The 72,089-nt window shown below is 38.7% G+C and overlaps 1 long non-coding RNA gene across 1 annotated transcript; it reads right to left on the reverse strand.

The window, feature by feature from the left end:
• Nucleotides 1-28,740: 28,740 nt before the first annotated feature.
• On the reverse strand, nucleotides 28,741-45,446 carry LOC118501354. Its single transcript, XR_004903993.1, has 3 exons — nucleotides 45,235-45,446; nucleotides 42,489-42,495; nucleotides 28,741-28,752 (listed from the first exon to the last, which is right to left on the reverse strand). It is a non-coding gene; the product is annotated as an uncharacterized LOC118501354 (long non-coding RNA).
• Nucleotides 45,447-72,089: the final 26,643 nt, after the last annotated feature.

A 72,089-nucleotide genomic window follows, 5' to 3' on the forward strand; every position in this document is an offset into this window, starting at 1 on the left:
AGGCAAGACAGGCATAGCTGGTTAGTGGGAGAGTGATTAGAGTCTTGGGTTAACATGGAAAGTTAAGAACTATGAACATATGAAACATATTATGACTCCTTGTAAGGCTGCTTCTACTGTAATGCCCTGTGGCAATATCAGTGTCCAGAAAAGGATGGTATAAGATTGTCTGTAAGACTCTATTTTATGCACTGAAAGGTGTGTTGCTGAGGGTGTCATCCTGGTTCCCTTTATGAAGACTCTCTAGGGGCCATATCTTTTAGTTCTAAGTTCTGGGTACAGCTGGTGCTTCTGGAAAAATTTTGCTTATACCTGATGAACACCATAATCTCTGTATGTGATTGATTATCTGATCACTGCTTTTTGCATTGGCTACTAGGAAGCCCAAGGACAAATTTACATTCTGTGTCTGTGAATATTAGTCAATAGCTACCACAAATTACAGATACTCATTATAAAAGAAAATGTTGTGGCTAGTTCTCCTCCTCAGGTGGGCTCTACTGAAAACTAACATTCTACGACACAATGAATATTTTCTAGGGGGAAAAGGAGTCTGGGGTGCTTTATATTGCATACTTTTCCTCCTTCTTGGACATTCATGGTATACACATTGATATCTTAAGGGTTCTGAGAAGTCTGACAGTTTAAAATAAAAAAAGAATGTTTAAAACTTAAAAAAAGACTTTATTTATTTATTTTAAACAGAGGGGAAGGGAGGGAGAAAAAGAGGGAGAGAAACATCAATGTATGGTTGCCTCTTATGTGCCCCCAACTGGGGACATAGCCCATAACCCAGTCATGTGCCCCTACTGGGAATTGAACCAGCAACCCTCTGGTTCGCAGGCCAGAGCTTAATCCACTGAGCCACACCAACCAGGGCAGAACTTTTAAAACTTTTTAGCTCAGTACTTGTAAAACATATTTGATCACAGAATCTTTTAAAAATTATCTTAGAAGCCTCTAATTATATAGAAAATATCTTTAGTAATCCTACTACTACTACTACTACTGTAATCAAATCCTGTTTTCTTGATTCATGTCTGTACAAAAATTGGTTCTTGATAGGGAAAAACTTGACTCTTCCTGCTTCTGCATAGCAGGAAGAGAATCCAGGTGAGTATATTGGAGCAGATGACTGACTGACAAGGTCCCTTCAGCTCTAAACTTTGGTGATTCATAATTAAGAAAACGAAGAAAAGTTTTTCAAGGATATCTGTTCATAAACTGAAGAATTTAAGTTTATTAACATGAAGAATAGGTAAAAATTAAAACATTATATATAATATCTGGTGCTATTTATCCATGTTATCAATTTAAAAGATTGCTTTGAGGGGGTGTGGAGCTGGATGAAAAGGTGAAGAAAAAAACAAACACACAGATGACACAATGGTGATTATCAGAGGGAAAGAGGGGTTGGGGGAAGTAGCAGGGAGTATAGGGGGGTAAGTGGTGATGGAAGGAGACTTGACTTGGGTGGTGAGCACACAACACAGATGATATATTATAGAATTGTATGCCAGAAACTTATATAATCTTATTAACCAATGTCATCCTAATAAATTCAATAAAATGAATGCACCTTCATGGTGTATCTTGAGGGAGAGGGGTAATAAAGTTATATATTTTTTTCAAGCATATGGCCCATTCACAGATGGCATTGTTCATTCACAGGAACTTATCCTTTAAGACCTCTTCCCAGCAACTAAGACTTCCAGTCAAGATGGCAGCATAGGTAAACAGAGTTTGCCTCCTTGCAAAATCACATAAAAATTACAACTAAAATATAGAACAACCAACACTCAGAACCTTCAGAAATTGAGTTGAATGGAAGTCTGTCAACTGTGGAATTAGAGAAATAATGTCCATCCAAACTGGTAGAAGGGGTGACAATGCAGAATGGGCTGGTCCCACATCCATGTGTGGTAGATAAAAATGTGAGAGGTATATATCAGGAGCGAGTAGTCACAGCCCAACACCAGGCACCCCAGGCCAGGGTTCCAGTGCCAGAAAGATAGCAGGGATTGAGTCAGTGGAAGAAACTTCTGTAGTTCCAAGAAGTTCCCCTTAATAAACCCAACACAGACATAACTCAGATACACTCCCTCTGAGCTCCAGCACAAGGATAGCAGCTTGAATGGCACCAGTGGCATACAGGGAGGAACTTAAGTGTCTGGCATCAAGGTGAGAGCTGGGGGACAGCTTTCTCTCAGACAGAAAGGTGGGTAGAGGCCATTGTTCCTTTCTGAGCCCTCCCCCAACAAAGCCACAGAGCTGGCAGGTGGGTGCCCTGTCAGAGACTCTGTCAACCTGACTAACACTATTTGACCTGCCATGGATATCCTCTGAAACTCTATCCCACCCAACTTTCAGACCCACCCAAACTTAACTTTTCTATATGAATATCTGGTTATGGGTCATGCTTCACAACTTCCTAAATTCCATCAAACAAGCAACAGCTGGCTTCAGTGATACCCTAGCACTTGTACCTCTTGTTAAAGTGGCCCTAGGCCAAGCACTAACAGTAGCCAGCCTAGATTCACAGTTTGACTTTGTCTGGGAATCTGTAAGCCCAGTATAAGTGGCAGACACCTCAGACTGCTTTATAGCTCATTCAGGGTAACCCCAGGCAAAACACAGGTGAGAGCTGCCATAGTCTGCACCACCTGGAGAATCCCAGGGCCTGCACACCCAGTGGATAACTACAGACTGCATCAGAGCACCATCACCCTGCACTTGCACATCTGATCCTCCATGGAAGGTGGGTTGGTGGTCAGCGATCGATCACAGCTATTCCTTGCAGCTGGCTGGCCTCGGTAAATCTCTCCAATTTACTTGTCATAGCAATCAAGGCTCAACTACAAGAGGAGAGTATACTCAGTCCACATGAAGGGTGCACCACAAATACCCAGTTTGGGATATAGGGAGGCTGAGCCATGGGACCCTACGGGACAACTACTATATTAGGCAATACTATCAAGACAGGGAGTCATAGAATCTCTACCTAATATACAGAAACAGACACAGAGAGGCTGCCAAAATGAGAAGACAAAGAAACATGGTCCAAATGAAAGAACAGATCAAAACCCCAGGGAAAGAACTAATCAAAATAGACATAAGCAATCTATCAGATGCAGAGTTCAAAACGTTGGTTATAAGGATGCTCAAGGAACTTAATGAGGAACTCAACAGCATAAAAAAATCCCGTCAGAAATGAGGATACAGTAATTGAAATAATGAAAAATTTACAGGGAAACAATAGTAGAGTGGATAAAGCTAAGAATCAATAAATGATTTGGAATATGCGGAAGCAAAAAACAACCAATCAGAACAAGAAGAAGTAAAACGAATCTAAGAAAATGAGGATAGAGTAAGTAGCCTCTGGGACAACTTAAAGAGGTCCAACATTTGCATCATAAGGATGCCAGAAGGAGAAGAAAAAGAGCAAGAAATTTGAAATGTACTTGAAAAAATAATGAAAGAAAACCTCCCTAATATGGCGAAGGAAATAGACATGTAAGTCCAGGCACAGAGAGCCCCATACAAGATGGATGCAAAGAAGCCCACTCCAAGACATGTCATAATTAAAAGGCCAAAGGTGAAAGATAAAGAGAGAATTTTTTAAAAAGATTTTATTTATTTATTTTTAGAGAGAGGGAAAGGGAAGGAGAGAGAGCGAGAAACATCAATGTGTGATCACCTCTCATGTGCCACCTACCAGGGACTTGGCCTTCAACCCAGGAATGTGCCCTGCCTGGAAACCAAACCAGTGACCCCTCAACTCTCAGGCCCATGCTTAATCTACTGAGCCACACCAGTCATGGCATAAAGAGAGAATCTTAAAAGCAGCAAGAGAAAAGCAGTTAGTTACCTACAAAGGAGTCCCCATAAGACTGTCTGCTGTTTTCTCAAAAGAAACGTTGTAGGCCAGATGAGATTTGCAAGAAGAAATATTCAAAGTCATGAAAGGCAGGGACCTATGACCAAGATTGCTCTACCCAGCAAAGCTATCATTTGGAATCAAAGGGCAGATAAAGAGTTTCCCAGACAAGAAAAAACCAAAGAAGATCATTATCACCAAACCATTTTATATGAGATGTTAAAGGGACCTATTTAAGAAAAAGAAGATCAAAACTATTAAATAAAATGACAATAAATACATACATATCAACAATTGAATCTATAAAAACAAACTAAACAAACAAGAATAGAGACAGAATCATGGATATGGAGATAATTTGATGATTACCAAATGGGAGGGGGAAATGGGTGAAAAGGTGAGGGGATTAAGAACTACAGATAGGTAGTTACAGAACAGCCATGGGGATAGAAAGTACAGTATAGGAAATGGAGTAGCCAAAGAACCTAAGCATGACCCACGGACGTGAACAATGATGTGGGGATTGCCCGAGGGAGTGGGGGTTGTTGGATGGAGGGGGACAGAGGGTAAATATAGGGACAATTGTAATAGCATAATCAATAAAAAAAAATAAAAACGTAAAAAAAGGAAAAGACCCCTTCCCAGCAAGTCTCTATTAAAACTCAACAAATAAGAAACAACTAAAAGGACCTCAAACTCCAGACATACAGGTGTTGACTGGGAGCCTGGGACTTACCTCAGACAACACAATCAGGTTTTGGAGTTATTTTGCCCTTGACCAGTGAGCCAGACCCAAGGAGGAAATAATAAAGGTAAAATTTTCTTAAGGAGAAAAGACAGGCTCTCATGCCTGAGTCTGGTTGATACCCAACTTCTGCAGCAGCCACTGGACACATCACTGTCATCCCAGTGCCTTTCCTTGTTTTTCTTTTTGTGTATTACTTAGCAAGGGGTGTGATTTCATTATTTCTCTCGGCCACTCTCTCTCTGTTTATATTTCTGTGTTTTTCTCCCTGTTTATCTGTGGCCATTATGTGTCAGGAGTTATGTCACAAAAGTGCATATGCCCCTGTCCTTGCCCTTGACAGGCTCACAGTGTAGAAGAGTAGATGGGCACTGGAAATAATTTCAGTCCAGTGTGACAGAGACTCCAAAAAAGTCATGCGTGAAGATAAGGGAGGCAGTAATGGAGGGGACATTTGAATCAGGTCTCAGAGAATGTGTTGGCTACTGACTTTTCAGTAATAGAATTACTTTTTCTGCTTAATGTCAACCAGCCTGCTAGAAGGGAAAATATAAACCAGTAACTTATTTTGGATTAACTCAGTATCTAACTGACAGAACCAGACCTCCTAGCTAAAGGGTAGACACTTATTTCAAGTGACTCAATAAATATTCAGGCCTTAATTATTCCAGTTATTGGAGGACAAGACCATCTGGAAAGTAGACTCTCCAGAAATTACTCTCAAGTTCCCCTGATGTAAAGATGTTCTAAAGATGCTCTTTTGATTTTGAAAATTCCTAGAATTAGCTTTGCTTTATGTTCAATATGTCTAGTTTCACAATCTCATTACAGACAAAATAAATGGCATGTTGAATTGCTATACAGATGAAAAAAGGTCATTGCTGAAAAAACTGGTTTTACTTTAAATTTCAGAAGAAAATTTACCAAATGCAGAATGTGTGGGCAAGCTGATTCTTGAGTTTGCTCTTCTTTAGAGAGCTGACACTGGAAGGTGGTTGGCAGTCCTAGTGCTGGGAAGAATTTGAGTTATTTTCAAGTGAAATAAGATTTCAATAAGATTTTAACTCTCAATCTTATTTTATAAGATAAAACCATGGGTGTCAACCATGTGACACAGTATCCATCACGTTACTGGCTATACAACAATTTTGAATTTGATATTAATAGAAAATCTTTTTTCTGTAGGCTTAACAATTCAGGTCTTTCCTTCCACCCCAAATAATGTATATTTAATGATGTTTTGGCTATCTATGTTATTATATCCAGGCTTCACAATATCTTTATTTTTTGCTGTGGGGTTCAGATGGTATCCATCCAGCTTGTTTTTCAGACCCAAATTTAAATATACTCTTCATTGCCAGAATCACGGCACTGGTGTAGCATTTGAAAGTAGCACTTTTGTTTGAGCTTCCAATTTGAAATTTAGGATCTGCTATTTCCAGACTTGAGAATTTTGCACCCCACTATCTGTTATTTATACTAACTCATGGTATTTCAACAGGTTTTTGTGACTCTTACCAGACCTCAGATTTCTTAAGGACTCCTCATTTGTCTTTGTATTCCATAGTTATTTACGTAAAGGAGGTACTTAAGAAATTTTTGTTAAATATATAATATTTGTAAATGAACTATCAAATGCAGTTTTCCCTGTGCAAAATGTGAAAAAGAGAAAGTGTCATGTATACAAGTATAAAAACTTGACTTCTCATAATAACAATAATAATAAAGGGAAGATTAAGGAATTTTTTCATAAATAAATTAAATGTGAATTCTTTCCCTGTGTGACTCAAGGATCCTGATTTACTTTGTGCTTAAATGAGGCATTATACTTTAAAATCTTATATTTGTGGGTTTTATACTGTCTTATGAACTGTAAAGTGAAAGACCTTGATTCTCTGTGGACAAAGGCAAAGTTGCTGTAGTGTTTCTTGTCTAAAATCCCATTAACACACTGGGTACTATTAACTGAGCATTTACTGTGTGCTAGGCATTCAGACCTATGATCTCACTTAATCCTCTCAAAGATTTCAAGGGTTAGAGGGGTTAAATGGCTTCCCCCAAAGCAACATAAATAAACTTGCTTAAAACTAAACCTATGAGCAAACCTCTCTCAAAATTGGCATTCTCCCAGCACTCCCTGTCTCAGTGGATAAAAAGTTTATCATCCATTTCCTTCAGTGAGAAATCCTCCCTCTACATCTAATTTCTGAGTCCTGCTGATGGAACATCTACCCATCTGTAAACTCTCTGTAAGGCTTCTGTTCTAGCCCAAGCCACCATGTGCCCACCATTAACAGCCCTGAGCCTCCTCAGCAGTCTACCTTGCTCCCTCAAATCTATTCCCTACACTGAAGCTTGAGTGGTCTTATCAAATATTACATACAATCATGTCATTTTCATTATTAAAAGTCCTCCATTGATTTTTTCCATTCACCCTTAGTGAAAAGACCAAAGTCCTCAGCCAGGTCCACTGTGTCCTGCCTGATCTGGCCTTGGATGACTGTTCCAGTTCCTTCTCCTTTCCTGGGCCTCCACTACTGTAGCTACTCACTCAGCCTACAATAGTCTTCCTTTCTCTTTCATAGTCCAGGGTGATGCCCACTTAGCTGACAGAGCTCAATTCAATAGTGTCTTCTTCAAGGGACTTTTATGGCATCATATGCTGCTCATAATTTTAATTTTATATTTGTTTGCATAATTATTTAATTACTATCTGGCTCTCTCATGAGAACATAAGCTGTATGAGGGCAGGGGCCATGTCTGTTTTCATTCACCAGACCCTAGCTCAGAATTTGAAAAGTAGTAAATAGTTGATATGTATTTGTTGCATAAATCAATACGCTAATAACTGGCAAGTGGCAGAACAGAGATTTGAACTCAAAAGTTGAGTACCCTCTGTCTTGGTGTTTGTCCAGGTCCCCAGGTCACTATTATCAAATGACCGTAGGTGTGGAGACAGAGAAAGGTAGAAGTTGAGGATTCAGCTCACGCCTTCCTCTTGGCCTGGGATACACAGGATAGGCTGTCGATTGAGCTTGTGGTCATTGAATACTCTGTCCCCCTCACCATTACAGGCACTTCTTGTAGATTCTTAGAATTACTACTGAAAGTAGTTAACAAAATTTCAGGAGGTTAAGTCACCCAGAAATGAAGTATGGAGCCTGGGTTCAAGCCAGGTCATTTGATGATCCACATTTGTAACCTATTTGCTATCTATCCTTGGTTTACTTTGTTCAATTTTTTTTAATGAGTTCCTCTCTGATCTTGATTTCTGTTATTTTTCTTTTGAATGTACCCTATTTTCTTTTTCTTTAATTTATCATCTCGCTTCTCTTCCTCTACTTTTCTCCCTCCCTCCTACTTCCCTTCCTCTCTTCCTCCTAATTCCATTAGTTATGAGAACCATGACATTATTTACCTAAAATTTACATTTCAAGGAGCTTTCTATCATCAACCAGGAGCTTCCTGCACACTTTGCAACTTTGTAGAACAAAATATAGATAAGAATTATAAATCTCTATGCTTGCCTATCTTACTTTATGATTGGCTAAGATTCAGTTTTACAATCACTTCTAATTTTAGCTTTGAATTTGGACTAGTAAAAGTAGTAAAGCAATATAAAGGGCAATAAACTTTTAAACTGCCTTTCTTTTTCCTATTGAAGTCCACAATAAATTATGGAGATGCTTCTCAAACAAAATTAGATCTCACTGCTGCCTGCTGCTTCCCTCTACTTTTCATGTTTTTTCCTCTAAGTCACTGATGCCTCTCTTGAGATACTAGGTAATCTGAAGAAAGAATACAGTGTTCAGGTACCACAAGTACTACAGAGAGCTAGGTACACTTATTTGCATTTCTGGGTCACCATGATTTCACTTTCATTTAAACCCTTGTACTGACTCTTGTTTGTCCACACTTTGTCTCTTTCTGCCCTTTGAGAGCATGTGATGTGAAAATCGCCCCAAATATACCATTGCAAGGTTCCTAGCATCACTAAGGTCTTTTCAGTGAGGGACTGGCCAACGTTTGAGGTGTCTCTGAACGCAGATTCTATTCTGCATTACTCTGAATGCACACTTGATAAGGTAGTTTTGTGTGTAACAGGTAACAAAATGAACATTAGAAATCACAGATTTTGGACTTTTAGTCAAGATGGCGGAGTAGGTAAATTCTATACTCCCTCCCTCCCACATCCACGTCAGAATTACAACTAAATTACAGAACAATCACTTTTGAGAACCATAGGAAGAATAGCTAAGCAGAACTCCTATGACTAAGGCTGTAGAGAAGCCATGTGGAGACCAGGAAGAGGGACAGAGATGTGAAGTGAGATGGTCCCACACCCATGTGTGGTGGTTAAAAATTGGAAGGGATAGCTCAGGTAAGAGCTCCATACTGTGCTCCCCAGCCCAAAATACCAGTGTCAGGAAGAGAAGTCCCTACATGTCAGGCTGTGAAAATTATCGGGGACTCCAATCGATGAGACAAAGGGCTGTTTTAGACCCAGGGATCTTCTTAAAGAGCCTGTGCAAAAACTCACTTGCTCACAAACACTAGCCCTAAGCTCCCACAAAGTGATAGCAGCTCAAAAGTGTCAAGGACATATGTAGAGGAACTGAATTTTTTGGCTTCAGGATGTGGGCTGGAGGGGCACTTCTCCCCAGACAGAAGTGCTGGCAGGTGGCATTGTTTTTTTTGTTGAACCCTTCTTCACTCAGCCTGTAAAGGACAGGTGGTCACCAAATCTGAGTTTCCATTAGTTTGGGTAACACTGCTGGCCCTGAGACCCTGTCCCACTTAACCTTTGCACCAGCCCAACCTCTTTCAGTGGCCACTCCTCACAAATCACTAGCTTCAGCTCTCAATGCAGACTTTCCTAAAATCTCTTAAGGTCCACAAAACCAAACAAGTAGTGGCTGGCCTCAGTGTGTCCTATACCTTTTATTAAACAGTCCCACATGCCAGACTTAAAGCTGTTAGCTTTGGTTTACAGCATAGCCTCTCTCAGGCCTCTGCAAGCCCAGCACAGGAAGCCACCAACCTCAGATCACTTTGTAGTCCCTACCAGCTGGCTCTGAGCTGGGCACAGACAGGCAGGGGCTGACACTGGCCTGTACCAGAGTCCCTCCCCACAGGCCTCAGAACCAACAAACCCAGTGGCCAGTTCAGACCACAAAAGAGTACTACTCAATTAGCTCCATAAGCAATACCCACAAAGGACAGACTTGGTAGGTACCAGAGACCTGCTAAGTAAATCCTACTCTGTGGAGTCAGCCTCCAAAAAACAGTTCATCCACTATAGTCATGGCCAGCCTGAGGGTTGGTATAGCCACCACTGTACTAAGAGCAATCAAGGCTCAATTATAAGAGGAGGGCCCACACAACCCATATATAATGGACCCTCCAGGCCCACCAGACTCAGGTGACCAGAGAGACTTGCTTCTGGGCCTCATAAGATACCTAATACACAAGGCCACCCTTCCAAGACTGAGACACATAGAAGAAGATCTACCTAGTACATAGAAACAAATACAGAGAGGTAGCAAAAATGAGGAGATAAAGAAACATGTCCCAAAGAAAAAAAACACAACAAAACTCCAGAAAAAGAATTAAACAATATGGAGGCAAGCAATCTACAAGATACCAAGTTCAAGACACTGGTTATAAGAATGCTCAGTGGCCCTGACTAGTGTAGCTCATGTGGTTGGGTGTCATCCTCCAAAGCAAAATGTTGCTGGTTTGAATCCTAGTCAGGGCACATGCCTGGGTGCCAGTTGAGACATGCACAAGAGGCAACCAATTGATGTTCTCTCTCACAATGATGTTTCTATCCCTCACTCTCTTCCCCTCTTTTCAAAATAAATAAATAGGACAACATCTTAAAAAAGAATGTTCAATGAACTTAGGGTAAGAATAGATGAACTCAGTGAGAAGTTACACAATAAGATTAAAACCATGAAAAGAACCAGTCAGAAATGAAGAATATAATAACTGGAATGAAGAATACATTACAAAGAATCAACAACAGATTAGATGAAGCAGAGTACTGAATCTATAAATATGAAGACAATGTAGGAGGAAAGCACCTAACTGGAACAGGAAAAGGAAAAAACAATAAATAGGTAGTGTGGAGAGTCCCAAACAAAGAGCCCCACACTGAGACACATCAAAAAGAGAATATTAAAAGCAGCAAGGAAAAAGCAGTTATTTGCTTACAAGATAGCCCTCATAAGACTGTCAGCTAATTTCTCAACAGAAACATTTCAGGCCCAAAACGATTAGCATTAAATGTTCAATGTTGAAAAGTAAGGACCTACAACCAAGGCTACTCTACTCAGCAAAGGCTAATTTTGAATCTAAGGAGATATAAAGAGCTTCCTAGACAAGAAGAAGTTGAAATAGTTTATCACCACCAAACCAGAATTACAAAAAGGGACTTTTTTAGGAAGAAGAAAAAGAAGAGGAACATAATTGTACAGAATAAAATGGCAATAAATACCTACCTATCAAGAATCACTTTAAATGTAAGTGTATTAAATGCTTCAATCAAAAGACACAGAATAGATAAATGCAGAAGAAAACAAGATCCATATATGTACTGTCTACAAGAAATCCACCTCAGAATGAAAGACACACAAAAAAAGTGAAAGTAAAGGGATGGAAAAAGATATTTCATGTAAATGGAAATAAAAAAGGCTGGGAGCAGCAATATTTATATTAGACAAGAGAAACTTTAAAACAAAGGCTATAATAAGAAACAAAGGGGAAATAGGTGGGTAAAAATGAAAAAAGAGAAAGATGGATATTACTTAATGATAAAGAGATCAATACAATAAGAAGATATTATTCTTTTAAACATTTATGCACCCAACATATGACTACCTAAATATATAAAGCAAATATCAATGGGCATAAAGGGCAAGATCAACAGTAAAACAGTCAAAGTAGGGTACTTTAACACCCCATTTACATCAATGGATAGGTCTTGCAGGCAGAAAATCAACAAGGAAAGAGTAGCTTTAAATGATACATTAGATCAACTGCATTTAATTGATATCTTTAGGACATTTCCTTTCAAAGAGGCAGAATATACATTCTTTCAAGAATGAATAGAACATTTCCAGGATAGAACATATATTAGGCCACAAAACAAGTTTCAGTAAAATTAAGAAGATAGAAATCATATTAAGCATATTCTCTGATGACAATGTTATGAAATGAGAAATCAATTAGAAGAAAAAAGCAGGAAAACACACAAACACATAGACGCTAAATAACATTCTATTAAATGATAAATGGCTAACAACTTCATCAAAGAAGAAATAAAAAGATGACTCAAGACAAACACAATTAAAAACACGACAACACACACACACACACACACAACCTATGGGACACAGCCAGAGCAGTTCAAAGAGGGAAATTTGGAGCAAACAGACAAAACAAATAAACACCTAAACTTGCACCTAAAAGAATTAGAAGACAACAAACAAAGCCTAATGTGAGTAAAAGGAAGGGGATAAAGATCAGAGTGGAAATGAACAAAAATGGAATTTAAAAAAGAATACAGAAGATCAATGGAAGCAAGGGCTGGTTCTTTGAATAGATAAACAAAATTAATAAACATTTAGCTAGACTGATTCATCAAAAAATGTGAGAGTACTCAAATAAGTAAAATCAGAAAAGAAAGAGAAGTGACATCTGACACCACAGAAATACAAACAATTATAACACAATACTATGAACAATTATATGCTAAGAATATGGAGAGCCAAGAAGAAATGGATACATTTCTAGAAACATACACTTTTCCAATACTGAATCAAGAAGGAAAAGGAAATCTGAACAGAACAGTCATTACTAACAAAATCAAATCAGTAATGAAAACTCCCAACAAACAAAAGTCCTGGACCCAATGGCTTCACAGGCGAATTTTACCAAACATTCAAAGAGGCACTAACAGCTATTCTTCTCAAAGTATTCCAAAAAATTGAAGAGTAGAGAAGACTTCCAAATACATTTTATGAAGTCAGCATTACCCTAATACCAAAACCAGACAAAGACATTACAAAAAAAATTATAGGTCAATATCCCTGAGAACATAGATGCCAAAATCCTCAAAAAAAATATTAGCAAATAGGGTCCAGCAATATATTTAAGAGATTTTATACCACAGTCAAGTGGGATTTATTCATGGTATGTAAGTTTGGTTTAATAACCACAAATCAATTAATGTGATGCATCACATAAAGCAAAATGAAGTATAAAACATGATCATATCAGTACATGAAGAACTTTGTACTTGTCAAAGCTTTTGACAAATCCAGCTTCCATTTGTGATAAAAAATCTCAACAAAGTTTGAATAGAGAGAACATACCTCAATGTAATAAAGGCTGTATATAACAAACCCATAGCTAATGTCATAGTAAATGGGGAAAAGTCACAAATGTTGAAACCTGTATAATTTTATTAACTAGTGTCACCCCAATAAATTCAATAAGAAGGAAAAAGTGTTTTCCTTAAGATCAGGAACAAGACGAGAATGCTCACTCTTAACACATTTATTGTACAGAGTATTGGAAATTGTAACCAGAGCAGTCAGACAAGAAAAAGAAATAAAAGGCATCCAAATTGGAAAGTAAGGAGTAAAAGTGTCATTATTTGAAGATGACATGATATTATATATGGATAACCCTAACAAATCCACCAAAAAACTATTAGAACTGAAAATTAATTCAGTACAGTAACAAGATATAAAGTGAATATTCAGGAATCAGCTGCATTTTATACACCAATTATAAACCAGCAGAAGAGGAAATTAAGAAAAGAATCCCATTTGCAACTGCATCATAAAAAAAGAAAACACCTAGGAATAAGTGTAACCAAGGAGGTAAAAGACCTATCCTTGGAAAATTACAAGACATTGCAGAAATAAATTAAAGATATAAATAAATGAAAGCATACACTATGCTCATGAATAGGGGGAATTAATATTCTTAAAATGTCCATAATCCCCAAAGCAATCTATAGATTCATTGCATCCCTATCAAAATGCCAATGACATTTTTTCACAGAACTAGGACAAATCATGCAAAAAAAATTTATAGAGAACCCCAAAGACCATGAGTAGCCAAAGAAATAATAAAAGAACAAAACTGGAGGTCTCATGCTATCCCATATCAAAGTATACTACAAGGCATATTAATTATAATAGCATGGTCTAGGTGTAAAGACAGACAAAGATCAATGGAATAGAATAGAGTCCAAAACTAAACTCACATGTATATGGTTAATTAAGCTATGTCAAAGGAGGTAAGAATATACAATGGGGTAAAGACAGTCTTTTCAATAAATGGTGTCATGAAAATTGGACAGATACATGCAAAAAAATAAAAACTAGAGTAGTTTCTTATACATACACAAGAATGAACTCAAAATACACTAAAGACTTAAATGCAATACTAAAACCCATAAAACAAGAAGAAAACATAGGCAATAAACTCTTTTACATTGCTCTTAGTAATATTACATTTTGGATATGATTACAAGGGCAAGGGGAACAAAAAAGAAAATAAACAAATGAAACTATATCAAACTCAAAATTTTTGCACAGCAAAGCAAGTCATCAACAAAACGGGGGGGGGCATCTAAGATGGTGGCTTTACTTTAGGCAACGTTTTTCTCGGCTTCTGTGAAGAGGAGAGAAACTTGCGGATCAGTGGAGAAACAGAGCAAGTGGACTAGGTTACCAAATCACTTTTGAAAGCAGGACATAGAAAATTATTGCACTCACTGGAAAACCAGACGATAAGAAGTCTGCTACAGGACAAAAGGGGCCCAGGGATCAGCGCAGGGTTTAGGGGTGTGCAGACCCCAGGTCTGCCCAGGGTGCTCTGGGGTCTGCCCCAGGGCAACCAGGAGAGAGAAGTCGCGGCTCCCTCCCCGGAATACTGGGGGTGAGCAACTCCAGGGGAGAACGTTGCTAAAAGGAACAGATTGGACAGTTGGACTGGGAAAAAATAGCCCAGGGACGGTGAACACCCGCCCAGAGGCCTGGGAGGAGTGAGGGACACTAGCCGACAGGACCCGGGGCAGCCTGGAAGGGCGCCTGTATCCCTAGCCCGGTGGAAGTGCAGATTGGTGGAGAGCACAGAGCCCAGGCCGTGCTCCGCTCTGCTCGCGCCCCATAGGGAGGCCTGAAACTCGCGCTGCGATCCTGGGAGGGACGTGGCACTTGGTGTGTTCCTACAGTGGTGGCTCAGAGATTTCCAGCCAGCCCGACCCGGGGAGCAGGGAAAGGCGCCCACACCTGGGCGCAGTGCGGTTCGGCGGGGAACATGTAGCTGGAAATGGCTTGGCGTGCACCTCCACCCGACAGGATGACTGACTCTCGCACGCTTTGATGCCAGAAAGGATGTGGCGAGGCGCTTAGGGCTATCCTAGACCGCGAATCTCAAAGTTTGGGGGAGGGGCGCGCCCTTTTATGATCCCCAGGGATGGCGCAGTGAATCCAAAAATGTTGCGGGTGCCTCCTGGGATCATAGAGCTGGAACCCTGCAGGACCCTGGAGTCCGGAAGAACGTGGAAGTGAGATCCAGAGAGCCGGTGTGTGCGGGAGCACCCAGGCTTCCTGACAAACCAGCTGAGGTCTGGCTGGGAGAGAGAGAAGCATTTCAAAGGTCCCTCAGCCAACTGAAGCCAGCAAGATCAGAAAAACTGGATGGCCAGTTAGAAACCAAGAAGAGGTTGTTTGTTTTTGTTTTGTTTTTGTTGTTTTTTTTTTTTTTTGGCTTGTTAGGTTTCTCTGGCTGTTGTTGGTTGATTGATTTTATCTTGTGTTTTACGTGACATTTTATTTTTCAATTCTTATTATTTTATTCCTCGCAATCCCTTATGTTCCCTTCCATTCATCCTATATTATTCTTTCCACTCCAAATTTATCTCTCCTGCACTACATCTTCTGCTTTCTTTCCTTTTTTTAATCTTGCAAGTTACTGTAAACTGTATTATCCTTTTCCTCACTCTTCCAACATTTTTATTTTAATAATATTTTGGTATTCTTTTCTTTCTGTATAATCTTCTTTGCTTGGCTGGTTATACTGTCATTTGATAGGTTCCTCCTGGTATCTCAGTCACAAGGTGTTGAGAAGTTATTATCCTTCATCTGTGTTCCATTAATACACCTCTGAGGGGTCTATACTCTTTATTCTTGTTATCTAGACCTCATCGATTCTGCCACAAGACTGTCACTTTACTATTACTGCTAGTAAGACCTAGTCTATACAATTGTAAATGCTTCTCAATACCCTTACCTGATCTCAGCTCACTTTGCAATTTTCTGAACTATAATATTGAGGGGGTTGTCTCTATTCTTTACTCACTACTCCTATATACTAATCTTTAGTCCAACCCTACCTTAGAATCTGACCTCCCACAGCCTCACAGCTTTCTAGATCCAACTAACAATCCTCTCGTTCCCAATAAGAGTCTTACCTTCTTTCCATCCTTTCTAAAATGTGGATAGTGGAGTGGAGGATCACGGTTAACAATATAAGGAGCCAAAGGATAACCCTTCTCTTCTCTACTAGGCTGCTAAAGTAAATATCATAGTATACTGTCTTGCTGTTTTAAACCATTTTGCCTTACTCCTCCAACTGATCACAAAAAAGAGTAGGGGGAAGCTGTGAGCAACCAGCATACACAAAGGAGATTGCACCACGGAATCTCACAAATATTCTACCACAGAAGTTCACACATAATTAAAGGGAATTAGAACAGATCAAATTAACAACAAGAAGAAAAAAGAAGAAACCCGCAAACAATGAGAAAAACAAAACAACCCCCAATTGAAGGAAACGAGGGAAGCCTCAGGAAAAATGCTAAATGAAATAGAGGCAACTCAACTATCATATAGTGAGTTCAAAACAATGATTACCAGGAAGTTCAATGAACTCACAATGAGCTTTCAGAAATTAGAGGGAAGCTACATCAATCTCATGGCAAACTATATAAACATGAAAAAGGAAATAGAAACTCTCACAAAGGTCAGAGAGAAATGAAGAATACAATTTCTGAACTGAAGAACACAGTAGAAGGAATGAAAAGCAGGCTTGATGAAGCAGAAGATCGGATTAGTGAGCTGGAGGACAAAGTAGAAAACAGCATCCAGAAAGAGCAAGAAAAGGAAAAGAGGCTCAGAAAGAATGAAGAGGGATTAAGAGAAATGCAAGACAATATGAAACGTAATAATATCCGTATAATAGGGATAACCCTTATTAGGGAAGGAGAAGAAGAAAAGCAAGGGATCGAAAACCTAGTTGAACAAGTAATGAAGGAGAACTTCCCTAATTTGATGAGAGAAAAAGTCACACAAATCCAGGAAACACAGAGAGTCCCAATCAAGAGGAACCCAAAGAGACCCACCCCAAGGCACATCATAATTAAATGACAAAATTTCAAGACAAAGAGAGAATCTTAAAGGCAGCAAGGGAGAAAAAGGAAGTAACATACAAGGGAGCCCCAATAAGGCTACCAGCTGACTTCTCAATGGAAACACTTCAAGCCAGAAGAGAATGGCAAGAAATACTCCAGGTAATGAGAACCAGAGGTCTGCAACCAAGGCTACTATATCCAGCAAGGCTCTCGATCAGATAGAAGGCCAATAAGAAGCTTCCCAGACAAAAGACAGTCTAAAAGAATACACCTCGACCAAACCAGCTCTGCAAGAGATTCTAAAAGGACTGCTTTAAGGAAGGGAGGGAAAAGAGAGAGAGAGAGAGGAACACACGTACATAAAAGACAATGGATAAGTACCTATCAATAATAACCTTAAACGTAAATGGATTAAATGTGCCAATCAAAAGACATAGAATAGCTGATTGGATAAGAAAAATGACCCACATATCTGCTGTCTACAAGAGACCCATCTCAGGATAAAAGACCTACACAGGCTGAAAGTGAAGGGCTGGAAACAATCTTCCAAGCAAATGGACAGGAAAAAAAAGCCGGGTGGCAATACTCATATTAGACAAAATAGACTTCCAAAAAGGTCCATAATGAGAGACCCAGAAGGTCACTTCATAATACTCAAGGGAAAGAACACATCAAGAGGACATAAATATGTAAATATATATGCACCCAACATAGGAGCACCCAAATACATAAAGCAAATCTGAGGGGACTTCAGAAAGAATATGGACAGCAACACACTTATAGTGGGAGATTTTAACACCCCACTATCAAAAATGGACAGATCTTCTAAACAAAATATCAACAAAGATATTGTGGCATTGAACAATACCCTTGAGGAAATGGACTTTACTGATATATACAGAGCCCTCCACCCAAAGAAGCTAAATATACATTCTTTTCAAATGTACATGGAACATTCTCAAAGATAGACCACATGATCGGACACAAAACAAGCCTCAAGAATTTCAAGAAAATTGAAATCATACCAAGCATTTTCTCAGACCACAAGGGTCTGAAGCTAGAAACAAACCTGAAGGGAAAAAAAACAAAAAAACTCAAAATCATGGAGATTAAATAGCATGCTATTAAACAATGAATGGGTCAAGAATGATATTAGGGAAGAAATCAAAAGGTTTCTGGAAAAAAAGGAAAACGAACTCACAACAACCCAAAAACTTATGGGACACAGCCAAGGCAGTCCTGAGAGGGAAGTTCATAGCCATACAGGCCCACCTAAAAAGGTAGAAACATTCCAAACAAACAACCTAACCCTACGTCTACAAGAACTTGAGGAACAACAACAAAGGCAGCCTAGAGCAAGCAGAAGGAAGGAACTAACCAAGATCAGAGCAGAATTAAATGACATAGAGACTAAAAGCACAATTCTAAGCATCAATGAATCCAAGAGCTGGTCTTTGAAAAGATAAACAAAATCGATAAGCCTTTAAGCAGACTCATCAAGAAAAAAAGAGAGAAGACCCAAATAAACACAAATCAGAAATGAAAGAGGAGAGATTACAACAGATACCACAGAAATACAAGGATTGTAAGAATTACTACAAAGAGCTGTATGCAAGAAATTTGAAAACCTAGGTGAAATGGACAACTTTCTAGAAAAATATAATCTTCTAAAACTCAATGAAAAAGAAGCAGAAAGCCTGAATAGATCAATAACAACAAAAGAAATTGAAGCAGTAATCAAAAAACTCCCAACACACAAAAGCCCGGGACCAGAGGTTTCACAGGAGAATTCTACAAGGCATTTAAGGAAGAGCTAACCCCTATCCTTCACAGACTATTCCAAAAAATCCAAAAAGATGGGAGTCTCCCAAACTCTTTTTATGAGGCCAACATCATCCTAATTCCAAAACCAGATAAGACACAACAAAGAAAGAAAACTTCAGGCCAATATCACTGATGAACATTGATGCTAAAAATCCTCAACAAAATACTGGCAAACCGCATCCAACACTACATTGAAAGATCATACACCATGACCAAGTGGGATTCATTCCAGGGATGCAAGGATGGTTCAATATTCGCAAGTCAGTAAATGTAATACATCACATAAACAAAAGCAAAGACAAAAACCACATGATCATATCAATTGATGCAGAAAAGCGTTTGACAAGGTACAGCACCCATATATGATAAAAACACTCAGCAAAGTGGGAATAGAGGGAGCATTCCTCAACATAATAAAGGCCATATATGAGAGACCTACAGCCAGCATCATACTCAATGGGCAAAAATTAAAATCTTTTCCACTAAGATCAGGAACAAGGCAAGGCTGTCCACTTTCACCACTTCTGTTCAATATAGTACTGGAAGTTTTAGCCATAGCAATCAGACAAGAAAAAGAAATAAAAGGCATTCAAATCGGAAAGGAGAAACAAAACTGTCACTGTTTGCAGATGACATGATAGTATACATATGAAAATCCTATAGACTCTACCAAAAAACTTCTTGACCTAATCAATGAATTTGGCAAAACAGTGGGATACAACGTCAGTATCCAGAAATCAAAGGCAGTTTCTGTACACCAACAATGAAACAGCAGAAACAGAGATCAAGGAAAAATCCATTCGAAATAGCAAAAAGAAAAATAAAATATCTAGGAATAAACCTAACCAAAGAGGTAAAAGACCTCTATTCAGAAAACTACACAACACTGAAGAAAGAAATCAAGGAAGAACCAAACAAATGGAAACATATACTGTGTTCATGGATTGGAAGAATTAATATCATCAAAATGTCCATACTACCCAAAGCAATTACACATTCAATGCAATTCCTATTAAAGTACCAATGGCTTATTTCACAGACATAGAACAAACACTTCAAAAATTTATACGGAATTATAAACGACCCCGAATAGCTGCTGCAATTTGAGAAAGAAGAGCAAAGTAGGAGGGGTCACAGTACCTGATACCAAACTGTATTACAAGGCGACTGTAATCAAACAGCCTGGTACTGGCATAAAAACAGGCACATGGACCAATGGAACAGAACAGAGGGCCAGAAATAACCCAAGTCTCTATGGTCAATTAATATTGACAAAGGAGGCAGCAACATTAAATGGATAAAAATAGCCTCTTCAACAAATGGTGTTGGGAGAACTGGACAGCTACGTGCAAAAAAAGTGAAACTTGAGCACCAACTTACACCATATACAAAATAAATTCAAGGTGGATAAAAGACTTAAATATAAAACGTGACACCATTAAAGTACTAGAGGAGAACATAGGTAGGTAAATCTCAGATATTTCATGCAGAAACTTTTTACTCATGTGTCCCCTAGAGCAAGGACATAAAGGAAAGAATAAACAAATGGGACCTCATCAAAATTAAAAGCTTCTGCACAGCTAAGAAAACAGTATCAAAATAAAAAGAGAACCACTGTATGGGAAAACACACTTGCCAATGATACCTCAGACAAGGGTTTAATCTCCAAAATATATAAAGAACTTACAAGACTTCACTCTAAGAGACAAGGAATCCATTAAAAAGTGGGCAAAGGACTTGAACAGACACTTCTCCAAGGAGGACATACAGAAAATCCAAAGACACATGAAATGATGTTCAATATCGCTAGCTATCAGAGAGATGCAAATTAAAACCACAATGAGATACCACTTTACACCAGACACAATGGCCATCATAAACAAAGCAACAAACAACAGGTGTGGGAGAGGTTGTGGAGAAAAAGGGGACCCTAGTGCACTGCTGGTGGGACTGCAGACTGGTACAACCACTATGGAAAGCAGTATGGAACTTCCTCAGAAAACTAAAAATGGATCTGCCTTTGACCCTGCAATTCCACTGCTGGGACTCTATCCTAAGAATACTAAAACACCAATTCAAAAGAACCTATGCATCCCAATGTTCATAGCAGCACAATTTACAATAGCTAGATGCTGGAAGCAACCAAGATGCCCATCAGTAAATGAATGGATCAAAAAACTATGGTACATTTACACAATGGAATTCTATGCAGCAGAAAGAAAAAGGAGCTCCTACCCTTTGCAACAGTGTGGATGGAGCTGGAAAAACATTGTGCTTAGTGAAACAAGCCAGGCAGTGAAAGACAAATACCATATGACCTCACCTTTACAGGAACCTAAATAACAAAACAAAGAAACAAGCAAAATATAACCAAAGACACTGAAATAGAGGACAGGCGGACGGTGACAGGAGGGAGAGAAGAGGGAATTTAAGGGGTCAGTGGGAAGGACTCACAGGAACAAACTTAAAGGACACATGGTCATAAACTAAGGGGGAGGGTGGTAATGGGAGGGAAGTGGGGAGGGTGGGAGGGGGGAATGGATTGGGAGTAAAAAGGAGAAAACTGTATTTGAACAATGATTAAAATATAATAAAAAATTTAAAAAACAGAGAAAACAAAAAGACAACCTACTGATGGGGAGAAGACATTCACCAATGAAACAACCATAAGGGGTTAATGTCAAAATTATATAAATAACTCATATAACTAAACACCAAGAAAGCAAACAATCTATTGAAATTTGGGCAGAGGACCTGAATAGACACTTCTCCAAGAGGACATACATATGGCCAATAGACATATGAAAAGATGCTCTCCCTAATCATCACAGAAAAATACATTGAAACCACAATGAGGTATCACCTCACACTTGTCAGAATGCCATCATCAATAAATCAATAAACAAGTGTTGATGAGAATATGGAGCAGAGGGGAACCCTTTGATTTTTTAAATTCTTAATGAAGTTAGAAATTCTTTCAAATGATTATTGGCCATTTAAAAATTATTTTTTTTATAATTTTATGACCATTTTTCTTATGTGTTCTTTATCTTCTTGTTAATTTTAAGATTAAAAAATCTAATCCAAGATAGCAGAGGAGTAAGTGAAAGCTACACTAACTTCCTCCCAGGACCAATCTGGAATTACAACTAAATTGTAGAGAAATCATCTTGAGTAACCAACTGAACACTAGCTGGAGAGAAGCCTTACAATGATGGACAGACAGAAGAAAATACTGCAACACAATATGACTGGTAGGGAGTGAGGAGGAGATGCATGAGTACTGGCTGGCCTCCCACAGCCATCAGAGGAAGTGGCGGAGGGATATTTCAGGGGCCGAGGGGTTTCCCTTGAGAAGTGTGAGGTCTGAACTTCAAACAGGGCTCCCCAGCATACAGCACCAGAGCCAGAAAGGAACCCAGATAACATTTAACTGTGAAAAGCAGCAGGGTTTCTGCCTGTCAGGGAGAGATAGCTGGAGACTCAGAGAGCCTCTTAATGGGCTAATGCACAAAATTTTTGTTTACAGTCACTTACCTTGGTCACTGGCAAAGGGAGGGCAGAGTGGAGTCGAGACACTTGAGGAGAGCCTGGGGTTGGTGGCTCTGGGGAGAGAACTGAAGGAACAGACACCACTTTCCATGTGCTGAGTCATCACCCATACTATAGGAGCAGCCCTCCCAGGAGAGCACACCTGTTGACTGGCATCAGCCTCAGGAGAAGAAAGAGCCCTGCCCATAGGAATTAGTCTATCCCACCCTGTGGTGCTAAAGCATGACTGCAGATTACAGATCAATTAGGTTAACAACTGATCAGATTAATGACTGATGAGTTTAACATATAAGGCAGAAAATACAAAGAAACAGCCAAAATGGGAAAACAAAGAAATAAACCCAAATGAAAGAACAAGAGAATTTTCCAGATGAACTAGATGAAATAAAAATAAGCAATTTATCAGATAAAGAGTTTAGAGTAATGATTATAACAATACTTAACACATGAACAAAGACATAGAAACCATAAAGAGGATTAGCCAGAAGAAAAGAATGCAATATCTGATATAAATAATACACTGGAAGGAATAAACAGTAGGTTAGATGAAGCAGAGGGTCAAATCAGTGTTTTGGAAGACAAGGTAAAAAAAAACCAATAAGGCAGAGCATGAGAAAGACATAAGAGTATAAAAAAATGAAGAGAGCTTAAGAAACATCTTGGACAACATTAAGTGTAACAACATCTACACCATGGAAGGAGGAGAGAAGGAGAAAGTGAGCAAGGGATTGAAAACCGGTTGGAGGAAATAATAACCAAAACTTCCCTAATCTAGTGAAGGAAATAGTTGCACAAGTCCAGGTTACTCAGAGAGTGCCAGAGAAGTTGGGACCACAAAGGCTTACACAAAGACACATCATAATTAAAATGAGTAGGCTTAAATATAAGAGAGAATCCTAGAAGTCACAAGAGAAAAACAAGTAGTTACCTATAAGAAAGCATCAAGTAGACTGTCATCCAACTGCTCATCAGAAACATTTCAGGCCAGGAGGGAGTGACTTGAAACATTCAGAGTGATGAAAAGCAAGAACCTATAACCAAGGCTACTTTACCCAGAAAACCTATCATTTAAAATCAAAGGAGAAAAAAGGAGCTTCCTTGGCAAGAAAAAGCTAAAGGAGTTTGTTAACACCAAACCAGTACTGCAACAAATGTTGAAGGGCTTGCTTGAAGAAGAAGGTAGAAGAAGGGGGGGGGGGGAGAAGTGGAAAGGGAAGAAGGAAGAAGGAAGAACGAAAGAAAGAAAGAAAGATAGATAGAAAGAAAGAGAAAGATAGAAAGAAAGAGAAAGAAAGAAAGGAAGAAGAAGAAGAAGAAGAAGAAGAAGAAGAAGAAGAAGAAGAAGAAGAAGAAGAAGAAGGAGAAGAAGAAGGGAAAGGAAAAAAACAGAGAAAAATAGTCTAACAATAAAATGGCACTACATACATACCTATCAATAATCACCTTAAATGTAAATGGCTTAAATACTCCAACCAAAAGACAAAGGGTAGCTGAATGGATAAGAAAATGGGACCCATAAATATGCTGTCTCCAAGAGACCCATCTCAGATGGAAAGATATACACCGACTAAAAGTAAAGGGTTGGAAAAAGATATTTCATGCAAATGAAAAAGAAAAAATCTGGGGTAGCAGTAATTATATTCGACAAAAATGAAATTTAAAACCCAGGCTGTAGTAGGAGACAAAGAAGGACACTAGGTAATGACAAAGGAAACAATCCAATGGGATGATATAAACATGTTAACACTTATGCACCCGACATAGGAGCATCTAAATATGTGAAGCAAATCTTGATGGACATAAAGGGAGAAATTGACAGAAATACAGTCATAGTCACAGATTTTAACACATTATTGATTTCAATGAATAGATCTTCCTGACAGAAAATCAACAAGGAGACCACAGGCTTAAATAACACACTAGATCAAATGAATTTAATTTATATACTCAGTACATTTCACCTTAAAGCGTTAGAATATACATACTTTTCAAGTGCACATAGAACATTTCCTAGGTTAGACCACGTGTTAGGACACAACAAGTCTCAATAAATTTAAAAAGATTGAAATCATATCAAGTATCTTCTATGACCACAATGTTATTAAGCTAGAAATCAACCACAAGAAGAACACTGAAAAACATGCAAAGACATGGAAGCTAAATAACATGTTATTAAACAATGAATTGGACAACAATGAGATCAAAGAAGAAATAAAAAGTATCTTGAAATAAATTAAAATGAGGACACAACAATCCAAAATCTGTGGGAAACTGGGGAAGCAATTTGAAGAGGAAAATGCATAGCATTACAGACCTATCTCAAAAAAGCAATAAAAAGCTCATGTAAATGATCTAACTTCATACTTGAAGGAACTTGAAATGAAGAACAAAAAAAGCCCATCATGAGTAGGAGGAAAGAAATAATTAAGATCAGAGAAGAAAAATGAAATAGAGTCTAAAAAAATGATGCAAAAGATCAATGAATCCAAGAGCTAGTTCTTTGAAAAAAAAAATAAGCAGGATTGACAAACCTTTAACCAGACTCATCAAGCAAAAAAGAAAAAGGACCCAAATAAATAAAATCACAAATGAAAGAGGAGAAATAACAACTGACATCAAAGAAGTACAACAGATTATAAGAAAATATCATGAACAATTGTATGCCAAAAACTGGACAACCTGGATGAAATGGATAAATTCCTAGAAACATACAATATTCCAAAAATAAGTCAGGAAGAATCAGAGAATTGGATAGACAGATTACACTTAGAAACTTGAAGCAGCAATCAAAAAACTCCCAACAAACAAAAGCCCTGGACCAAATGGCTTCACAGGTGAATTTTACCAAAATTTTTGAGAAGAACTAACACCTCTCCTTCTCAAACGATTACATAAAATTCAAGAGGAGGAAAGGCTCACAAACTCATTTTATGAGGCAGCAGTATCCAAATTCTGAAACCAAATAAAGACACTACAAAGAAAGAAAATTATAGGCCAATATCACTAATGAACATAGATGCTAAAATCCTCAACAAAATATTAGCAAACTGAATACAGCAGTGCATGAACAAGTTCATACGCCACTATCAAGTGGGATTTATGTCAGGAATGCAAGGATGGTACAACATTTGCAAATCAAAAACTGTGATTCACCATATAAACAAAATGAAGGATAAAAACCACATGATTATATCAATAGATTCAGAAAAAGCATTTGATAAATCCAGCACCCACTTATGATAAAAATGCTCAGCAAAGTGGGGATAGAGGGAACGTACCTAAATATGATAAAGGTCATATATGGCAAACCCACCACAAGCATCATACTTAATGGGCAAAAACTATAAGCATTCTACTTAAGTTTGGGAACAAGACAGGGATGTCTGCTTTCACCTCTCTTATTTAACATAGTACTGGATGTCCTAGCCACAGAAATCAGAAAGGAAGAAGAAATAAAAAGCATCCAAATTGGAAAGGAAGAAGTAAAACTGTCTTTATTTGCTGATAACATTATGCTGTACATGGAGAACCCCCCAAATTCCACCAACAAACACTAGAACTGATAAATGAATTCAGCAGAGTAGTAGGATACAAAATTAATATCCATAAATCAGTTGCATTTTTATATGCCAATAATGAACTAACAGAAAGGAAAATTAAGAAAATAACCCCATTCACAATTGCTTCAAAAAGAATAAAATACCTAGAAATAAACCCAACCATGAGTGTAAAAGACTTGCATGTGGAAAATTATAAGACACTGAAGAAAGAAATCAAAGAAGGTACAAATAATGGAAGCACATACCATGTTCATGATAGGATAAATTAACATCATTAAAATGTCCATGCTACCCAAAGCAATGCATAGATTCAATGCAATTCCTATCAAGATTTCAATGGCATTTTTCACAGAACTAGAAGAAATATTTCAAAAATTATATGGAACCACAAAAAGCCATGCATAGCAACAACGATCCTGAAAAAGAACAATGTTGGAGGTATCATGCTACCGAATATCAAACTATACTACAAGGCCACAGTAATCCAAGCAGTCTGGTACTGCCATAAACAATAGATACAAAGATCAGTGGAACAGAATGGAGAGCCTAGAAATAAACCCACACCTTTATAATCAATTAATGTTCAACAGAGGAAACAAGCACATACAACGGGCTAAAAATAGTTTATTCAATAAATGATGTTGGGGAAATTGGACAGATATGTGCAGAAAAATGAAACTGGACCATCTTCTTATACCACACAGAAGAATAAATTCAAAATGGAACAAAGACTTAAATCTGAGACCCTAAACCATCAAAACCCTGGAAGAAAACATAGGCAGAAAAATCTCAGATATTGCTTGTAGAAATTTTTTATGAGATATATCTCCCTAGGCAAGGGAAACAAAAGAAAAATAAACAATGGGACTTCATCAAACTAAAAACTTCTTGCACAACAAAGGAAATCAAACTAAAAAGTTCTTGCACACCAAAATAAAAAGACAACCCAGAGAATGGGAGAACATATATTTGCCGATACATCTGATAAGGGTTTGATATTCAAAATTTACAAAGTACTTATAAAGCTCAACACCAAAAACAAACAAACAAACAAACAAACAAACTCAATTAAAAAATGGGCAAAGGACCTGAATAGACACTTCTCCAAAGAGGTCATACAGATGGCCAATAGACATGTGAAAAGATGCTCAGCATCCCTAATCAGCAAAAAAATGCACATTCAAACCACAATGAGATGCCATCTCACACCTGCCAGAATGGCTATCATCAATAAATCAACAAACAACAAGTGCTGGCGAGGATGTGGAGAAAGGGAAACATTTTACACCATTGGTGGGAATTCAGACTGGTGCAGCCACCATGGAAAGCAGTGTGGAGATACCTCTAAATATTAAAAATGGATCTGCCTTTTGACTCAGTAATCCCATTTCTATGAATATATACAAAGAACTCAAAACACTAATTCAAAAGAACATAAGCATCACTATGTTCATTGCAACGTTATTACAATGGCCAAGATATGGAAGCAGCTCAAGTGTGCATCAATAGATGAGTAGATAAAACAACTATGGGACCTTTACACAATGGAATCCTACTTAGAGTTAGAAAATGAAGAAAATTTTACCCTTTGCAACAGTATGGATGGACCTGGAGAACATTATGCTAAGTGAAATAAGCCAGTCAGAGAAAGACAAATACCATATGATTTCACTGAGATGTGGAAACTAATGAACAAACAGAACTACCAGCAAAACAGAGACAGACTCTTAAATGGAGAGCAGCATGACAGCTAGGGTGGGGAGGTTAGGAAGTGAAGGGAAAGAGCAAAAAAGAAAAAGGACTCATGGACATGGACAACAGTCTGGTGATTGCTAGGGGCAGATGTGTATAAGGGGACTAAATGATAATGGAAAAATATAATAAAGATTATATATTAAAAATAATAAATCTAATAAGACCATTAATTCTTTGTCATCCTTTTGATTTCAGTTAAAAAAAAAAACACTTAACCAAAATGAAAGTGATACAGATGTTTCCTTAGAAGGAAGAGAAATCCAGCTGAAATCCCTTATATAGAAGTAAAGTCTGCTTTGACTGTATATGCTTAATGTGTGTTTGGGTTTGCTGAGTTAACCTTAGTTGCTTCCTAACAAATGCTCTGAAATCAACTGCTTGAAAGTATCATCTTAACAAATAATTGTGGTTTCATTTTGAGATAAATAATTACTTTAGTTAAATCAAAGAAAATTATAGTTTTGAGCATTAGCCAATCAAAGATTTATAAACACCCATTTACAGAGAATTTTAATTCAAAATATTTTTAAAGCCAGTTTATGTTTTATTTTAAATTAGCTGCTTCACAGATGGGGTAGTTTTTTCTCTATTTTAGGAGTAATTGAAACCAGGACATAACATAGGTCAGAAGTCCAAGACAGACAAAAAGAACACCTAAGATCAAATGTTCTGCTGGATAGAATACTTAAATAAAATTTGATGTTTGCTGCTACCATATTCCATGTTCTCTGTCTCTCTCCTTCTCTCTCACCTTGGCTGCAAGACCTTAAGTGACTCTCCCTGTTGCTTCTGCCCAGAAGGAATAATGATGACTCTATCTGCCTGAGGCAATAGAGTTGGGGGAAATGGTTGATTTGCTAATGAGATGAGAGTTCTTTCTTTCTTTTTGAATATCAGTGAGATTTCTTAAGCAGATAAAGATGCTCAATCATTTCTTTTTTCTTTTATTGATATATTATTGATTATGCTATTACAGTTGCCCCTATTTTTACTCATTTGCTGCCCTCTGCCCAGTACCCTTCACTCCCTCAGGTAATCCCTACACCATTGTTCAGGTCCATGGGTGATGCATATAAGTTCTATGGCTACTCCATTTCCTATACTGTACTTTACATTCACATGGCTATTTTATAACGACCTATTTGTATTTTTTAGTCCCGTAACCTCTTCACCCATGCTCCCCCTCTTCCTTCCCATCTGGCAGACATCAAAACACTCTCTATCCATGATTCCATCTCTGTTCTTCTTGGTTGCTTAGTTTGTTTTTTAGATTCAATTGTTGATAGATATGTATTTATTGCCATTTTATTCTTCATAGTTTTGATCTTCTTCTTTTTCTTAAATAAGTCCTTTTACTGTTTCATATAATAATGGTTTGGAGATGATGAACTCCTTTATTTTTTCTTGTCTGGGAAGCTCTTTATCTGCTCTTCAATCCTAAATGATAGTTTTACTGGGTAAAGTAATCTTGGCTGTCTGTCCCTGGTTTTCAAACTTTGAATATTTCTTCCTAATCCTTTCTAGCCTGCAAAATTTCTTTCAAGAAATCAGCTGAAAGTCTTATGGGAACTCCCCTGTAGGTAACTAACTGCTTTTCTCTTTCTGCATTTAAGATTCTCTATTTATCTTTAGCCTTTGGCATTTTAATCATGATGTGTCTTGGAGTGGGTCTCTTTGCATCTATCTTATTTGGGACTCTGTGCTTTCTAGAATTACATGTCTATTTTTCTCACTAAATAGAAAACCTTTCTTTCATTATTTTTTCAAGTTAGATTTCCAATTTCTTGCTCTTTTCCTTCTCCTTCTGGCATCCCTATGATGCAAATGTTGGACCTCCTGAAGTTGTCCCAGAGGCTGCTTATACTATCCTCATTTTCTTAGATTCTTTTTTCTTCTTGTTGTTATAATTGGTTGTTTATTGCTTCCTTATGTTCCAAATCATTGATTTGATTCTCGGCTTCATCCACTCTACTGTTGTTTCCCTGTAAGTTGTTCTTTATTTCAATTAGCGTATCCTTTGCTTCTCACTGGATATTTCTTTTGTTCTTAAGGTCCTCACTAAATTCCTTGATCATCCTTATAACCAATGTTTTGAACTCTGCATCTGATACATTGCTTATCTCTGTTTTATTTAGTTGGGGTTTTTTTTTTTTTGAGTTTTGATCTGTTCTTTCATTTGGACCATGTTTCTTTGTCTCCTTGTTTTGGCAGCCTCCCTATGTTTGTTTCTATGTATTAGGTAGAACTGCTATGACTGTCTTGGTAGCGTGGCCTAGTGTACTAGGTGTCCTGAGGGGTCCAGTGGCACAGCCTCTTTTATAACCCAAGCTGGGTACTCCTGATGTGCCCTTTGTGTGGGATGAGTACACTGTCCTATTATAGTTGAGCCTTGATTGCTGTTGGCAGGTAAATGGTAGAAATTTACAGAGGCCAGTCGGCTGCAAGGAATGGATTTGACCACTGACCACCGATCACCAACCCTGACCTCTATGGAGGATCAGGTGTGCAGGGGCAGGGTGGTGGTACTCTGCCATTGTCTATAGCTGTGCACTGGGTGTGCAGGTTGGGAATTTTCTGGATGATGCAGGCCATTGTCATCCCTCACCTGTGTTTTGTCTGGGGCCACCCTGTATGAGCTATGAAGCAATCTAAGATGGCTGCTACTTGTGCTGGACTTGGAGACTCCCAGGAGAGGCCAAACTGTGAATCTAGGCTAGTTGCTGTTTTTGTTGGGCCAGGGGCTAATTAGCAAGAGGTTCAGGGGATAGGGTTTCACTGAGGCCAGCTCTTGCTTGTTTGATAGGATTTAGGAAGTTGTGAAGCATAAGATAAGACCACACATTTATATGAAAATGTCGTAGTTAATAGGTTGGGTATTCCTGTGAGCTGGGTGGGATGGAATCTCAGGGGATCTCCAGGGTAGGGTAAATAGTGTTAGTCAGGCTGATGAACACTTATGTTCCAAATGTTTGGGTTTTTTAAGAGGACCTGCTTGAGACTGCAGAAATTTATTCTACCTACTTAATCCCTGCTGGGTTTTGTAGCCAGGAAGTTAAGGGGACTTATCTTCCTATCACTGGAGCCCTGGGGTGGGGGCCTGGTGTGGGGCTGGGACTCCTTGCTTCTGAGGTGTCCCTCCTGAATTTTTATCCACTACACATGGGTGTGGGACCAACCAGTACCACATTTCTACCTCTTCTTTCAGTCTATATGGATGTAGTTTCTTTAATTCCATTGTTGTGAGAGCTCCATTCCTCTAGATTTCTGGTGGTTCTGAATGATGGTTTTTCTATATTTTGGTTGTAATTTGTTGTGGTTGTATGAGGAGATAAGCCATGTTTACCTGTGTTGCCATCTTGATCAGAAGTTGTGCTTAATTATTTCAAAGCATAATTTTTTTCCTGCCACTTAAAAATGTAAATATGCTCAGATGTGCACACACTCATGTTCATGTTTATTAGGTAGCACACACATTTTGTTGCCTAATCACTCATCATTAAAATATTTTATTGGCTTTTCAGAATTATAAAATGTATATGTAATTAAAATTTTTCTAATAAGATTGTAACTTTTTTTAATGACTAGCAGTAACTTATCAAGTAATGGATATAGTAATGGCTACATCTTAATACAAAGTGGGGTGTAAGAGTAATAAAATCGGTATTTTATGTTGCCCCTCATCTAGAAAATAACTATCTTTTAAAAAAGCAACATATCACATGCTCCCAGATTGTGGTATGGGAGTGAGGATAATACTTTAAGTGATGAAGCTGGCATTTCCCATCTGTTGAACTTGAAATACAGGCCACCCTCTTTCAATCACAAATACAATTCTGCTGCAGATTTGACCATCTGGATTTCCCATCATACCCTGTTTTCACACCTGGAGATTCAGAGCAGGTCTCTGATTGATATTTTTCAAAACTGCCTCATAAAATCAAAGGAGAGATGAATAATATTTTTCTGAAATCATAAGTGGTAGAACCAACATTTGTAACTGTCATTACTGCTTTTAGAATTGTTCATCTCAGCCTTTGGCTTATTCAAAAATGCTTTTTAAAAGCAAGCACTCTCACTAGCTGCTTATGTTCACCAGTGTCAGAGCTAAGATTAAAGCAGGGGGTGATAGTAGCTCCAAGTTCAATATTAAGCACAGTCGGCTCCATGTTAAACTTTAATTAAAATATTTATATGCTCATGGTTTGCCTTCTCATAGGGAACCAAATACCACCTCTGTTTTGTCAGCTGGCAGGCTCTGCTAATTGAACAGTGATTTAAAATACCACCTTGAATCTGTCTAAGGGTAAAGAATTATTCTGAATTATTACTAAATTAGTAGTTCTGCAGAGCTATCAGCCTCTATCTGCCCAGTTCCAACCACAGCTTCAGATCCAAGAGCTGCCTTAGAACAATGTAGTGGGCCCAGATTTCCTTCCCTCCTTAGTTACTCCTCAAGCAGCAATTTGACTACTTTTGCTGCTCCTAAATTTTAAGAGGGATGACAGACAAGGTATTAAGCTTTGATTTCTCTCTATATCCTATCAGTTTCCTCAAACATGGTAATCTCCTGCTAACTCCTGCTGTGCTGTGGGGATTACTGGGCCCCACTGGCCAGCTGCTGCCTCTCCCCTGCAGAGCTATTTGCTTTTAGGGAGCAGGGAATTTATTCATTCGGCTAAGTAGTACACACTTGGAGATCCTTTAGCATGAACAAGTGTGGAAACAGGAGCTCTCATCTCTTTGTTGACATCAGACAAAAGATGTGGCCACTTAAATATCACTTTTTTACTTCCTTTTTAGTTCATATGGAAGAGCAGGTGCAATCATGAGGCAGAAGAAGCTAACTCTGGTTAGGAATATTTTGTCTGCTAACTTTGTCCCCATGAGATTTGAAATAATTATTAATACGTTTGAAAGTCCTTGGCATGGTGAGACCATTAAATACAAGCTTGGGCCATCCACTCTGAACCATATAGCATGACAACAAATGTGATAAAAGAAACTTTCATCTGGTTAAGAATGTGGTGTTTGAAACACATTACTACCTCTTTGGTAGGTTTACTTCCTTCTTTCTTTGTGAAGTTTCACAGTAAGTAGCCCCGTGTGAAACTGGAACTCAGTGTGGGGAAAGAGGACGGGTGGAGGAACAGTCACATTATTAGGTTATTGCAATGTAGTGACTGGCGATTTCACACGTACGCATTCCACATTACAGGAAGCTCACATGTCTAAAAAACCATTCCCTGCTGGCCCCTCACCACCAAACTTTCCATTGACTACCTCATCTTCCCAAATGCTTGCTTATTTTATGATGTCAAGTGCTTTTCTATAGTAAAGTAGTAATATGGTCACTTGAATTTTTAAGACTAAGAAAGCAATCTGCATGAATCAACCAAATCTAAAGGACAAAGGAAATTTTTTTTCTAGTTACTTGTGGATTAAAACATGTTCTTCCTTCACTCCACAATACTTCCTTTGAGATTTTTTTCTTTTTAATGAAAACAAAATAATCTTGCCAGCAGAGTCATGGAAAATTTTACCAACTCCATTTGTTCACAGTTGCCCATCCCTTCTCATTTCTTTTCCTTCTTTATATATAAAACTTTTTTTACTTATTTTTCTATTATAAAAAGTAGTTTCTAGCTAAAAGCTTATAAAAATTTGAACACTATAAAGGCATATAAATCTAAAAACACACTCTCTCTCCCAATCCTATTTCTTCCAGCCCATTTCATTTTTACCTGTTCATAGAGGAAGAGTAAGTTAGAGTTTCTATGAATCCTTGACAAACATAGTAAGGAAACACAGAAAGAAGGAGCTGAATATCAACAAACCCATTTCAAAAAGATCGAAAGGGGAAGGGAGGAAAGAGTCAAAGAGGACCAAAGAGAAATGAGGAAAAAACAAAACAAAACAAAACAAAACAGCTCCTATCTCTTCTCCTAGAAGTCGTTCCGTTAAGAGTAGGGTTTCTGTCTTAAATATCTCTATAAAATTATCAAACTAGAAAAATGCCCACCAAGTAGTGGTGCTGAGTGGATGAATAAGAATGAAGAGCAGTAACTAAATGACTAGAGTTAGGCAGAGTTCATTGAAATAATTCAGGCTTTATAGTTTATCAAAGGCTTCCTTGCTTGTTTTTTGTTTGTTGTTTTTTGTCTTTACTTTGAATTTTTCACTTGTAAGCAGCCACCGTGTGCTACTTGGAGGTTTAGCACCACAGGTAGTTGCTGCTAAATTGAACTAATATTAAAGATAAAAACCGTTTGGAACAAATCCATACTTGAAAGAGGAAGTTTTGAACCATTTTACCATTAAGTCATTGAGGGATTTGTACTCAAAAGGTCATTAAGTCTCAAAGTAGCTTTCAGCCCCACTGCTTCCTTTTGGGGAAAAGAGACCACAGGGAGTTCTCTAGGCTTAGTGCCCACCTGCCCACCACCTTGGCCACAACTAGTTGTGTCGGGAACCAACACCTGACCAAAGACAGACTCCTTTATGCTCTCTGGCCTCCTGTGAGGTGGCCTGGATTGTGCAGTCTGAACCAATCAAAGCCTCTCTCAGGAAGTTTGAACTTGAAACAGAAGGTGAGAAGACTCCAATGCAAAAGAGAGGAAAAAAAGGGTAACAAACAAGGTAGTCTAGTGTCAATGCAGAAAACTAGAGATGTGGAAAGAGAAGGCAGTAAGCAGAAACTATGAAGCAATAGACTTTAGTAAATGAAAGCTATGAAAAAAAAGCATCAAGAAACCTCAGTAGAAGAATAGGAAGTGGCAAGTAGAGAAAGGGACAGAATGCAGGAGGTACTTCAGGCATGGCAGGCTGCTGGAGAAAATGCTGTTTCATTGCAATCAATGTTTTAGTTCTCTGTGAGACTCAGCATGTAGCTCTGGGAACTGTTTACTTTGCTTCCTCAATCCTCCCAGGTAGCCCTGAGATGGAAACTCTTACCCTGAGGTAAATGAGTAGGCTTTCCTATTTCATAACTTGAAAAATCCCCATTTGTGAAATGTGCATGTTGTTTAGAGAAAATCGCGAACATCTTCCTGTTGCAGTTTGAGAGGGAAATTATAGAAACACATATAGACACCTGAGGAGAACTTGATTTGGTGGCAAATGCTGTGCTAGGGTCACCTCATTTCAAGGTCTCATTTTCTATATTGTAGATCTCAAAATCTGAATTACTCTGTACAGCCACTGTTGACTGATACCAGCTGGGATTTTGGTAATCCAATGTACAGATTTACAATGTGAGATAGAATTTGCCAGAGGCAGGGATCCTTCTCCATGGTTTTTAGCACTAGTGAAAGTCTTCTCCTTATCAAATCTGTCTTTAGGGACTTCTTTTCCTTTTTTGGTTCCATAACTGTATCTATTTTGGTGGTTTGTCTCTCACGTGTCCTTCTTTTTTCTCCTGCCCTTAGTGGAAATGCCCTCCATTGCCATGGTTCTCCTCTATCACCACTCTAACACCTTCGCACATTTCCAAATCTGTGTGGGATACTTGTACCTGAAAATCTCACCAGCATCTCAAATTTAATGAGTTCGAGATGGAAATCATTTCTTTTCTCAACCAAAGTTCTTCCTCCGATATTCCATTTCCTTTTCTAAAATGGAATTTCAGTGAGCCAGGCACAAAGCTCAGAATGCTATTTACTTCTTTTTTTTTTCCTCCCCGGTGCCCAATAGCTATCATTGCAAAGTCCTAGCAATTCTACCTATGTAACACCAATCACCTGTTCCCCTGTATATTCATTTCTTATGCTGCACCACATGTTATACCAAAGTTTAGCAGCTTAAAACAACATATTTATTATTTTACACAGTATCTGGGGATTAGGAATCTGGGAGTAGCTTAATTTAGCTGGCTTCTCATGAGACTGTAGACAAGCCATTGCTAGGGCTGCAGTCATCTCAATGCTTGATTAGAGCTGGAGAATCTACTTCTAAGATCATTCTTGTGATCATTAGCAGGTCTCTCTTCTGTGCTGGCTGTTGGCTGGGGGCTTCAGTTCCTCACAAAGTAGGTCACTTCATGGGTTGTGTATAGCATGACAGTTTGCTTCTTCCCAGAAGTGGAGAGACAGAGAGGGAGGCAGGATGGGAAGGAAATAGGGGGAGAGGACACTTAATATGGAAGTTGCTGCCTCTTTATAATCCAGTCTGGGAAGTCACACAGCATCGGTTTTGCAATATTCTATTATTAGAAGCATATCACTAAGTACAGCTCACACTCAACAGGAAGGGAAATTAGGAAGAAGTGTCAGAATTTGTGGTCATATTTTTAAAACCACTACCACTTCTTTATTTTTTTAATCCTAACCAGAGGATATGTTTATTGATTAGAGATAGAGAGAGAGAAAAATTTCAATGTGAGAGAGAAACATTGATCAGTTGCCTCCTGTATGCACCTCGACAGGCAATCGAATCCACAACATTTTGGTATATGGGACGACACTCCAACTCACTCAGCCACCCAGCCAGGGTGTCTTTTTTATTTCTACTTCCACAGTCCCAGGTCAGGCTCTCAACACTCTTCACCAGATTTGTTATTAAGATAAAGGTCAAAATATTTGATATGGCCTATGTGGCTCACATCTCTGTTTCTGTGCTGCCACTTGAGTGTATTCTGTTTATGTTAGTCAGCTTTTCTCTCTTTTGGGGGTCATTTTCTCCCTCTCTGTTCTACATTCAAACTCCCCAAGAGAAGCTCTGATTGGTTCAGGTAGTCAATATCTGGTGTTATGCCAGGTCACCTCATAGTGGGCTGAGGGGCCTAAAGGAGTATATTGTTTGGCCAGGTGTTGGCTCTTGGCTCAGTAAGTTGTGCCCAAGGTGGTGGGTGGCTTAATCCTACCTTATGCTCCCTTAAGTCAAGCCACAATCCCCCCTCTGCCCTCTGCTCTGCCTCTACTGGCCTTTTTTAGAAGGTCTTCAGGGCCGTTTTCCCTCCTAACACAGAGCCCATGCTTGTCCTGCTCCTCCACCTGGCAGACTCCTCTCTGGTGCCATCAGGCTCACTCCTACGAACCCTTACATTTCTGTAGGTACCACCTCTTCCAATCAGACTTCTCACCCTCCATCTACATTAGGTTCCTATGAGCTCTCAGAACACCCTGTATTTTTTCTTCATATTTGTGTGGCTATTTTGTTTAACATCTCATTCTTCTACTAGGCTGCAGCCTCACAAAGCCAGGAACCTTTTTGCTCACAATGTTTGATACTTGCTATGAACACAATGATTGTTTTCTGTAGTAAGTCCACATCCTCTGGGCTCCTCCATCATATACATGGTGACATAATTAATCCTTCACCAACATTCAGCTTCTCCCTTGCTCAAACACTTTCAGTGGTCCTCCACTGTCTGCAGGGCAGAGCCACCATGCTTCAGCCTAGACTCAAAGCCCTTTGTAAAAGGGGGACTCATCTCTCCTTCCTGGTTTTGCTTCTTAGCACTTCTTTAACAGACCCAAAAGTTCTAACTACAGTGAATTACTTGTTATTCCACTTAATGCTGTATTCTCTGCTTCTTTGATATTTTTATTCCCTATATTTTGAAATGTATTCTTCTTTATGGAATTATATCAAAATCCCTTTTTAGAAAACCTTTTAGTTTATAGCTTGTTGGCTGTAAATATTCAGCTGAGTATATACATATATACTAAGCATATAAGTATATATATATGTGTATGTGTGTGCTTGTATACACACACACACACACACACACACACACACACACATACATATGAATATATACATATGAGGTCTGTCCAGAAGGCATCCAGCCATGTAATATGAAAAATAGAGACATTATTGAAGAAGATACAAGATACAAGAAACATTGTACATAGGACAATGATGCCTCAGTCCCTTTCAAAGTAGGCACTCTGGGACCTCACACAGTTCTCCCAATCGCCATCAGTTGCCCTGTTGGACTTTCCTGAATTTCATTGATGGTCTGAAATCTCTTCCCTTTCAAAGGTGATTTTAGTTTTGGGAAAAGCCAGAATTTGCAGGGTGCCAAATCTAGGTTGTAGGGGGGCTGGGTCACCTGGGTGATTTGATGTTTTGCCAGAAAACTGAATGAGATGTGATGCATGAGTAGGTGTGTTGTTGTGATAAGGCTGCCTATCACCATTGCCCATAGCTGCAGCTTCCTTAATCATACCAATAATTTTCACAGAGGAATGTTCAAGCTTAATGTGAAATCTGATGCAGATTTGTTGCTCTACACACTCAATCATTTTGAATGTGATGGTCACAGAGTGCACATGCTCACTCAACCATGTCTACCATCCCCACTGACTAGTACAGTGAAGTCATCACTGTTCACACATGTGCATTCCAGTCCATTCTTTTTGGCTGCCAGGTTACATCGATGTCATACAAACTGTTCTTGTTGCATTAACAATGGCTGAACTTTTCTGAACAGACCTTGTACATGTACTTAATAGCTGCTAAGCATCAGTCAGGTAACTTTTTTGTTTGTTAATTTATTTAATAGTTATGACAATCCTATAACATAACTCCATTTACTGTCCCCACTAGGCACAGAAAACTAAGTAATTGTTGCAAAGTCACGTCTAATAAGTGTCAAAGCTGGAGTTTGAGCCCATTGGTCTGGCTGTGGAATGCAACTCTGGAGTCTGATTCTCTGCTACTAGGCTATTACTCTTTGAGGCAGTGGAGATATCTTATTATTCATCTTTGTCTATTTCCCCAGGACCTTGTTGGTCCTGATTAATGCTTAAGAAGCCAGTAGCTCAAGTAGGAAGTGATGGAGGAAATCTCTTCCTTGAAAGACTGTCCCAATCTGCCTGGTGTGGCTCAGTTAGTTGGAATGTCCTTATACACCAACAGATTGTGGTTTTGATCTCCAGTCAGGGCACATACCTAGGTTGTAGGTTTGATGCCTGGTCGAGACTTGTAAGGGAAGCAATTGACTGATGTTTCTCTCTCACACTGATGTTTCTCTCTCTCTCTCCATCTTTCCCTTCCTTTCTCTAAAATCAATTAAAACATATCCTTGGATGAGGATTAAGAGAAAAAATTTAAAAAGACTGTCCACAGATAATCTCATGTTTTTACTTCTTTTGTCCCAAATCTTAGGTATTCCTCCCTAGCCTAAAGGGTCTCATCTGAATTCCTTAGTCCAGTGTCCCAGCTCATGGGCCAGACATTTTAGAAATTCCTGCGAGTTGACTTTTCCCCACAATTTATTCATTCTTGTGCACATTTGTTCGTTCGTTCGTTCATTCATTCATTCTTGTGTTGATTTGCTCGATCAGAACACAAAAGAAACTGAAAGAAACAAGGAAAAAAATACATAATGCCCAGCTAAATTTGAATTTCACATAAACAATAATTTTTTAAAATTTTAAGTGTATCTTAAATATTGCATGGGGCATACTTATACCAAAAAATATATTCTTTGCTTATCTGAAATTCAAGTTGAACCAGGCATCCTGTATTTCATCTGGCAACCCCATTCTTATGACTTGTAGGCCCTGAGGCTCTCAGGCTCCCCTGTGCTATGGTGACCTCATCTTTGGCACTTCATGGGCATTTCATGCTGGGTTACTGTTCCACCTCATCCAAGCCTCATCCACTGTGAGCACATTGTTCATCAGTCTTGGAATAAAGAACTAGCTGACATCAAGATCACTAAAGAGTACAAATCAAATGTCCTTTTCTGAGCTGTAGTTCCCTAAGGAATGGAAATGCCCAAATAAAATTGATAAAATTACTATTATGGAGAATCAATATAAAGGGTTGGAACCAAATCAACTTTTGAATGCTCTGCATTGGACAGAAAATTTCTGGGTCAAGCACACTGTTCATGTCAAGGGGGTCATCGTTGATACGTAGTAGGTGATCACTTAGGTGGTTGAATGAGCTTTATTAGTAGGAACTGAATTTTCACAGACCAATAAACAAGACCTATGAAAAAGAAATTTAAAAGGAAAATGAATGTTTTATTCACACCCTTTGCCTTTGGTGAGATGGTTGGTTCCAGGCTTACTGTTTTCAGGATAAATACTCCCAAGCCAGCTTGATGACTAATAGTATTTATTTTCCTTTTCATGTTTTTAACTTTTTATTATGAACATTTTCAAACAAAATAAGGTGAAGAGGACAATGTAATTAACTCCCATGTACATTATACATCACCTAGCAGAACAATTATTAATATTTTGCCATAAATACCTCCTCAAAATTTTCCTGAATTAATTTAAATCATAGACATTATGACATTTCACTCCTAAATATTCCAAAAATGAGGACATTTTCTGCCTCAAGCACAATACCATTTTTTTGTATTTACAAATTAACAATAATTTCTGTATATCATCTAAGGCATTGTATTTCCTCAATGTCCCCCAAATATCTATTTATAGTTGATTTAGTCAAGTCACACACTGCAAACTAGGATACAAACTAGGTCCACACACTGCCTTTGGTGTTTATGCTCTTGATTGACTGTTCATGACTTGCAACTTTGTCTTAGTATCACTTAGTCTGGTCCCAGGGGTGCAGGTCTGATGGGTTTAGGCACACCCAGTCTGAGAACCCCACAAAGGCCTTGAGGTCAGAATTTTGACTGCTCTGGGGCCAAGTTAAGATGACCTGAATACTTCTACCTACACCCTTTCCAGGGTAGAATCTGGCCTGATCTGCTGTTCCCCTCCCCACTGCTGGCCATGCTCCAGCCACACCGACCTGCTTACCCTGGTCTCTGTGCCCTGGGTGTTCACTTGTTTATCTTGCTGCCCAGATTCTCTAATGCCTGACCCTCCCACCCTTCCTCTCACCAGCTCTCCCACACATACTATTTGTCTGATGAATTCCTACTCATCCTTTAGGAATCCACACAAATGTTACTTCTTCAGTGAAGCTTTCCTTGGCGTCCCCCACCTTCATGCCCAGACGAGGTCAGAAACCTTTTTTTTTTTTTAAAGATTTTATTCATTTATTTTTTTTAGAGAGGGAAGGGAGGGGGAGAGATTGAGAGAGAGAGAGAGAGAGATTGAGAGAGAGAGAGAGAGAGAGAGAGAGAGAGAGAGAGAGAGAGAGAGAGAGAAACATCAATGTGCGGTTGCTGGGGGTTATGGCCTGCAACCCAGGAATGTACCCTGGCTGGGAATCGAACCTGGGACACTTTGGTTCCCAGCCCGCGCTCAATCCACTGAGCTACGCCAGCCAGGACAGAAACCTTTTTTAAATTATCTCATTCCAGCATACTTTTTCTCTAGACTGCTTACCCAATTGCAATGAAATCATTATCTGTGATGAATGTGTCTTTTCCCAGCTGATAGTTGAAACTCCATGAGCAAGAGCCACGTTCATCTTGCCCATACTTGTTTATGCCAGAATCTAGCAGAAGACCTCATAAACATGGGCAGCCAGCAGAGCATTGAGTGGCTGGATGGGTGGATGGAAGAGGATATGAAACCACTGGGTGGCTTTGAGCAGTGGATTCACTGGGCAAGCTGAACACTTTAGCACTTCCTATGAGTCTGAATGGGTAATTTGGAGAATGGTCAGTGATACAGAAACTACTTCCCTTTTATTTTATTTAATTTAAATTTTTAAAAAAGATTTTTCTTTATTTTGCCCTAGCTGACATAGCTCAGTGGATTGAGCGCGGGCTGCGAACCAAGGTGTTATAGGTTTGATTCCCAGTCAGGGCACATGCCAGGGTTGCAGGCCATGGCCCCTAGCAACCGCACATTGATGTTTCTCTCTCTCTCTTTTTCTCCCTCCCTTCCCTCTCTAAAAATAAATAAATAAAATCTTTAAAAAAATACTTTAAAAAAATACTTTAAAATATTTTATTTATTTATTTTTAGAGAGGGAAGGGAGGGAGAAAAAGAGAGAGAGAGAAACATCAATGTGCGGTTGCTAGGGGCCATGGCCTGCAACCCTGGCATGTGCCCTGACTGGGATTCAAACCTGCAACACTTTGGTTCGCAGCCCGAACTCAATCCACTGAGCTACTCCTGCCAGGGCTAAAAAAAGACTTTTCTTTATTTTTAGAGAGAGGATGAGGGATAAAAAGAGGGAGAGAATCTTGATGTGTGAAAGAAACATCAATCAGTTGCCTCTCATGCTCTGTGATGGGAACGAACCAGCAAGCTTTCAGTTCGCAGGCTGGTGCTCAATCCACTGAGCCACACCAGCCAGGGTGAAAGAATGATTTTAGATGCAAAAATGTGAAAGGAAGGACCTAGAGGAATTTGAGAAATTTGTTTGATGGTGTTAACTTGGCAAAGTGTGTCTCTACTTTATTTGTATCCACTCCTGAGATGTAGAGAGATTTCTCAAATTCACTTATTCTAGATGAGAAATCGCAAGGGAATTCGAAAGTCCCTAAGATTTCTGGCTTCTGAAATTCTTTCTTTTTAGTTTAGTAGCTCAGGGACTGATATTAAAGAAATACAAGCCTTTGCTGGTGTGGCTCAGTTGGTGGAGTGCTGTCCCTGTCGGTTTAGCGCTGGAACACTAAAGGATTGGGGATTTGATTTCCTGGCACATATAGGAGGCAGCCAATCAATGTTTCTCTCTCACATCAATGTTTCTCTCTCTTCTCCTTCTTGTCTAAAATTAATAAACATATTTAAACTTTTTAAAGTTTAAAAAATAAAATAAAATAAAATATATAAAAATAAAATAAAATAAAATAAAAAAGATAAAGCCTTGGAGTCCTCACATATCTCTGAAAAATTCTAGACTCAACACAACAACAAATCTGTTACAAAGTGATGTTAACCTTATGTAGAATTTCACTAAATAATTTCCTACAGAGATCTCAGTGGTTCCTTCCATAATGTTCTAAGCAAATGTGTTGGAGCCACTTAAGCACAGTACTTTCCTCATGATGGCAGAGCCTACAGACACTATTTACATGCACCAGTGCCATTTAGATCTTAACTATAAATTACTACATAAAGGTTAATAGGACTGAGCTGAGCTTTAGGAAAGGCCTTATGCACAAAATTGCCTCATGTATTGGTAGATGATAATAGAAATAAACATTGGAAAGAGCAAGAGGTATGGCAGCAGTAAAAAAGCAAAGTTCTTTGAATATCACTGGAAATCCCTACCAATGGAACAGCAGGATAGGGATGTTAATTTCCAGGGAAGTCTTCTATGCCAGTAGCAGAAAATTAATTTTATGATTGTTTGTTTTCTATTGACCTTTTGGCCTTCAATTGGTAAAAACAGTCCATTCAAATGCCTCCTGAATTAGCTCCAAGATTTTCCACTAGTTTACCTCCTTACAGAGTGACAGCCCATTGTGTTGGTTAGAGAAGCCCTCTACCCACTCCCCCCAAATTTATAAATGTTCAGTGAATCTTTAAGTGAAAAGAAGCACAATTGCCTTATATGTTGGCCATGTGATAGTCAAGTGGTTCTATTTCAGCACCATGTGTGCTGGTTATATTTCTTATCTGCTTTTGAACAATTCCTGGAACCTAAAACATTTCTAAGTTCATCATCCTCTAAAGGAAGTATGACAGGTGCACACATGAGTTTGAAATGAATTACAGTTGACTTTGTAGTCACTCTGACAATTTATACAGAATGGCAAGTGGATTAGGTTGGTAGCTTAAGTTCTCTTTTTTTGAGTCTTGTCAGACTTCAGATCAGAAGATGCCCACCATATTCAGTTCCCAAATCTTACTGGTTTAAAGACCTCCATGGACTCACTTTCAGCAGATGATCACACGTCAGCCAAGGAGACTGAAAGGATGAGCCTTTGGGTCTCATCCCATAACTCTGAGAGCAGTTGCCATGGCAACTTCACCAAGCCTTCCTTCCTCAAAATCCCAGTGTCATCCTCAAGGGGATGGCAAGTTAATTTTCTCCTGCAATAGGTCCAGACTGGTTCCATGTACTCCAGCCACACAAATGTGGGTTGTGGTTCTGGAGAATACAAGAATCAGTGAGACTTGGCAGATTAAAAAAAATTAATTGTTGTTCAATTATAGCTGTCCCCATTCCCCCCACCCATTACTCTCCCCTGCCCTACCCATCCTCCACTTTTCATATTCAATCCTCCCCTCCACCATTGTCTTTGTCCATGGGTCCTTTATATATGTTCCTTGACTTGACCCTTCCCCTTCTTTCTCCCATTACCCCCCACCCTACTCCCCTCTGGTCACTGTCAGTTTGTCCTTTATTTCCATGTCTCTGGTTCTATTTTGCTCGCTTGTTTGTTTTGTTGATTAGGTTCCACTAATAGGTGAGATCATATGGTATTTGTCTTTCACCACATGGCTTATTTCACTTAGCATAATGCTCTCCAGTTACATCCATACTGTTGCACAGGGTAGGAGTTCCTTCTTTCTTTTGGCAGATTTTATACGTGTCACTTCATTCACCATTGTCTTATAGCTCCCCGAGGTGTAAGAGTACTGTTTAGTAGTTCAGAGGGAGGCATGCCAGTAGGAAGTATAGAATATAGTCTGAGTGGGGGCATATTATCTGTAGGAGAATCATGACGTATCTGAACAACTGTGTGACTAATTCCCCCACACTAGGAAAGATGCTATGAGCTGTTCAAGACTTCAGGTTTCAATTCCATCCTTAAAAGAGGACGTGAGGTCTCTCTTGTCTGCTGTTTCTGGACCAGAAAAACAGACTCATTATAGTGTGGATGGAGAGGAACACTTAAGCCAGCTTTGTTATTTTCCCAGGAATCCTCAAACCAGGGATAAAAATGGAAATTGCTGTAGTGTGTCAGCTCTAAGTCACTGGTCTGTCTCTGACAGGCTGTAGTAATTTATAGTAATTCAGTCTGGGGGAAAGCAAGTCATCAATATGACAAAGGCTCCGCTTTCACCCCAAACATCTTGTTTTCCCTGAGCTTACTTTGAATCTGGCACCCCTGAGTGTATCTAGAATTTTTGAAGATTTTTGTATTTTCAGTTTCTGCTCTCTCTAAGGATATAAGGATCTCATATTGCCTAGAGCAGCAGCCTCCTTCCCTCCTTCCTTCCCTCCCTCTCTCCCTTCTTGCCTTCCTTCTCTTTCTTCTTTTCTCTCTTTCCATCTCTTTTTCTTCTTTCTCTCCCCCTTTCTCCCTCCTCCCATCCTTCTATCTATTATCTATCTATCTATCTATCTATCTATCTATCTATCTATCTATCTATCATCTATCTATCCTATTTATCCATCCTAAGCTACACCCTTTCAAGTTTTGGGGAGATATTTCCTGGTTGTGGTAATCTAGAATTTAGTAAACAAATTTATGCCTCCTTTATGATTTTATAGATCTGACAAATATCCGTTTTTCAGTTTTTATCTTTCTACTTTCATCCCATAAATTATGAAAAGAGTAATCTAAACTCCCACTCACTCAGTCATTTTTCCTAGTAACTTTAGTCAGCATTGCTCTCTCTCTTACTCTTGATCTATTTTCTGATAATACTAATTTAGATTTTAGTACATGTTGTGTTAGTTTTCTATGCCTGGTGTAATAAACTACCACAAACTTAGTGGCTTGAAGCACACAAATTTATAACCTTTCAGTTCTGTAGGTTAGAAGTCCAACAAGATCTCATTGGGCTAAAGTCAAATGTTGGTGGGGCTTTGTTTCTTCTGGAAGGTCTAGGGGAGAGTTTGTTTCCTTATTTTTTCTATGTTCTTAAGGTTGTATGCATTCCTCGGCTCATGTCCCCTTTCCTTCATTTTCAAAGACAGCAACATAGCATCTCTCTGACCCTACTTCTGCCATCACATGTTTTTCTCTAACACTGTGCTACCTCTCTCCTCCACTTTGAAGTACACTGTGATTACATTGGACCCAATTGGAAAATCTAGAACAATCTCTCTATTTTAAGGTCAATAGATTAGCAATTTTAATTATGTTCACAACTTTAATTTTCTTTTGGCATGTAACCTAACATATTCACAGTTCCAGGAATTAGGATGTGGACATCTTTATCCTACCTATCATAAACTTTTGTCCTTTATAAAGCCTTTCCTATTTTGATATATGGATATTTTGATCTAAGTAGATTGTGGAATTCTTGAAGGCAAATTTGTGACAGAATACTTTGCTTCCCTGTATTTTTGGTCTTCTCTGTAGCATTTTTTAAAAGTGCCAGAACTTAGTTAGATCTTGGTAAATACTTTTCAGCAGCTCCAAATTGCTTTTGAGTACTTTACTGATCCTTCTTTCATTGTCTCTCCTGGAAGTATGCACGTATAGAATACACAGGTGCTTGGGTGCTTGCTGCATTTATACATGTGTTTACTAATGATTCTGGGAAGGACTTATTGGGAATGCCATCCCAAATGCAGTAGGTATCTTCTCACAACTCTGTTTTGATTTTATAGTAGGTAGCAATGTCAAATTAGAAATGGTGGATATATGAAATGGGAAGAGGATGGAGAATAGATGACAAGGACAGCGGTATCTGTGATTCTTCCACCATCTCCTAGATACATGAAAGGTAGTTTCTTTCATAAGACAATGGAAGCCAAATTGTGGACTAAACTGGATACCAACAGTCTTTCCTTCCTGGAAAGTTTCAGAACCTCCTATAGTAGAAAATATCCACAATATTTCTAGCAAATTCCAAAGAGAATGCTGCCACCAATTTAAAATTGACCAATTTTATCTACAAGACTAAAGAACTTTTTCCAACAGAGAGTTGGAAAAAGATGAAGAAAGGTATTTTATTCTTGCCAATCTGCTCTGTCTTTATATTTTGTCCCAATTACAAACATAAGTTCAGCCATGGGCACCACACTTTACTCATTCATTTAACTAAAACCATTTGTTTGTCAGGCACTGTTTTAGCCCACTAATGAAAACACACTTATTTTTAAAATTTTATTTATTTTTATTTTTATTTTATTTTTTATTTTAGAGAGGGAAGGGAGGGAGGGAGGGAGAGAGAGAGAGAGAGAGAGAGAGAGAGAGACAGAAACATCAATGTGCGGTTGCTGAGGGTTATGTCCTGCAACCAGGCATGTACCCTGGCTGGGAACCTGGGACACTTTGGTTCCCAGCCCGTGCTCAATCCACTGAGCTACGCCAGCCAGGGCTTAAAAATTTTATTTTTCAATTACAGTGTACATTTAACATTTTTGTGTGTTAGTTTCAGGAGTACAGCATAGTGGTTAGACAATGATGTGCTCTACAAAGTGCCCCCCTCCCTCTATAGATATTTCAAGTACCCACCTGGTACCATACATAATTATTACAGTATTGTTGGCTATATTCCCTGTACTTTACATCTCTGTGACTATTTTGTACTACCAATTACTTCTTAATCCCATCACCTTTTTCACCTGGTCCCCAGCCCACCCTTCACCTGGCATCCATCAGTCTATTCTCTGTACCTATGAGTCTACTCCTATTTTGTTGTTTAGATTTTACAGGTAAGTGAAACCATATGGTATTTGTCTTTCTCTGTTTTATTTCACTTAGCATAATAACTAGTAGGTCCACTGATGCCTTCACAAGTGTTAAGATTTTCATTCTTTTTTATGCCCAAGTAATATTCCATTTTATATAGGTACCACTGCTTTTTTAATCCACTTGTCTATTGATGGGCACTTGGGTTGCTTCCATATTTTGGCTATTGTACATAATGTTGCAATGAACATAGGGACACATATATTCTTTCAAATTAGTGTTTTGGGTTTCTTCAAATATATGAAGTCTGTCTGGAAAAAGTCCAGCCATTGTTAATATAATGAGAATGCTTTGCACAACTTTGATGTAACCTGGCAGCCAAGGAGAGTGGACTGAGATGAACATGCCTGAACAATGGTGACTTCACTGTACTAGTCAGTGGAGGAGGTAGACACAGTTGAGTTAGCCTGTGTATGTGTGGCTATCACATTCAAAATGATTGGGCACACAGAGCAACGAATCTGCATTAACTTTCAGTTAAGCTTGAACATTCCTTCATGGAAACTATTCAGATGGTTCAGGAAGCTGCAGCTATTGGCAACTGGTGATTGGCAGCTTTATTATAACAATACGCCCACTCATACATCACATCTCTTGCAGAGTATTTTGGCGTAACATCAAATCACTCAGGTGACTCAGGCCCCCTACAGCCCAAATTTGGCACCCTGCGACTTCTGGTTTTTCCCAAAACTAAAATCACCTTCAAAAGGGAAGAGATATCAGACTATTGGTGAGACTCAGGAAAATATGATGGGGCAGCTGATGGCAATTGGGAGAACTGTGTGAGGTCCCAAAGTGCCTAATTTGAAGGGGACTGAGGTGGTGTTGTCCTGTGTACAATGTCTCTTGTATCTTCTTCAGTAAATGTTTCTTTTTTCCATAATACATGGCTGGATACTTTATGGACAGACCTTGTATACCCAAAAGTGGAATCACTGGGATTAAGATAGTTCCATTTTTAATTTTTGGTAGACCTCCACACTGTGTTCCCAATCTGCCTATGCCAATCTGCCTTCCCACCAACAGTGCACGAAGGTTTCCTTTTCTCCATATCCTTGTGAATACTTGTTTGTTGATTTATTGATGATAGTGATTCTGATAGGTATGAGGTGATATGTTATTGTGGTTTGAATGTGTATTTCTCTGATGATTAGTGACATTGAGCATCTTTTCATATGTCTGTTCACCTTCTGTATGTCCTCTTTGGAGAAATGCCTATTTAGGTCCTCTGCCTACTTTTTAATTGGATTAAATTGTTGTTTTTTTTGGTTGTTTGTTTTAGTTGAGTTCTTTATAAATTTTGGATATTAACCCCTTATCAGATGTATCAATTGCAAATATGTTCTTCCATTCAGTGGTTGTTTTTTCATTTTGTTGATGGTTTCCTTTGTTCTGCAAAAATTTTTAGTTTAATGTAGCACCATTTGTTCATTTTTTTCTTTTGTTTCTCTTGTCTGAGGAGTTATGTCAGAAAAAATTTGCTGAGAGAAATGTCAGAGATTTTACCACCTATAGTTTCTCCTAGGAGTTTTATGGCGTAGAGTCTTACATTTAAGCCTTTAATCCATTTTGAATTTATTCTTGTAATGTAATGTAAGAAGATGGTCTAGTTGATTCTTTTGTGTGTATCTGTCTAATTTTCCCAACGCCATTTATTGAAGAGACTGTCTTTATTATTTGTTCTTGCCTCCTTTGTCATATACGAATTGACTATTATAGGTGTGGGTTTATTTCTGTCAGAAAACATTTCTTTAATATACATTTTTATAGGGCTCACTATGCGCAAAGTATTTTTCAAGTGATTAAGCCTTAATCACTGGGCCTCCCATAATGACCCCTAAAGAAGGTAATATAATTATACTTTTTAAATACTTGATGTGAAAACTGAGATTCAGAGCAATGAAGTAAATTTGTCAAGTGGTAGAACCAGGATTCTATCCTAGTTCTCTGGCTCTGGAGTTATGGCTCTTCACCACTACATCCTTCTGCCTCCCCCAGCCAGTCCCTGCTTACAAAGAAGTTATATGATGGGGAAGGTATAAATGATTGGTATAATAGGGAAGACAAAGAATATTCAAGAAACAACAAATATAAATTGAATTACTAATTCTTTTGTATACTGTTGTATGTCTAGCACCTAAAATAGTGGCTGGCACATCATTAGGGACTGAGTAAATATTTATGGAATGTTTGAAAGACTTTATGATACATACTGTGAAGTAAACAAATAGGGCAAGAACTCAGACACTCATGGAAACTTAATATGGGATAGTGAGTGAAGGACTTTCTGAGGAGGTAGGATTTAAGCTGAGACCTGAAGGATGAAAAAAAAGGTAACCATGCAAAGAGCAGGGAAGGGTATTCAGATGAAAGGACCAGCGTGGTCAGAGGCTCCAGAGGGGAGAGAGCCTGGCAGATGTGAAAAGTGGAAGGAACCAGGTGTGGGAAATAGGTGTGCACAGGTAGGTGTGGAATGAGATGAGGCTAAGTGGGCAGAAGCTGGGTAATGTAGGGTCTTACAATTCCCTCTGGAAGATATTGTATAAGTGCTGTGGAGGAATTCCAAAGGAGGGCACATGCGCCTTGCCCTTGGGAGTTTCCTGTTCTGTTAGGAAGACATGGCAATTAGGAAAAACAAAACAAAAAGAAAAAAAGAAAAGGAAAAGTGTATTTCAATCACTATACCTTATTTGTTCATGAACATTTTTATTTGTGTGTGTGTGGTTTTTTGCTTATTTGTTTCTTTGCTTTTTGATGACTTAAAACTACTCTCACATCGTTTTCTGATCTTTAGAAAATTTTGACTCAGATCAGAGACTGGCTTTCCACTTTTGCACTCCTTGAAACATTGGAACATCTGCTTTGTTATCTGGTTAGATTTTTGACCCATGCAACAAAGCTCTGATGTACAATAATTTTAATTGAGTCCCAAGAGCTCATGAGGCCTTAAAGCTAATATTTCACATTTGCAGTATTTTTTGCAAGGTCTAAATTTGGTTTACTAGTTTGTTCTACCTTCTGGCCTTTGTTTTAAAGCTCTGACTCACAGCTGAACATTGTACTGGAAGGCCACATACTATTTCTGTAGCAGTGTTATGAGGCTATATTTAGGAAATATTACAAGAGGCATGATATTAGCCAGAGAAATTTAGGAAGCTGAAATGGACTTATGAAAATATAATCTTCCTTTTTTAAAAACAGCATTATTGAACTATAATTTACATCTATTTAAAGTGTACAATGCAACAGATTTTAATATAGTCAGAGTTGTGTAAGCATCACTACAATTAATTTTGGTGCATTTCATAATCCCAAAAAAGAAACCCTGTGCCCACTACCAGTCACTCTCACATCCCTTCCAACAGCCTCCCAGCCCTAGGCAACCATTAATCTATTTTATTTTTCCATAAATTTGCCTATTCTGAACATGTCATGTAAATAGATCATGCAATATGTCATCTCTTATGACTGACTTATTTTTTACTTAGCATGTTTTTCAAGGTTTACCTACATTACAACACACAATATTTCATTACTTTTGTTTATGAACAATATTTCATTGTATGAATAGTAAATTTTTGTTTATCAGTTGATGAGTATTTGAATCATTCCTACTTTCTGTCTATATGAATAATGCTACTATGAACATTCATGTGCAGGCTTTTGTGTGGCCATAAGTTTTCATTTCTCTGATTTCATTTACTCCTATGTACTGAGGAGTGAAATTGTTGGGTCATATGATAACTCCAAGTTTAATATTTGGGGGCTGACAAACTCTTCTTCAGAGTGGTTGCATCATTTTACATTCTCAGAAGTGTGTATGAAGGTTCCAATTTCTCTGTATCTTCACTAACAATTCTTATTGTGTCTTCAATTACAGTCATCTTAGTGGGTATGAAATGGTATCTCATTGTGGTGTTAATTTGCTTTTATAATTCTCCCTTTCCTTTTACTTTAAAAATGCCCAAATCTCCAAAATTATGTTTTCTGAACCATTGTGGTATAAACAGTGTCAGTGTGAAGGTACTAGTATTGTGACATAATAGTTTTGTGAAAGTTTGAAATAATAGCTGAGTAATGAGGTCCATGTAGGACCAGTTTTTAAAATAAGTATTTACCCTGGTTGGTGTAGCTCAGTGGATTGAACATGGGTCTGTGAACCAAAGGGTCCTGGTTTGATTCCCAGTCAGGGCACATGCCTGGGTTGCAGGCCAGGTCTCCAGTAGGGGGTGTGCAAAAGGCAACCACACATTGGTGTTTCTCTTCCTTTCTCCCTCCCTTCCCCATTCTCTAAAAATAAATAAATAAAATCTTTGAAAAAAATAATAAAATAAGTATTTATAATCTTGGTTTGAGTTTCAGACATTCATTAGGATTCTAGTATCCATTAGGATGATGCTGTAGCTGAGTATTGCATTTGATAATTTACAATAAATGGCTTCATTTATCTACTAAATATGACCTAAATACTTCAGAAACATTCTCTAAATCTTATCTGTCAAGTTTATGTTGGTCTAAGTCAATGTTATGTCTCCTCTTTTAGAAAGGACTATCAGAAGGAAATTGAATTGTCCAATAAATAGTATGTGGTAGATAAGTGATACTTAATGTTAATTTAGAAAGTAATAGATTCTCAGAATCAGTAAGGATCTTGGAAGTCATGTATTTATCATTCATTGTATGAATCCCCACATTAATGTACATGATTGAATATTTCCACTGACGTAGAAATGTTGAAATTCTGACATTTCTTTTTTATACTGATGCACTTTCTGCCTCCATGTTCCTTCTATCCACTGCTACGTGTTTTGTCCTCTAGAACCAGGAAGAATAAAAGTACATAATAAGAGTTCAATAAATATTTATTATTTATTTATTTATTTATTTAAAGATTTTATTTATTTATTTTTAGAGAGGGAAAGGAGGGAGATAGAGAGAGAAACATCAATGTGGGGTTGCTGGGGGTTATGGCCTGCAACCCAGGCATGTACCCTGGCTGGGAATCGAACCTGTGACACTTTGGTTCGCAGCCCATGCTCAATCCACTGAGCTACGCCAGCCAGGGCAAGAGTTCAATAAATATTTATTGAATAATTAAAATTATTATTTGAATTATTTACCATAAGTGTTCATGTACAAGAAGATCCTCTAATGTAGTTTTATGTAAGGTCATTTCATTATAAAGTTGATGTGGAAAAGAAATAGATCACACTGTGGCAGGGGTCACAGTGTGTGTGGAGTTGGCATGTTCTCCCCATGTCTGTGTCTGGTTTTCTCTCACATCCCAAAGTTGTGTGTGCGAGGTGAATTGGTGTGTCTGAGCTATCCCAGTGTGAGTGAGTGTGTGTGTGTGTGTGAGTGGTCCCGTGGTAAAAAGGTGTCCTGTCCGGGGGGCGGGGGGGTGGGCTCCCACCTTGTGCCCGGAGCTACCAGACAGGTTCTGGCCACCCGTGATCCTGAACTGGAATAATCTGTTGGAAAATAATCTTACTTGTTTTTATTCATCTTTTTAAAATGTATGTATAGCTCACATTTATTTCAATGTTTACTACTAGGAGAGTTTTGGGCCTTTATTTAGAAGTTTGGTGATATTTTTGTGACCTGGAACATGCAATTTGTAGTTAATTCTTGTTTATACCAATTAGTTTATGGTAAAATTGATTTCCTTATACATTGTTTTGCTAAAGTCACAGTTTTAAAGAATCTCTTGGCAATGTTAAGTGAGTAGCTATTGTTTTCCTTTTATTATTTTTGTGTAGGAAGCCACTGTCTTTATTTTTTATTTTATTTTTTCACTTTAATACTTTTTTAATCATACTTTTTCAATTACCATTTATTCCCCTATGCCTTCTTTAATCTCCACTGTTGCCTCTAATCCTTGTAATCACCGTGCTGTCCTTGTCCGTAAAATCTTTCTCTCTTTTGTTTTTGTCCTTCTTTGCTCTATCCCTCCACTCCTAACACCTGTCTGGAAAGCTATCAGCCTGACAATGGCCTCTGCCCACATTTCTGTCTGGGAAAAATCTGTCCCCCAGCTTTTGCCTTGATGCCAGACACTTTAGCTCTTCCCTGTATGACGCTGGTGCCTTTCAAGCTGCTACCCCAGTGCTGGAGTTCAGAGGGACTGAGTCTGGTTAGGTCTGTGTGTGAGTTCTTTAAGAGGAACTGCTTGGGACTCCAGAAGTTTCTTCCACCAACTGAATCCCTGCTGGTTTTGCAGCCAGGCATTATGGGGACTTATCTTCGTGGCACTGGATCCCTGTGCTGAGGGGGGCTGGTGTGGGGCTGGGACTCCGTACTCCTAAGATATCCCTCCCCAACTTTTATCCACCACACATGGATGTGGGACCAGCCATTACATGTCTCTGTTGCTCCTACCAGTCTGGACAGATGTGATTTCTTTAATTCCATTGTCAGACTTTTATTCAACTTGATTTCTGACGGTTCTGAGTGATGGCTGTTCTATATTTAGTCAATTTTGATGTGGTTGTGCAAGGATGCAAGCCGTGTTTATCTAGGCTGCTATGGTGACCGGAAGAAAAGCAAATTTGTTTCATACTCTTACTTTGTCACTTTATGTGTTCCTTCAATGTGAGGTTTTAATGGCTGTATTCCATAATCTAACATGCTATAGTATAATAAATATTTCTCCTTTAATAGACATTTAGGTGCTTTCAAATTTATAAACAGAGTAACAGCTTCTCTCTGTTTTCTTTTCTCCAAATGTTCCATACCTGTTACCTTAAAACCCTCTCAGGTGCCCTTTTGCCTCTGACTTGTTTACTCTTGGATGTACCCTGATTTGCCAATCTCCATCTTAAATGAGTTTCCCAGAACCAAACACTTGGGCCACACAGAGGAAGATGAACATGGAGTTCGGGTGAACGATTACATTTTTTTGAACATTGCACTTTTATACATGCAGACCTAGATGGCAATAATTTTATTGCCTTTTATTGAACTTCTAGGAGCACAGGTCTGCGAGACATCGTGCAGTTTAACTTTCACTTTCTATTTCCAATGTCTCTGGCTATTTTTTGGTGGTGTCTCCACTTGAATTCTCAGGTATTTCTTTTTCTGCTCCATTGTGGATGACTTGTCCCCATACAGTGGCCAGCCACTCCACTTGGTCTGGCAGATTTTCTTTAACAACAACAACTTATATCACCATAAAAATACTGTAGAACCATTCCAGTCAAGATGGTAGCTTAGGTAAACATGGTTCATATCATCGCACGACAACATCAGAATTACAACTAAATTATAGAACTACCATCACTCACAACCATCAGAAATCAAGTTGAATGGAAGTCTGACAGCTATGGAATTAAAGTAACCACATCCATCCAGACTGGTGGGAGGGGTGGAGATGTGGAACTGGCTAGTCCCACACTCATAAAGGGTGGATAAAAATTCAGGAGGGATATCTCAGAAGTGAGGATTCCCAGTCCCATGCCAGACGTCCCAGCTCAGGGTTCCAGTGCCAGTAAGCCCCCATAACTTCTGGCTACAAAAATCAGTGGGGAATTAGTTGGTGGAAGAAACTTCTGGAGTCCCAAGTGGTTCTTCTTAAAGACCCCACACATAAACTCACCTACTCGGACTCACTGCCTCTGAGCTCCAGCACTGGGGTAGCAACATGAAAGGCACTAATGGCATACAAGGAGGTAGTAAAGGATCTGGCAAGAGCTGGGGGACAGATTTCTCCCAGACAGAAAGGCCATTGTCTCTTTTCTAAATCCTCCCCCAACAGAGCCACAGAGTCAGCAGGCAGGTGCCATATGTGAGACTTCATCAACCTGGCCAACACTGTTTGCTCTGTCCTAGAGATTCCTTGAGACTCTGTCCGACTCAACTTATGGGTCCACCCAAACTGTTGACAGAGACTTTTCCATATGAATGAGTGGTCTTGTTCATGCTTCACAACTTCCTAGATCCTCTCAAACAAGTAACAGTCAGCCTCAGTGAGCCACCCACCCCCATACCTCTTGCTACTGTATTTTGCAGTGTACAATGCACACTTTTCTGACCAAATTTTTAAGGGAAAAATAAAGATGTGCATTATACATGGATAGCACCTGAAATACCTCATATCTGTTCTTGCATTTTATAATTATTACATAAAATTTCCTGTACCATACTATGTTAAAAAAAATGCTAAAATTCCTTTAAAATACAAAAAATAAGTGTCTAAATTTAAATAAATAAAAATTTGAATTAAAAACTTAATTTTTTTTTCTGAAAGTTTGAGCCAAAAACATGGTTGTGCATTATACATGGCAAAATACAGTAAGTGGCCTCAGGCCCAGCACTAGTAGCAACCAGCATACATTAACAGCTTGGCTTCACCTGGGAATCTCCAAACCCAGAAAATGTAGCAGTCATCTCAGGTCGTTTTATAGCTGATGCAGCAGGGAACCAAGCAAAAGACAGATGAGGGCTAACCTTGGCCCGCACAATGCAGGAAACCTTGGGGGCAGTGCACCCAGTGGATGGCTACAGACCACTTTGGAGCACCACAGCTGACCCTGAACAGCTAACCTCCTCCATGGAAGGAGGTTAGTGGTCTGTGGTCACAGTTAATCCTTGCAGCTGACTGGCCTGGGTAAATCTCTCCAATTGTTTGGCCAATAGCAATCAAATCTCACCTACAAGAAGAAGATGTACTCAGCCCATATGAAGGGCACACCTTGAATACCCAACTTGGGTGATAGGGGAGGCTGTGCCACTGGTATAGTACAGAACACCTATTACATTAGGCCATGCTTCCAAGACATGGGGTCAAAGCAGCTCTACCTAATACATAGAAAGAAATGCAGGGAGGCTGCCAAAATGAGGAGACAAAGAAAGATGGCCCAAATGAAAGAATAGGTCAAAACTCCAGAAAACTAACTAAACAAAATGGAAATAAGCAATCTATCAGATGCAGAGCTCAAAACACTGCTTATAAGGATGCTCAAGGAACTTAGTGAGGACCTCAACAGCATAAATAAGACTCAGTCAGAACAAAGAATACACTAATTGAAATAAAGAACAATTTGCAGTGAAACAACAGTAGAGTGGATAAAGTTGAGAATCAAATCAATGATTTGGAACATAAGGGAGCAAAAAACAAACAATCAGAATGACAAGTAGAAAAAAGAATAAAAAAATGGAGATGGTGTAAGCAGCCTCTGGGACAACTTTTTGCATCATATTGGTGCCAGAAAGAGAAGAGAAACAGCAAGAAATTGGAAATCTACTTGAAAAAATAATGAAAGGAAACTTCCCTAATGTGGTGAAGGAAATAGACATTCAAGTCCAGGAAGCACAGAGTCCTAAACCAGATGGTTGCAAAGAGACCCACTCCAAGACACATCATGATTAAAATGCCAAAGGCTAAAGATAAAGAGAGCATCTTAAAAGTGGCAACAGAAAAGCAGTTAGCTACCTACAAAGGAGTTCCCATAAGACTATCAGCTGATTTCTCAAAAGAAGCCTTGCAGATTAGAACGGATTGGCAAGAAATATTCAAAGTCATGAAAAGCAAGGACCTACGCCAAGATTGCTTTACCCAGCAAAGCTATCATTTATAATCAGAAGGCAGATAAAGAAACTTTCCAGACAAGAAAAAACTTAAGGAGTTCATCATCGCCAAACCATTATTATATGAAACAGTAAAGGGACTTATTTAAGAAAAAGAAGATAACAACTATGCCCAATAAAATTACAGTAAATATATATCTATCAACTATTGATCTAAAAAATAACTAAGCAAACAAGAAGAACAGAGACACAATCATGGATATAAAGAGGATGTTGATGGTTGACAGATGGGTGAAGGGTATGGGGGAATGAGTGAAGATATGAGGGGATTTATAACTATAAATAGGTAGTTAAAGAATAGCCAGGGGGATATAAAGTACAGTATAGGAAATGGAGTAGCCAAAGAACATACAGGCATGACCCATGAACATGAACAATGGTGTGGGGATTGCCTGAGGGAATGGAAGATGCAGGGTGAAGGGGGCAAGGGAGGAAAATAAGGACAACTATAATAGCATAATCAATAAAATATAATTTAAAAACTACTCTAGATATAAGTCGACATGATTAAAGCAAACAACTCTTCCTACTTGTAAAGGCTTTACTCCCCAATGGATAAAAGTAAGTAAGCTAAGTTATATATGTGTTTCCATAACTCATTTGTCTTCTTCTCATTTTACAACTCCAGAGCTAATATTGGAGATTAAATAATGGACTTTGTTGACTTTAGTTCACCTGCTGCTGAATGTGTAAATCATCCTTTCTCATACAGTCAGACATAACTCCCTAAGCAACTTCCAAAGAAAAAGCGGTGACATGAATAATTCTGCCTGGCAATAAGGTCAACCTTGTTCTCCTGAGATCTGCACTGTGAGCCAAGAGCAAAGAGCTACATAAACCTTGCTCCCTGAAGAACTCCAGAGAACTGTCCTCCTCCCTTCCTAGCACTTAAGAAATGAAAAAACCCAAGAGATGATGTATAGGACTAGAGATTTTTTTTAAAGCCTGTTTTGTGGAAAGGAGTTAGAAAGTAAAAGATGGTTTCCATGTAAAACTATTTTTGCAATAACTAGGATTTTTAAGAATATTTTTTAAAATTTATTTTTAGAGAGGGTGTGAAAGAGGGAGAGAAACATTGATGAATGAGGGATACATAGATTGGTTGCCTCTTGTATGCCCGCCTCTGGGGACCTAGCCTGTGACCTAGGCATGTGCCCTGATGGAGAATTGGACTGGCAACCTTTTGGTCCACTGGCCAGTGCTCAATCCACTGAGTCACACTAGCCAGGGCTACAGTGATTTTCTTTTTTTTTTTTTTACTAATGATTAAATAAGTGTTTTTATATTTTTGCTTTTTCATCTAGATTAATCAGTTTTTCTACAGTGAACATATATTGTAATGTAAACTATTTCTTATACTTTTACTGACTGGAAAGATTTTTTTCCTATCTTGTGATAAATTATTTGGATGAATAGTATATTTGGGTGGGAAACTGGACAAAATTACTTCTGTTGACGTAAGAATATCCAAGCCTATAGGTCATTTTATGAGTTTACTTGAGCCAAACTGGTGACATGCCTGGAAATAAGATCTCTAAAATGCACTAGAGAATGGCAGCTTTACTGTTCTTTTTATACATTTGTCATCAAAGGAAAGAACATCAAGAAGATTACATGAAACTAATTGGTAGTAGATCAAATAGATGTGAGAAAGCAAAAATGGAGACATACACTTGTCTTTTACATTATAGATAGAGGATGCTTAACATTTAACATTTGTGATAAATAACGATGATGTATGGGCAACGGGATTGTGTCTGTGCTCCCTTGGGTGTGGTATACCTTCGAGGGGTTTGGCATTTCAAAGCTGTGTTAACCCAGAGGCACAAAAAAAATGGACAGGGCTTGCTTAAGGCAAAGATAAACCTTTGACTGAGAGAGTTGGGCCCTGGGATAGACTACCAGCTATGATCTGCCCACTTAGGAATTTATAATCAGATCACCCTGTGAGGTTACTTCCCATCACTGAGCTTGTGCAGTTTACTACCTGGCTCCTTTTCATTCACACTTCAGAGTTTGCCCCAGCCCTCAGGCTTTATGAAGTTACCATCAAATTCAGTCAGTAAAATAGATGACTAATAATGATACAGCATAAATACTATTTTTTAGGACTTACAATTGTAACATAAAGTATTCAAACCAGCTGAAGTAAAAAAATAGCATTTCTCACAAGGATACAGAGAGGGCTGATGATTAGCTGGTTGCACTCCTAATGTGATGCTGGTTGTTTTTTCTTTCAAAAGGACATCCATATGTTCACTGCAGCGTCATTCACAAAGTGTGATGCTGGTTATTTGCATTTAGAAATACTTCTGTTCCTGTTGCTCTGAGACCCCAGATGCCTCTTTGCTGCCTCAACCATCTCAGCTTATCCCCTGGGGATTTCTCAGGACTCTGCGCTTCTTAACAAAAGGAGTAATGCTTGGGATGGCAGCAGACGTTCAGGACTGTGTACCAGCTGTCTGGCTCTGTCCTGATTTTTTTTCCCCTGTGCCACTGTTAAATATTTTGCAAGTCAACACTACCTAGGATACATGGGTGTCTCATGGATCCCAAGGACAAAGATTTAGCTGGGCCTCAGGGAGACCCTAGAGCCAGGCCGTTGGAAACTGTCAGGCCTCTCCCACCATTTCTTATCTCTGTGTATCTGCTCCATCCTCTCTTCTTACCTTCCTGCCTTCAAGTTCATGTGATGGAAATATGAGGTTCAACAGCTCTCAGAATTTTCATTTGATGGGTCTGGTCACTTGGAGAGAGACTGATCTTTCTCCCCTACCTCTCCCTTTCCTTCAAATTTCAAGTGTCCAGGGAAGGAACTGAATGGCCATTCTTCAGTCATGTGCCCCTCCTGTGCGAAACTTCATGGTGCTAGAAAGGGAGGGGATCATGTTGCCCATCCGTGGCCTTTCCAATTATGACCACATGGATGGTGGGTATTTCCCGATAAAATGGGGGAATTTTCCTGAAATCAAGGAGTGGGACTTAAAACACAAGGTCTCTGGCACATAACTATTTCTCAACCTTCCCTTAATTGGGGATTCTTTATCCAAAAATCTTATGTTTCCATACAAGGAAGCTCTAAATCAAATGTTTTTAACACTTAGTTTTTGTGCATTTTTAACAAATTTGCTTACTAGTTTCTATGTCCAAGGCAAATTAGAAGCAGAAATTAAGACGTGCCAGTAACAAAGTAGGAGGGCTTGCCAGGGTGAAATGTGGATGAGTGTGTGTGTGTGCACGCATGCACACGTGCAGTGTGGTTGTGTGTATAAACAGATATGGGAATCTGAAGACATTTTTCCAATGAAGTTATTATAAAATTAAATACTCTCAGAAGTCCTTACTGTAAGAAGTTTAATATATAATTATTGATATTAATTTTGATGACTAAAGCCCTCAATTTTAAAAAAGCTAACATGTTCAATATACTGTGTTTAAGAAGGCAAAGAAAATGTGAATGCATTGATGAAAGAGAATAACCCTAAATGGAGGAGTGGGTGTCCTTGATATGTAAAGTCACGGACTTCAGTTACTTAGAGAACTGTCCCTCAGCCACACTAGATGAGTACAGAATGCTGGGCATTTGATAATATGAGTTAAATAGATAAAAGTCTAACTACATTTTTCACTTGAATTTTTGGGAGTGGGTTATCTTGGGCAGGTCTTTACCAATCCCTCTTTCATAAAATGGGACTGATAATTACTATGCAATTTTCAGGACAGAGAAGTTTACTCTATGTAAAAATTCTTTGAAATCTTTGAAGAAACCAAGATGTTATTAAATAGAAGTTACATAAACATCTATTTTGCTTTTTGCAAGAACCACAGTATTGGTAACAAATTTACTTCTAATGAAAGAAAGATGAAGGTAAATGAATTCTGCTTTGGGTCTTTATGAGTTCATTTTAAAGCATCATTGACTTAGATCAGACATTTATTAGTCACTTGTCATATAGTTCCTATCAATTATTTCTAAGTTTAGTAGTTTGCAACTCTGTACACCTTTTACGAAGTTTGATCAATGGCTTTATTTAATGAACTACTGTTGTTCAAATTATGTTTTCTCCTACTTCTATATGATAATAACATAATGATGCTTCAAAAATTTCAAATTATACAGAAAATTATCATTCATAATCCCAATTCCTAACAACTATGTCATTTCTATATAAATATATATTTTTGTGAAGTTTCACTGTAGTTATGTTCACTAGTTCCTTTTTTCCATGTTGCTACTTGTTATTCTTGTTGTTCATAACTGTCTCTCTAAAATGTGAATAAAATTATATTGAGTGAATGTACTAAAATAATGAAATAACAATTTGACTATTTTTAGATATTTAAATTGTTCTCTCTTTTTTCCCTTAATAAAAAAGTATTCCTCTCTCCCCTCCCCAAATTAGACTCTTGCAATGCTTTCTTATCACTTATAATTTTTATTTAATAACTTTTGAAAAAGCTCTTTTAGACTTTTGTATATGTATGAAAAGGAAATATAAGCACAATATATTGATTAATGCATTACTTGGGATTTTTCAGAAACAACTCTTCAGAGCTATTTTTTGACTCACATTCATCCATATCTTTGTTTTTCCATCACTGTGCTATCTCTCATTCCATCAAGAGTATGGATGAATTAGCATTACTCACAAGAATTCTTTACAAACTTCTCTAAGATTTTCTTTGAAGTCACTGACATCCGTTCTGAATGTCCTTCTTTTGGCTTTTTCTTGATCTTATAAAATGTGTTAATGAAAAATCTTCAGACAACAAACAGGACTCATGTACCTTTCTCAAATAATCCTTGTGGTTTGTTGACTGAAATGTCCACACGTCACATTTTACCACCAAGGCAGCCTGACTTGGACACGAATATGCAATATGTCTGTAGCCTGACAATAACAATTATATTATCGACTGTAAGACACATCCCAGTTTTAGAGATGTTAAAATATAACATGTATTAGCATGTGCTAATGACTCCCAAATCTATAATTTCATCCCAGGCCTTTAAATAGGTCTGTTCTAGATCTCCTCTTGCAACTCTTATTTACCTCAAATTCCAATGTGTCTGTATTAGTTTTCCATTGCTGCAATAAAAATTTCCACACACTCAGTGGCTTAAAACAATAGAAATGTATTATTTTATATTTTTGGAAGTCAGGAGTCCAACACAGGTTTTCACTGGGCTAAAATCAAGGTGTCAGCAGGCCTGTATTCCTTGTAGGCATTCTATAGGAAAATTCATTTCTTGCCTTTTCTAGCTTGGAGAGGCCTCCACAGTCTTTGGCTTGTAGGCCCTTCCATCTTTAAAGCCAGCAATGGCCCATCTTTTTCAAATCACATCGCATCACTCTGACTCTCAGTCTCCTGCCTCCATCTTTCACTTATAAGGACGTTTGTGACTACATTGGCTCTTCCAGACAGTCCAAGGTAGTCTCATTGCAAATCCTTAATTTAGTCACATCTACAAAGCTCCCTGTTTCATGGAAGGTAATATGTTCATAGGTTCTGGGAATTAGGATATGAACGTCTTTGAGGGGATCATTCTTGCCTACTACAACAGCCACACAAAATCCATGATCAAATTTGCTCCTCTTCCTATCTTTTCTATCTTAATGATTTAAACCACAGTCTACCAGCTTCCCATACCAGGAGCCTGGATGTCATCTTAGAATCTTCCCTCTTACTCATTTCCCACATCCAAATAATTGATAAGTTCTGTCATATCTTTATCCAAAAAAAAAAAAAGCATGTAAGTCTATGTACTTCCAATTGTGCTGTCACTACCCTGGGCCAGATCCTCATCATTGTCTCTTATCTGTTTCACTGCTAAGACCACCCAACCCATCTTCCTGCCATCAGAAGTGATGTATCTCAGTATATACCAGAAGAAAATTTATGAGAAGTTTTACATCCTGTTCAGTATCATATGCAGCTGGGAAGGAGATGTGCACATAGTAAAATACCAAAGGCATACATTTAGATGGCACTTTATGAAACACTTTCATATTCTTACCACAGTTAATCAGCTCCATAGCCATGTGAGTCAGGTACTGTTCTCCTTGTTAGTGGAGTTAAATGTCTTAGGCTCATGTTTTGAAATAAGGTTTCATTACTTTCTCAAATTAGCCTCTTACAGTGTTACTTTGTCACATGGCTCACTGTCATGTCAAATTCCACATGTTCAGAGACAATTCCTCTTCCAAAGTCCCTGGTTCCATTATTGATGCTGCCCCCACCACTCACCTTCAAATTTACATTTGACTTACTTATCCCATAGCTAGCCAACACCAAGACTGGTTGAATTTTCTTTTTAAAAAAATCCTCACCCAAGGATATGTTTATTGATTTTAGACAGAGAGGAAAGGGTGGGGGAGGGAGGGAAGAAAAGAGAGAGAGATAGAGATTGATGTGAGAAACATCATTTGGTTGCCTACTGTATGTGCCCTGACTGGAGATCAAATCTGTAACCTAGGTATGTGCCCTGACCAGGTGGCCAACCCATAACTTTTCTGTGTATAAGATGATGCTCCAACCAACTGAACCACCTGAACAGAGCTGAATTTTCTAGTATATTAACTCGAAGCCTTTCAATGTAGCTTTAAAGACCCACCATAATTGGCTCCTTCCTATCAAGTTTACATAGTTTTTTTAGTTTTTCAACCCCCTCTTGTAGACAGGCTGGCCACCTCATTGACCATGCTGGTTATTCTCTCTGTGCATTTGGTTCAACTGATACCTCACTGGGAAAGCTTCCCCTCCTCCCTCTGCCTTTCCAAACCGGTTCTCCTTTAACACCAGACTCAATTCACCTTGTCTGTGAAGCCTTCAATTATTAACCAATCCCAGGGATCATGCCCCTTTCCCAAGTCACAGAGCACCATTAGGACTTAGCAACAAAATGCCTCATGTCGTGCGTGTTGTCTCATGAGTGTTAGTCATTTCCTCTAATAAAATTACCACCAACTTGAGAGCAAAGCCTAAGTTTTTTATTTTCTGCTTACCACAAGTTAATAATAATTCTTTTTAAAATGATTTCTTTATTTATCCGTAAACTGGAAACTCATCTCTGATTCGTGAATCATTTATTAGTTCAATTACTTTTAATTATTTCAAACTATTAAGATATTGAAAGCTGCTTGTCAGTGCAAGGATTTGTGGAGGTTGATGGATAACTGATGGTAGCTGAAATCCCCAGGGGAGCCATCCTCAGTTTTGAAGGGGACAGAATATAAATAACAAATACAAACTACACACAGCCACTGTGACTGTTCCTGGTCCCCGGGCCAGTTCCCTGGCTGTTTAGTGAGGGCGCCTTTGTGTGTCAAGTGCTGCCTGAGACCATACAGCTGGACAGGAAGAAAGAAACTGGAAGAGGGCCTGGCCCACCCTCTCAATCTCAGGGAATTTAGCAAGTGGGGGAAGGCTGGTGTACAGAACATAGTCTAATGATGAAATCAAGGTAATAGGCATAAAATGAAGGAAACTGAGAACAGTGTGAATAGAAAATCTTTTGATTATGAAATCTTTTGATCCAGCTAGGTTGCAGCTGAGAAGAGAGTTTTCACAACACTGTTTTATACACAGTACGGCAGCACCAAAACCAGCATGAAAGTGGGCAAATCTGTAACCAGAGCTCCAAAGTGCAAGAGCACCCACTCTGAGAGGCCTTTCCTTATAGAGATTTCTCTCTGCAAACACATATTCAAATAATTATCAATTTACTAGATTTCCAACTCAGTTTTACAATCTGGTCAAATAAATATTTTTTTTTCAGGTCTTTACAGTGAGAAGACATCTTTCTTTTCTATACAGTGATTCTCAAGGTACTGCTCTCCCCCCTCCCCACCAACACACAGACACACAGACGCATGGCCAAGTATCAAAGTCATGAGCTGTTTATACCTTAAATGCCCCCAGAGATTTATAAATTCTGGGGCAATCACTACATACGGTTTCAAGAGCCAGAAGCAGGAACCAGTCTGCCAAGCAACTATTAGGCATGGAATTGTTTCTGCCTCAAAGTGTATGCTGGATTAACTTCTAAAGTAGTTAATTACTTTTCAGATCATGCTGGGGTGTTACAAAGCCTAAAGAGAAAACTGCAGCCATCCGGACCTAAGTTGGTGGAAGAAAAGGAAGGTCACGATTTCTGTTATCTTTCAGACTGTGTCTAATGGGACTGGCTTAAAAGCAAAAGAATCGAAAAGTATTTTCTGTTTTAGCCAAAACAATATTAAATAACCAGGTTCCCCCACCCTTTAAATAGTTTAAGTGAATCAGCTAATGGTTGTTTCATCATTATAAAGATATAACCTATGTTGAAGCTGCTTGTCAAAGACTCAATAGCTAAATGTTTTCATTGAATGAACTTCAGAGTCATTACCACTTCGACAATGGACTAAATTTTCCTGGTGGAAAGTGGTAGGATATAGAACCCCCAAATGTATTTAACTTCAGAAGTACCTAATGGCGGTGAGGGAAACATAGGTCTATATGAAAAGACTGTGGCCCGGGATGGGACATGGGGTGCAACATTGCTATTTCACCCCTCTTAGACCTAAGACAATCACCACTTATCAATCACAGCTCTCTTAAGCCCCATGATGCTTGCATGTGGCTTTGGAAACCTTCTCAACCCAGTGCTTTGGGGGACCACTGCTAGTCAAATGAGACTGGACCTGAAGATGAAGTGTATTTACAAGGAATTCCTGATTTGGAAGGGATATCAACTCAGAAAGAATAACTTAGAAATATACTCTCATTCTCAGTTTGTCAATGTGTGACAAACCTAGGGAAAATAACCACTCTTTGAACCTATTTGGTTCATTGACACCACTAATGGTTTCAGCCTAGAGATACCTTATCAAATATTGAAGTTGAAGGGGCCAAAGTCACACTGTCCTATGCCCTCATTTTTATAAATTAGGAAGTTGCGTCAGACTTGTGCTGTGTGAAGCTTAGCACCCGGGCATGCTGCTCCTCCACCAGACGCTGGCCCGCTAGTGACCATATGGCTGCACTCAACAGATCTTTGTCATCTTGCTTATATCATCTGTGTGTTTACATAAAGACTTGTATGGATGAAAAAATACTGCATGAAATTGATTCATTAGTAAAGCAGCAACTTTATCAATCTGTAAAATTTTAATCTCAACTTCCTTCAGAGGTTAACATAATGGTCAAAAACTGCATGACCTAGATGTCTGTTGATTTTGAACAGCAGTAAATATAACATCTGCTTTTAAGAATGGAGGCAAATCTTATATGGAGGAAAGAACTGAACCAGATTTCACGATGTATAATACCAGTTTATATATATTCAAAACAAAGCAGAGATAATTAAATGATCTATCACAGTTCCCTAGGATTTCAGCATTTCTTATGCTTACTTACATTCCTAATTAGAAGGGAAGAATCATGAGTGTTTTTCTGGGTTCAGAAAGTAATATTTAAGGTCCTTTTCAGAGGAGTCAGAGCACAAAGCTCTTTTCCTCTGCCTTCCCTTCCACTAAGGAAATGGTCCAGACCTTACTGCCATGGACTTCTCCCCTTTTTGCCAAAAACAAAAATAAGAACATCAACCCTCTGTCCCATTAACAAAAGATCTATTACTTTAAACCAGTGTTTTTTAACCTTGGCTGCACATTATAATGGTCTACTTTTTATACTCCCAGCCCAGGTCAATTGAATCTGAATCTCTGGGGCTGGAACCCAGGCATTGTTAGTTTTTAAAACTCCCCAGTGTTTCCAAGGTATAGTCAAGTTTGCCAACCACTGACAAACCAAAAGGATGAAATGCAGGAGCATCAGGGATCAGGTGAAGGCAAGGCCCCAACTGTAGTTCGAAGATCGTCGGAGCCACTCCTGACATAGTCTGTACTGTTTCCGCTGCGTATCACTGTAAATTTAGCATCCTCCTCCACAGTGTAGCCAGAAAGGAAATCGGAAGCAGTGCCAGGTTGAGGTAATGGATGGATAGATCCCAGTGTTCTGGAACCAGCTAGGATTAGCTTGCAAGGCCAATTGTAAACATTTCTTCCTGACCTTATGTTCAGTGACATCATATTGCTAGCTTGAAATCGGCCATGGTAGGAGTATTTGCACCATAGAAATCAGGGCTCATGTTTCCCTGGAGGGTCAGAGGTTCAGCATTTATCAGCCCCAAACTAAATGAATATCTAGTTCCTGGCCCAGATCCAACATGAGAGAGGGGAACTTAAAATCGTTTTTGGCACCATTAGCAGGTCTGAGCTTATGATACTATTGCTCCTTTAATTACTGGCAAATAAGGAGAGGGAGTAAAGCCAAGTAACAAGAGAATATAGGAGTTTGCTGTTGCCACTAAGATCCTGGTGGCTTCACAGGTAAGTAGGAGAGGAAAACAAGAATTTAATATAACCCAATATATCCTTTTTCCTTAACATGTTAGCATAGTCATCTTTATATTACTTCTTTGGGTATAGGACCAAGATAAAGGAAAGGTGGATATGTAATTACAGCAGTTAAGTAATTATAGCAATTAAACTGCTCTAATATAGACACTGCAAAACTTAGTGGCTTATGCAAAAAAGAAGTTTAAAACAATCATGGAAATTTCCAAAGGTAGATGGCCCAGGGCAATTATTGCAGATTTCATTTCTGACTGCTCCCAGCTCCTGTCATCACATGTGCATGCCAACCAATGAGAAGGGGCAGAGGAATAAGGGGAACATAAACCTTTCCTGTTAAGGACACAGTGAGGAATGACTTCCATCACTTCTACCCATACCCCATTGGCCAGAACTTAGTCTTAATGGCTGCGCTTAATTGTAAGGAAGGCTGAGAAATGTAATCTTAACTGGGCAATGTGTCCAGCTAAACTGCAGAAAATTTACTACTAAAAGAAGAGGTTGAGGGTGAATGTTGATAGATAGCTGAAAGACTTTGCCACACCATCCTCTCGTTTACATGCAAGTTTTGTGCTATCATGGCTGAGGTTGGGGGCTTAGCAGGGAAATACTTTAAAACATTTTTCAGACAACAGTAAATTCTTGCAGTTTTCAAGTCCTGATTCTCCCAGATGCTCTCTATAGTAGTAGAGAACATCACTTCTGGAATTCACTGTAAATAACTCTTAGAGTTTATTTCAACATACACAGGTGAAAGTATTGTGTGATATAATATTTGGTCATAGACTTTCCAATGTAGTATTCTATTTGATATATATATTTTTGGTTCAAATAATTCTTTGAGAGATGATTTTATTAAGACTTATGAAAACACAAGGAATGTCTTTATAACAACAAAATACAAAACTCTAGATCATAAATATGCTAACTATAGAGAAATAGGAATTAATATAATTTCCAGTCTTTCTCTCTGTAATCCACTTATAGCCATCATACTAATATTTCTTTAAAATCACTACTGTCATAGCACTCACTCTCTTGCTCAAAAAACTTAGTACCTATTTTGCTTAGCATTTTGGCACTCTGTGTGCCAGTGCTGGTGGTCTAACCAAGCATCACATATGAGAGAAAACAGAGGGCCGATCAGGAACTTAGAAGACTTGGATTCTCATTCTATTTCTCTTGCTATCTGGTTGGGGGAGGTTGGACTCAGCCACGCTCTGACTCTAGACAGAGCTGACTCTGAAGCTAAGATTCAAGATAGACTATACCAGCTAGGAAAGGAGACTTCTTTAAAGTAGCTGTGGAGGGCAAATTCTCAATTGATTCTCAATGATTCCTGCCTTCTAGTGTGCACCCCCCATCCTCATCTAGTCCACTCACCTTGAGTGTAGGCCATACCTAATGACTTGCGTCCAACAGCTAAAATACAGCAAAAGTGGTGGGATGCCAATTTCTGAGATTAGATTACAAAAGACTGGGCTCTTGGCTGACATTGTTTCTCTGACTTTTCTTCTTTCTCCCTGATTAAGCAAGATGTCATATTGTGAGCTATTCCATGTAGAGGACCAATGTGGTGAGGAACTGAGGGCAGCCACCAGCCAGCTAGCATGTTGTGTGTTGCACTACAAAGAGACCTACATACATGGCATGGAACTGACGCCCCTATCAAAAGTCAGCCAGGACCTGAAGCCCCACAGCCACAGGACGGGGCTGGGAAGCAGATCCTGCCCCACTGGGCCTTGAGATGACTGCAGTCTTGGCGCCCTGATAGCAGCCTCATGAGAGACTCAGCCAGGGAACCCAGCTGAGCTGTGCCCTGATACCTGACCCCGAAAACTCTGTAATAATGAAACTGTTGGTGTTTTAAGCCACTAAGTTTTGGGATAATTTGTTACACAGCAATAGATAATGAATACAGTAGTACTATAGTACTATGGAAAACAGAGAGAAGTTAGGGAAAAATTACTTAGAAGTTAAAGCTATTAAAGCTGATAATGTGACTAGTAAATGGAATTTAATTTTGAAAATCACATGCACAGTAAGAGTAAATAAAAAATTAACTAAATAAATACTACCAATAACTTTTAGTTGAGAGACTAAGATTAAGTCTCAATTGTTGGTTTTCAAAGAAACACATTAGTACTTCTAGAGAATGACCACTGTTTAAGTACAATATAAAAAATCGTCTCCTCAAGAATTAAGTAACAGATACAAGGAAAACAGTGTGTAGGCCTAAAATTATGAGTTTCAAACAAAGTCCTGATAATTGTGACAAAAAGAAGAGGAAACCTTTGTTTTTAATGATTATTATAGCATGTGTGGACAGCATATATGCTGTCCAGTATTATAGTATCCTTTAGCTCCACGTGGTTTTTTATATGTTTAAATTAATTAAAGTTAAATAAAATACAAATTCAATTCCTCAGTCAAGCTAGCCACACTTCTGGAGCTCAATAGCCTCAATCACCAGCTGCCACAATATTGGACAGTGCTAGTAGGGAGAGAACATTTTTCTAAAACTGCCTAAGTTGCCATTGGGCAGCTCTGCTATAAAGTATTTTCATGATCCTAATACAATGTTTCTGAGGTTTGTTTCACTGTTATTCTATCCATGTACAGTTAACCAATGTGAAATGTCAGGTGATCCTGGAAACTCGAGGTGGCAGCAGCTCAGTCAGTCTGAACGTGTTCTGAGCACATTGAATAGTATCCACACTGAGTGGGGAGAATTTGTGTTCTGAAAAGCATTAGAAGGCTGGTACCACAAAGCACTAGCAAAGATCCAGTCTTAAGGTGAGCCAGTGGGTATCACCACTTTCAGTGGTAGCTCCCAAACATCGGCCTCTCAGTCTGTTGCCCTGGCCTTCCATTTCCACAGCTGTCAAATGAGAGCAGAGGGCTAATCTTTCAAGTTCCTTCAAGCTATGAAACTCAATGACTCTATATATCATTTTAATAAGAAAGCTGTTGCATGTCTAAATTATTTGATGACTCACAGATGCGGGGTGGGAGTCCTATGGCTGATTTAACATTCAGCATTTCTCCCAGTGTCCAGACTCCTTTCTTCTCTCTGGAGGACACCGGGGTGCAGGAAGCAGAAGGGGAAAGGAGTAGAACTGTGCTGAGGAAGTTCAGCCCTCTTCCCCTAAAGGTCAGACCATTCCTAATTCCCAGTCACCTTATATATCCCTCAAAGGTCATGTGGACTTCAGAAATTCCTTTAACACCTCGTGACTAATGCAGGCCGTCAGGCCTGGTGGTCTCTCAGTGCTTTCTCTGCTTAACAGTGTTTTGCCACCATTTCCATGCTAGTGGCTACTCTGTGTTGTTTTAAGACTGAGATGCTTGAAATTTTCCTGAGCTACTGTTTCCTGGAGGGCAAGAAATAGGTCCTTATGTGCTGGATTCTCCCAAATTTTCTATTCATTCCTAGTACTCCGTACTCCCCACTGGCTTTTGGATCTTTAAGTTTGCCCCAGGGTGTGGCGAGGAGAGCTCCCACCTTCACATTTGACCACTGGTTCTTCACCTCTCCTCCTCTTCCTCCTTCACCCTCATGTCCAATCAAAATTGCGTGCCCATCTTGTCTGCCCTCTTGACAGTGTTTTTTAGCAAATCTTTCCTTTTTATATTCTCTAAGACAGTCCTGAAAAACTTGAATACTTTTTTGATATCTAAATTTTTATAAGTTTAATAGTTGTAAAAGTGGTGATCTCTGAGGTATTTTGTATTGAATATATGCTCTACCTATATTTTTGTTGAAATCTCAGAACATTAGATTTCACTCATTCCATGAATGGAAAACATTCGCACGAAATCTAACTGGCAAAGGCAGTTTTTATTGTTTAACCAACCAGCCAAATGAGGCATACTCTCTGTCAGGATAAATCTTGATGTGATTTCTCAATTTAGGCCAATGTTTCAAGGTAAGTCCTCCTGACAACCATATCACTTCTAAATTCTAATGCATAGAAACAAAGATCAGTAGATGAGGCAATGATCTGTGCAGGACTCTGTGGCCTGGAGGAAGTGAGGCCCCGTGGCCCTCAATGTTTTCCTGTGAGCCCACCTGGTGCTACTCCCAAAGAATCACTTGTCTTGTCATTTGCTGACCCAGAGGTTTTTATACCCTAGGGTAATGCACCAGTTTAGGATTCTGGATGGTAAGAGGTGTGATTTTCTCTTGTAAAAGTGGAAGAACAATTTGAAATGGCACGTTAATCTGCAAATTCTAAAGGCAGATTAATTTTAGGAAAGAATACACAGGGAAGTTGACAGTCTCAAAATTTGTTCCCTTAAAATTCCTAGTGACCAGGCACTCTGTAGAAAGTCTTCGTGAAGTCCCAGGAGTACACACACACCAGCTTGAAGGCCTTAGAGCTCTTGTGAGGCTCTGTGTTCAGGCCCCCAAGCTTTGCTCTTTAAATGTTGAAAAAGAAGACTTTTAGAATTTAGGCAAGACCTTTTTTCTTTTAACGAAGCCTGGAATTATCTTGCTGTGAAATGAAGAGATTTACTTTGACAATCTAAGCTGAGTGATGACTTTGTTCTAGTTAGGTATTCAGCATTCCCCTGAAATAGTAAAACCCACTGATTCAATGACTGAGGGGTTATAGGACAACAGCATTTATGGGGAATGAAAATTACTTTGGTTTAATATTTCAAGGGTATCATCTTTCCTTTATCTTTCATTTAGAACATGGGTTAGACTGACTCTGCATTTGTATGGAGTAGGACAAAAGGAATGGATAGACACAGAAGCAGGCTTGAGGCAGGAGAGCTATAAATCAAAGGGAGGGTCTGCCTGTGTGACCGAGATGTCACCTGGCACCTCTGCCTTAGGTGAAATGGCCTTCCCCTTATCCCTCAGGTGAAAGTCCTGAGCTGTCCTCAGGAGTTTAGCACATCCTTTCCTCATGGTCAGTGCTG

Source organism: Phyllostomus discolor, chromosome 1 (genome assembly GCF_004126475.2).
Source record: "Phyllostomus discolor isolate MPI-MPIP mPhyDis1 chromosome 1, mPhyDis1.pri.v3, whole genome shotgun sequence".
Classification (NCBI taxonomy): Eukaryota; Metazoa; Chordata; class Mammalia; order Chiroptera; family Phyllostomidae; genus Phyllostomus; species Phyllostomus discolor.